General features: G+C 35.5%; 4 protein-coding genes across 10 annotated transcripts in view; 1 reads left to right on the plus strand and 3 right to left on the minus strand.

Moving 5' to 3' along the window:
• The first annotated feature begins 3,576 nt into the window (after positions 1-3,576).
• Positions 3,577-4,688, plus strand: LOC113304052. 2 transcript variants are annotated; one of them, XM_026553158.1, is made up of 3 exons: positions 3,577-3,710; positions 3,818-4,017; positions 4,178-4,688. In XM_026553158.1, exons 1-3 carry the CDS (start codon positions 3,612-3,614, stop codon positions 4,194-4,196), a joined length of 318 nt encoding a protein of 105 aa, XP_026408943.1. In that variant the 5' UTR covers positions 3,577-3,611; the 3' UTR covers positions 4,197-4,688. The 2 variants fall into 2 exon arrangements, with proteins under 2 accessions (XP_026408943.1, XP_026408944.1); XM_026553159.1 differs by having other exon boundaries at positions 4,181-4,688.
• Positions 4,689-5,495: 807 nt separating this feature from the next.
• On the minus strand, positions 5,496-7,574 carry LOC113304526 (cell division cycle 20.1, cofactor of APC complex-like). Of its 2 annotated transcripts, none has more exons than XM_026553660.1 (5): positions 7,347-7,574; positions 6,842-7,111; positions 6,243-6,746; positions 5,953-6,162; positions 5,496-5,831 (listed from the first exon to the last, which is right to left on the minus strand). In XM_026553660.1, the coding sequence occupies exons 1-4, from the start codon at positions 7,440-7,442 to the stop codon at positions 6,022-6,024; spliced, it is 1,011 nt and encodes a 336-aa protein (XP_026409445.1). In that variant the 5' UTR covers positions 7,443-7,574; the 3' UTR covers positions 5,496-5,831; positions 5,953-6,021. The 2 variants fall into 2 exon arrangements, with proteins under 2 accessions (XP_026409445.1, XP_026409444.1); XM_026553659.1 differs by having other exon boundaries at positions 7,258-7,572.
• Positions 7,575-17,110: 9,536 nt separating this feature from the next.
• On the minus strand, positions 17,111-29,729 carry LOC113301794 (altered inheritance rate of mitochondria protein 25-like). Of its 5 annotated transcripts, none has more exons than XM_026550615.1 (14): positions 29,603-29,729; positions 29,241-29,361; positions 28,759-29,136; positions 28,032-28,118; positions 27,794-27,835; positions 27,623-27,667; positions 27,006-27,071; positions 26,864-26,920; positions 26,665-26,726; positions 26,424-26,544; positions 25,957-26,034; positions 25,753-25,859; positions 24,634-24,677; positions 17,111-17,133 (listed from the first exon to the last, which is right to left on the minus strand). In XM_026550615.1, the coding sequence occupies exons 2-13, from the start codon at positions 29,325-29,327 to the stop codon at positions 24,647-24,649; spliced, it is 1,161 nt and encodes a 386-aa protein (XP_026406400.1). In that variant the 5' UTR covers positions 29,328-29,361; positions 29,603-29,729; the 3' UTR covers positions 17,111-17,133; positions 24,634-24,646. The 5 variants fall into 5 exon arrangements, with proteins under 5 accessions (XP_026406400.1, XP_026406398.1, XP_026406402.1 ...); XM_026550613.1 differs by lacking the exon at positions 17,111-17,133 and adding an exon at positions 22,958-22,996; XM_026550617.1 differs by lacking the exon at positions 17,111-17,133 and having other exon boundaries at positions 24,255-24,677; positions 28,759-29,091.
• Positions 29,730-69,947: 40,218 nt separating this feature from the next.
• LOC113301795 (DNA (cytosine-5)-methyltransferase CMT2-like) overlaps positions 69,948-72,089 on the minus strand; it is an 8,884-nt gene continuing 6,742 nt past the window's right edge. The window contains exons 16-21 of the mRNA XM_026550618.1: positions 71,899-72,020; positions 71,718-71,822; positions 71,269-71,312; positions 71,068-71,137; positions 70,888-70,991; positions 69,948-70,391 (exon numbers count right to left, since the gene is read on the minus strand). Of these exons, the coding sequence (XP_026406403.1) occupies positions 70,193-70,391; positions 70,888-70,991; positions 71,068-71,137; positions 71,269-71,312; positions 71,718-71,822; positions 71,899-72,020 (644 nt within the window). The 3' untranslated portion in view covers positions 69,948-70,192. The remainder of the gene's footprint in view (positions 70,392-70,887; positions 70,992-71,067; positions 71,138-71,268; positions 71,313-71,717; positions 71,823-71,898; positions 72,021-72,089) is intronic.

Genomic DNA, 72,089 nt, shown 5'->3' on the forward strand with positions numbered 1-72,089 from the left:
ATAAAATTTATCCCACACCCAGAATTTCTAAAATTGTTTCTTCGCTTATTCTTCCTCGTTTTTCTTTCATTACTTCTTTTGTTCTTCTTTCCTAATATTATTATTTTTGGATTCGAAATCAATCAGAGAAGAAATGGGTTTTGGCTAGGGTTTTGCTATGTTAATCGAATTGAGAAATTGGAGTTCAAGAAGGAATCTGAAAAGGGGATCTGAATCGAGAGAAGTTTTGGCTCGAACATGAGATGGGTTTCTGGTGGTTACTGGTACTATAAAAGATAAATCTGAGATAGAGAAGTTGGTGTTGTTGTACGTCAGAATTAGGGTTGGGTTGAAGGTTAGATCGAGGATTGGAGACAAAATTGATGCAGTGAAGAAAGTCGATTGAATTGAAATGGGTTTGACTGATTCATGGCTGTGAACGAGTAATTTTTATGAAAACACAGATTCGAGTTGGAATTGAAGATAGGGGACAATGAAGAGTTGATGGGTTTCAGTGGAATCTGTTGCTACTGTGACTCTGGTGATTTTTTGTTGGTACGAACAAGAGCTGAGTTTGAGATGAAGTTGTTTTCCATGGGTGTTAGTTTTGTTTTTAGAAGAAATTGAAGCTACAGAATTAGCTTAGATGAATATTAGGATGGATGGATCAGTTGAAGTCTTGTTGGCTGGAATGCAGGTGGTTTGATGTTTCTGAGATGGAGCATTGCTGGTGTTTGAGAGGAAGCTGGTGATAGTCTATAGATCAGATGGCTTGAGCTCATTACAGGGAGTTAGAACTGCTGGTGGTTTAATGAAGAGACTCAACGGTGCTGAGAACAGGTGAAATTGGAGTTCAGACGGAATCGATGCAGTGATGCAGGATGGATGATGTCTGGTGGTGCAGATTAATGCTATTATTGGGATTCAGTTAACTGTAACAGAGGGTTTTGATGCTGTGATTTGTGTTGGTGCCTGAAACCAAAATGAAGTTGGAATGAAGCTGATACCGAGAACTGAAATGAAGCCAGGATATGTACAAAACTAGTTAAGAGAAGATGTGATTGCTGACAAGTTGGAGTTGGTGCTTCTATGGGTTCAATTGAGATGTGTTTGTGGTTGTTTGCAGCAACAAGAAGTTGCAGTCGAGATGGAGAAGAAGATAGAAGAGATGGTGATGCTGTATGAAATGCAGTGGGGTAGTGCACTTGAAGCAACAAATAATTGTAGCTAGTGGCGTAGCTATAGTTGCTACCATTGAGAAGATGATGGGTACTGGGTAGAGCTATGTGTTGATGTTGCAGGGCTGAATTAGTAAGCAAGTGATGGAATTGATGGTTCAGGAGGGTGCAGTTGAGCTATCTGATGATTTTGCAATTAGTTTGAATGAGAAGCTGATGCAAGTGAGGTATTGAGTTATATGTGGTTGTGGTGGTAGTACTGGATATGGCAGTGGTGGATGGTGGATGCAAAATGGTTGTTGCAGTGGTAGCTGCAATAGAATAGAAGACGGAGGAGATTGAGTTAATGCTGGTAAAGCTGCAACAGAAGAATACAAGGAGATGCAGCTGCAGGGATTGAGTTGAGCTACTACAAATGGATGCAGCTATAGGTGGAAGTGCTTTACAACAGCTGATTAGAGCTAAAGGGATGCTGCAGTGGCAAGGCAAAGGAGATGGAAATGAAGATGGGTTTGGTGTGCGTGTGATGTGCATTTAAAGAAAAATGGAGGTATGAATAATGATGCATAACAGGTTATGCATCTACAAATAGGTGTGAATAGTGATGCATAACATGTTATGCATCTACAAATTTGTTGCATAACTTGTTATGCATTCTCGAAATTGGTTGCATAATACGTTCTGCAGTTTTTCTGTTTTTTTGCATAACTTGTTATGCAGTACAGAAAACGGTTGCACAACACGTTATGCAGCTACTTTTTTCTTAGTATTGAAATCAACAAAAAATAAGGTTGCATAATTTGTCATGCACTTATAATAATATCTACATAACATGTTATGCAGTCGTGAAAATATGATTGCATAATGCATTATGCATCGAGAAGATTGTTGCACAATCTTTTATGCATCGAGAAAATAGATGCATAACCTGATATGCATCCGTAAATATGGATGCATACTGCATTATGCATCAATTTTTTATGTACACACTAAAATCAACCAAAACAATGGTTACATAACTTGTTACAGATGCATAACTTTGTTATGCAGTCGAGAAAATGGTTGCATAATTCGTTATGCGTCTGCAGAATGTGTTATGCATCTTTTTTTGTGGCTGCATAATGGTTATGTAGTCAGTTTTCGAAATTTTGCCTAAAATGATGATCACCTCCGATTTTTTCGTGAAAAAAAATAATTTGATATTGTTGTTTGTACTCGTTGATCTCTCTTAAAAAGATTTCCAACGATATAAAATTTGTAAAATTCCAAGGCGCGGATTTTTAGATATGTTATATCCAAGTTGTGTTGCCAATTATACCCCTGATGCATAACCCGTCATGCGGATGCATAATCCGTCATGCAGACATTTTTAATAATTTCATATAATTATGGGTGTCACGTAAATAATTATGGATGTCATGGTACCTAAAATTAATTGTGGATCTGACAATGAGAATATTTTTTTTTTTGGCATGCGCCTAATTTTCCCCAACAGTAATGCACACCTTCCGACGTCTGAGTCGGCCCAATAACTTTACTCGTTGTTCCCTCGCCCCGGTATTTAATATTGAAAACAGAAGAATGATGGATATGCATGAACTTCAATTATTAAGTCAAGACACCAACCGGATCAATCTCAAGACAGAAAACACAAACATATTTGGTTGGTACATCATTAGGTTCTAGAATTATTATTCCTTTGGCGTTAATCATTTTAAAACCATTATCTAATCTAATTAATCAGTTACAACAAAGGAAGCTAGCTAGAAGCCCAATTGCTTGAACCTAGAAGTAACATGCATTTGCCACCAAAGGGGTGGTTAGCGATTATTGACGACATCTCAGCAAATATGCTCCTGCCTGGCGTAATGATTGACCACTGAAATAAGAAATGAAAACCAAATTCTCTAGTAAAATAAGAAAATTACTGGTTTTTGGCCGATCAAAAGAAAGGTAAACAAAAAAGAAAATCATTGGATCATAATCGACCAAAAATAGGTATAGGCATGCACCCATTAAATCCAACATATACAAAAAACTTGGCTTCCGAACATTAATATACCAGCACATATGGACATGCACGTGAATCGTGCCTCCATATATAATCTGATAATTTGTTACAATAGCACTACATTTTGATGAGTGTGACTTCGATGAAAACAGGCAAGTGCGCACTAATGTAACGACCATGAACCAGACATTAACAGGGATCATATGACTCCATGCAATGATGCAATAGCTAGCAAGATTCACTTGATCTTGCTAGCTATTTTTAATTTTAAATTTCTCATTTGACAGGATTATCTAGCTGTCGTCATGCTCACCCATTGTCCCCACACCTTAACAGCTAATGCATAGTATATACCTCCTGCTGCATTGCCATCTTTAGCTTTATAATTTCACCCAATACCTCCTGAACTCTAAGCAGGGATTTGCAGAACTAAAATTCAGGCCATGAAGATAAGTAAGGCTTTAGTGGTCTGTCTCACAGTGGGTTTTTTAGGTCTTCTAGCTTTTGCTCTGGGGTTGACAGCAGAAATCAAAAGGATCAAGGTCTCTATCAATATCTCAGCTTCTATTAGTGCAGTTACCCTCTCTAATTTTCTTTCCACGTATATTAATTGGCTTGTTGTAACATGCGAAGGTTTTGACAATTGCAGGTATCTGATGTCACATTCACTTCTTATCATGAATGTACGCACCCAAGAAGTGTGGCTTTCGCTCTTGGTTTGACTGCCTCACTATCTCTTATAATTGCTCATGTGATCATTCATGTATCAGCTGGGTCCTTCTGTTGCTGCTATAGAAATACTCTTCCTGATCCAACCTCTAATAGGAGGAAACTTTCATGGTTTTCTTGGTAAATACATCGATTCATAACGATCTTATATTCTATTGGTAAAGTGGTATATCTATATATACAACTGAGTACTAAATTCATGCATCAGTTCTTATATAGTTCACTTGATTTCTTGGTGCATGCACGAGTACACTCATTCTAGCAGTTCTCCTTTTACTAGCAGGAACCTCACTGAATGATTACAAAAGCAGTAAAGGAAGCACAATCGTTGGCGCCAAATGTTACCTGGTAAAGCCTGGAGTATTTGTTGGAAGTGAGGTTGTGTCACTTGTGAATGTAACCACTGGGATTATCTTTTATCTCATGACTGTATCGGCGATAAAGAAGATGGAAGCTGATAATGGTGCTACTGGTTATCCTAATCCAGGTAAAGGTATCCAATTAGCCTAAGCCAGATTCTACTCGAATGAGTGTGGCAGAAGCACCAGTTCTTCTGGACAAGATAAACCCGAATTCGCAACGACTAAAGTCACTAAACCCTGTTTTGGTCTGGATAATGGCCGGAAGCATGAATAGAGATTGGGGCAATTTATGCAAATGGTTTGGCACGTCTTTTGCAGTAGTACCATTTTGCTGTTGGTCATCGGAGAGGTTAATCATTTTATTGATTTTGTTTTTTATTTTGTATAGCTTTCATTTTTCATTAATGTATAAATCAGCATTTACCACTCTGTGCCACTGAATAATCAATGAAAGAAATCTTCATTATCATATACTAGAGCTTGCATTACTAGATCAGTGCTTTTGATGCACCAAAATTTAAAAATAAATAGTGTACAAGTATTCCAACTCTCAAGACCTTCAGAACCAAGGAAACCCCAACCTGAAACTCAGAATTCGCATTGAGGGCTTTATCTGGCAACATTTGCAGCGCAGTGATTTCTCCAAGATACTGGGAGCACAGCAAATAGATATATCAACTGACAACAAATTAATGTGTTATGGATCCAAGTCATGTTTACAGATCTCACACCCACTTTTCTGTATTCCAGAGTTTGTGATGAATAGTGGAAAGAAAAAGAAAATTTTGCTTTATCGGCCACCAAATCTGCCATTGCCTTTGTGATACGGTTTTGCTACACACACAACGTTGTGTGCACCGAGAGGGGATCCAACGGCTCTGCATTGGGATAGGGGTGGGCAGAAGTGGGCCCCACCCCTCCCTCACACGGTACACACAACGTTGTGTATGAATCATTTTCGTTAAAATTTTCTCTTACCTCTTTCTTATTGGTTTTAAATCAGATTAGCAAAGAGAGAACAGAAGGCACGAGGTGACCAAAGAGGTATTTTTACAAGCCGGCTTTCCTCTGTCTATGAGTACAATATGTTTATTTGGTCACCCACATTGAGTTTTGTGTTTTGAGTTGTTATGTTTGTTTTGTTATTTGTTAATCGCATCAGCGGCCGATTATGCGAGTTTCAAATATGAAAATTTAGAGGTTATGTAACAAGCAAGCTTATAAGAGAAATAAAACTTCAAATTTTCATTGAATCTTAATATGGGATGTAGATGAATACAAGAAGTATTATTACACAATTGTGCACTATTACATATCAAACTGTACAAAGTACTCGAACTCTCAAAAGGAAGGTAAGGAAGAACTTCAAGGCCGAACAATCGCAAGAATTAGTCTCAAAATACACTACCAGGGTTTGATATGGTAACATTTGCAGCAACTGGTTTCCTCCAACTACACAGCCAACAGACTGCGACAATCATTTTGTCAACTGACCACAACATATTGCTAGTCAAGTTTACAGATTTTATACCCCAATTTGGAGTAGAAGGGTTTTCTGCTATAGCATTTTATCTGCAAGAATGAGTGCATTAAAGGAAAAGATTAGTGCTCCTTGCTTTTAATAGGAAAAGATTGAGCAAAAGTATCTATCAACTACAACTAAAGGAGGAAACTGTAAACAAAAATACGTTACCTAACAAGTCACAGTAAAACAAGTCTGATTCATCGCACAACTAGTTTCAGCCATGTCACTGGAGAGATATCAACGGATGCGATTAAAATGGGCAAACGGCTCTGGATTGGCTTTGGTTGCAGGTTTAACCAACTCAGGTGTCCCAAATACATTCCAAAATCTTAGAGTTTCATCCCCAGCCGCAGATGCTACAGTACATCCATCTGGACTCTGCACAATTCACAAAAACATAATTAGCAGTAGCTAAAAGGGGAGAAACTAAAATCACATTTCTTTAGAACAATCAGTACCTGAGCCATGTATAGAACTCTTGAAGTGTGACCAGTAAGCTCAGCAATCTTAACCATTGATGGATATTTCCAAAGGGTCAATTGGTTTTGAGTGAACCCATGAGAGCTCAAAAGTTGTCTCTCATTTTTGTTCCACAGCAAAGAACACACTTGTGATCCAGCATCAACAGAATTCAAGCAAGCTCCAGTATGGGTGTTCCAGAATTTAATACATCTATCGCCTCCACCACCCCCAGAAGCAAGTAAATTAGCCTGGAATGGACACCAAGCAAGAGCTTTCACGGCAGCAGTGTGGTCTTCGAGTCTGTGAAGCCATTGTGTAGGAGAGTTCGAAGAAGCAACTGATCTATCCCAAATATGAAGAAGGTTGTCATTCCCTCCACTTGCTAATTGTTGTCCTGAAGCAGACCATTGCTGCTTCAGGACATTGCTGCTACCCCAATCTAGCAGATTCAAGTAGTAATCATCAATAATCTCTGGAGCATCTAATGTCCTCTCTGAAGTCTGTAACATTGACCAAATAGAAACTAACATCAGAATCAAGTATAATCAGTTATAACCAGATTTCTGAATGATCAATACAATGAAGAAGAAATTACTTGAGGAATGGATCTTCGGGGCTTTGTCGGCTTTGCTTGTTGAACCGATGCAGTTTCAGGGAGCAGCGACTCCGCAGGTATAGGTGGCTTGTTCTTGAAAGCGAGAATTCTGCTTCTGTTTAGGTTCAAAGCCTCTGCAAGCTGCTTCCTGTTAGCCTCTTTCGCCGGAGAACTTGCAACAGGATTTTCCTTACCTTTCCTTGCTTCCATTAGCATGTAGTGAGCGTAGTCAAAATCCATCGCCGATCTGTTGGGGATAAACCTGTCCAACTGTAATGTTCATAATAAAACCCAGATTAGAACTGGAAAAAAAAAGAATCTAGAATATCCCTAGGTTAATTTTGGCAAATCCAAAACAAACCCAAATCATAAATATACCCAAATTTCTAACAATTAGGGAAATGGAAAAAACCAACCTCCACAAAACCCAAAGAATTTTTTTAAATAAACTAGATTAAGAAAGATCCTATCTAAAAATCTTAGAGTGAAGTTAACAAGAACATCCGTTTTCTTTAGAGTTTCTTCTGTGGAGGACATGTTCTTGCAATGGATTTCTAGATGGAGACTTGTTTAACATACTGAAAGATCCTCCTGCATCCATTATATCAAAACACACAAAAACAAAAACAGAGAAACAAATACAAATCCTGCAAAATAGAACGATAGATCAACCAGGAAATAGCAATCGAACTGTATAACAAAAATGTATATGATTAGTAAAAAGAGGAGGAGGAGGAGGAGGGTTTACTATTTGTATATAAATTTTGAATCTCCGAACGACTATATGCCGGTGTGGTTGGTAAGATAACCGTTGAAATTTGACTGGACAAAAACGCCCCTGTAATCAGATTAGTCAAACATGAGAAGGGTCTGTTCTATATCGTCTATGGATCATTGACCTACGAAAATGCTTGTTAGTTATAATAACACACTCCTATGTGTTGTCATTGTTATGTGCTGTCAGGTTCCTATTGGTCCTGTATTTAGTCTTCTCTGATTGGTCCTAGTCTATTGAGAACAGCCTGTATAGATGTGTGTGTCGGGTGGTTTATTGTGTCTAAGATTCATAGAACATTCAACAACTTTTGTAATAATATTTTCCTCCATTAACGGAATTCTTCTGCTTCTACTATAGTATCAGACTGAGAATCTTGTACATTCTTAGGGTTTGATCCTTTTTTCGCTGCTTCTCTTTTCATTTAATTCATCTTCAATCAATTGATTCTTTGCTTGATTTCTTTCAATCTCCACTTTTCAGATCCAGTTTCTTGATCTGTTTTCTTTACCTTGTTGTTAATGATTCAAGATTTTCCAGAAATCTTCATCTATGGAAAATCCAACTTACAATTGGATCACCAAAGTTCCTCTAAATCAATTAACAGGCTTTGATCATCTGAAGTTGAAGGATGACAACTTCATTACATGGAAGATTTGATGCTTCATGTTATTCGCAAGTTCAAGATCATGAAATTTCTTGACGGATCTCATCCTTGTCAAGCCTCAATACACAAATCAACAGAATCAGGATAACGGCATTGAGAATCCATTATACACTGACTGGGTTGATGAATATGCTACAATTATCATGTGGATTCATTCCACAATTTCAGATTTTGTCATCTCCTACTTCTCAAACTCTGTTACCTCTCATCAACTATGGATAAGCATTGATGAACGATTCTCCCGTGCTTCATCTACATATTTGATTCAACTCAGAACAGAACTTTTGTCCATTAAACAAGGTAACAAATCAAATCCAACCTTAATTAGTGACATCAAGTCCTTAGTGGATCAATTAGCTGCTGCTAGTGAATACATTTAATGAACTTGTTGTGGTCACTTTAGCTGCACTTAATTCTAATTATATTCCATTTGCTACATCAATGCGTCATCGATTTCCACCAATTACAGTATTGAACTGCATAATAATCTACTTAGTGAAGAAGTTGTTGTTAGTGAAAGAGATCAAGCTTTACTTATTACTGAGTCAAATAATAAAGCCTTTGTTGTTCAAATGAATGCTTTTAGATATTTTGGAAGAGGTAATTATCATGGTTATACTGGTGGTTATAATGGTGGTAGATCTGGTTACTTCAATCCCTCTGTTAGTCGAACTGGTGGAAGATTTAGTTCTTTTGGTAGAGGTAGATCTCAATTCTGGTAGAGGTTCTTCATCTCATACTGCTTCTACTTCTCATCCTACTGCTGCTCCACCACCATCAAATTTAATGTCACCTGAGGAAGAAATAGAATGTCAAATATGTAGAAAAAATATGGTCATGGTACTTTAGAGTGCAGAAACAGGTTAAATTTCTCCTATCAGAACATTCATACACCACATCATTTAAGTGCAATGTTAGCTTCAGCTAATATAATGGAGGAAAATCCTTGGTTTACTGATACTGGAGCTAATAATCACATCACACTTATCTCAATGAATTACAAGATTCTTAAGCATATGATGGTTCTGAAGCTATTCAAGTTGCTAATGGAGAAGGTATGCACATTACTCATATTGGTGTTTACCTGAAATCTACTCCTAATCATCAGTTCAATCTTAGCAATTGTCTCTTAGTTCCTCAAGCATCTCAGAACTTGCTATCTATACACAAATTCACCTCAGACAATCATTGTTCTATAACATTTGATGCATCTGGTTTTTCTTTGAAGGACTTATCAACTGGGAAGATACTTTTACAAGGCCCTCACAATAATAGCTTGTATCTACTTCACTTCATTCACAACTCTCAGAATAAATCTTTCCCCGGTGTTACAACTAACATATCTGCTGAAGTTTGGCACAAGAGATCGGCTAATCCATCCTTTCAAACAATGAAGCATGTTTATAGTTCACTTCAACTATCCAATGTAATCAAAAGTCCTTTATTTTGCATTGATTGTCAGTTAGGCAGAAGTCACAAACTAACTTTTACTTTGTCCACTCACTGTAGTTCTAAACCTTTAGAACTATTTCATCTAGATCTTTGGGGACCATGTCCTGTCACTTCTATTTAAGGATTTAGGTACTATATCAATATTGTGGATGACTATTTTAAAAAGATCTTTTATCAATATAAACTTCAATTTGAAAATGAATTGCAGTGTAAAATTGTTATTAGGATTTAGGTACTATGTCAATATTGTGGATGACTATTTTAAAAAGATCTTTTATCAATATAAAATTCAAGTTGAAAATTAATTGCAGTGTAAAATTGTTTTTATTAGAACTGATGGTGGGGGTGAATTTGTCAACAAGGAAACTATATTCTTTTCTCGCTGATTCAGGTATTCTTCATGAAATTTCTTGTCTACATACACCTGAACAGAATGGTGTTATAGAATCTAAGCATAGACATCTTGTTGATGTTGGTAGAACCTTTTTACTTCAGTCTGATATTTCATCTTCTTTTTGGGTAGAAGCATTCACAACTTCCAATTACACTACCAATAGGCTTCCAACCAGGTCCATTAACTTCAAATCTCCATTTGAGATGTTATATCACAGGAAACCTGACTACACTTATCTCATAACTTTGGCCGTCTATGCTTCCCATGGCTAAGACCTTACACAGCTCACAAGCTTGAACCAAGAAGTTCTTCTTGTATTTTTATAAGCTACAACAACCATCATAAGGGCTACAGATGCTTAGACATCTCCCCAGGCAAAGTGTATGTTTCCAAACATGTAGTTTTTCAGGAATCTGTTTTTCCTCTTAAAACTGCTCTGACTCCACACTCTATTTTGGACATTTCTACCCCTGAAGTATCATCTGGTCTTCATCCTGAAGTATCATCTACTTTTATTGCTATTTTTTCTACTGAAGTATCATCTGGTTTTCCTCCTACACCAACTGAAGGATCATCTATACTTAATGCTACACCAACTGAAGTATCCACTGTTCTTAACGTTCTACCAACTGATGCTGCCAATGTACCAACTACTACTGTCTCATCTGAAGTTACTTTGCTCACTAACAATCATCAGATGACCACCAGAGGAAAAGATGGCATTTTCAATCCAGCATGCTCTATCTGCATCTCTGCAAGCTCATCAACTACCTCGTATACCTGCATGTGTGAGTCAAGCTCAAAAGTGCCCAAAATGGAATAATCTTTAGTTTAAGAACATACTGCCATTAAGGATGCAGGTACTTGGTCTATTGTTCCTCCTCATCCTTCACAAAATGTTGTTGGTTGAAAATGGGTATTCAGAATAAAGCAAAATTCAGATGGCTCTATTGACAAATTTAATGCAAAACTGGTTGCTAAAGGATTTCATCAACAAGAAGGTCTTGATTACACTAAGACATTTAGTCACGTTGCTAAGGCTACTGCTATCAGAATTATTTTATCCTTAACAGTGAATTTTAATTGGTCTCTTTCTCAGCTTGATGTCAGTAATGCTTTCTTACATGGAGATCTTACAGAGGAAGTTTACATGGTTCAACCACCTGGATTTGTTAGTAAAGAGCATCCTTATTATGTCTGCAAACTTCACAAGTCTTTATATGGTCTAAAGCAAAATACCAGGGCCTGGTATGACAAACTACTGACTGTTTTACTTTCTTACAATTTCAAACCTCTAAACCTCATATTCCAGTTTGTTTGTTCAAAAGCATCGGCTTAGGATCACCATCATTCTTATATATGTTGATGACATCATCATTACTGGTTGTTCTAGTGTCTATTGTAGTGAACGTATTGCTCAACTGCAACAACACTTTTCATTAAAGGACTTGGGTATTGTTCACTACTTCTTAGGTATTGAAGTCAAGAAAAATGCATATAGTCTTTTTTTGTCTCAAACCAAATATGCATTAGGCTTGTTGGATAAGTTTGATATGGTTGGTGCTAAGCCCCGTTCTTCTCCAATCCCTGTCAACTTCAAGCTTGTGGAAAACTCAGGCACTGTACTTCAAGATCCTTCTTCTTACAGATCATTTGTGGGTGCACTGCAGTATCTTACTTGGACTAGACCTGAGATTAGCTTTGCAGTTAATCAAGTTTGTCAACATATGCAATCTCCAACTTCTGATCATTTAGTAGCTGTTAAGAGGATTTTAAGGTACATCAAACACACCATTGAATATGGCATTTTGTTTACTAAAGGACTCTCTGCAGTGCATGGATTCAGTGATGCAGATTGGGTTGGTGACTCTGATACCAGGAGAAGTACTGGAGGTTCTTGTATATTTTTTGGTTATAATCTTATCTCCTGGTCCAGCAAGAAACAAGATATTATTGCTAGATTATCTACTGAGGCTGAGTTTCGTAGTCTTGATAGTGATGTCCCAAGTAAAATCGACGAGCTTAAGACGGATACAGACTGATACACCTTGGGAATAATGTTGAAGGTACTATGTCCGGTTGCTAGGATGTTAGGAATGTTCATGATGCTAATAATAGTTGGTTGACCTGATCACACTGCCTACCCATGCTTAGACACTCCCTAGGTCGGTGTAATCCCACGTAGTGCGGGAAAGATCGACAGTTTGGACTTTTTGGACACGAGTTTCAAAACACTGTTCTGGACATATCCCACACAATCTCGTGCATCAATAGAGTAGCAAAACCCCAAGACTCGGGTTGTTAAATCGCGCATAGCTCACTCAACAACATCACCAGATGCATAAACTCCACGTGAAGTTGAACAAGATGATGCAAAATATAATGTAAAATATAAATTAGTATGTTATGGCATTGCGGCTTTGCTGTGGGATATGATTATTTTTTTCAATTACTAGTTTATTGGATCCATGATTTAAATTTATTTCATTCGTTATGCCTAAATAAATTAATAAAATATTTAATAAACTAACAAAATACCAATCCAATAGAGAAAAACAGTCAGTGTAAAAGTCTTCAAATCCAATAATATTATATCTGGCTTCAAAAATTTACTAAAAATTATATCTCTTTTCTTCAAATTTTGTGGATTTCTTTTTTTTAAAACAAATTCTTACCTCCATTATTATACTAAATTATTATGTGTTTGCCTCATCATCAAAAGCATCATCGAGATCATAATAATTTTTTTTTTAAAAAAACATCTTGCTCAATTGTTTTTGTAAAAATATGTTTAATGAGATATTTTTAATTGTGTAGTTATCTTAGATTAAATTTATGCATGTGTCTGTTGGAGCTAAGGCTTTAAGAAGTCCTTGCACCACTGGAAAGAAATGTGTTGACACACCATCAGTGAGTAAATACCCTAACCCAAACCTAGTCATTTTTCCCAACTGTTCAATGGTTACTCAACTCAAACTCGATCAATTAGTAATGCTCGTTGTAAATATGGAGACAAATGAACATATAAGTAACAAAATTGTGATAATGGTTTTAATGTGCTTGTGAAGTGTGGTTCAGTTCGCAGTGTGCCTCCCTAACATTAGCAAATATTTATTATCTTTCTATCGGCTATTAGAATCTTTCATCTTTTTCTTCTCCATTTTCTTCTTTCTAATTTGTTTGTACCACCTCCATTTTCTTCTTCCTAATTTAACCTTGGAAATAATAGTAATAGAGTATGAGTAACGTTGCCAAAAGAAATGTTGATTGGTGCTTAAAATGTTGTGGAAGTATGCTGTCCCATTGGGATGCATAGGGAAAGTTATCTACCAAAAAAGCAACCAAACAACTCACGACATCACTAAAATTCCAAACAACTAATTCATTTAGTACCCAAAAAAACTTGAATGAAACTTTTATCAAGTGATCAGAAGACACCATCACTTTATGATGGGTACTAAATTTTCTGACCATGACCACTTCTGCTAACTCCAATATAACCATGGAATGCTTAAAAAATATATATATATAACCATGGAGCTTGAGAAAAGGGCTGGATACTTAAAATTAATGTCATTAATTTAATGAGCTATTTTATGAGGGTAGATTTGTTTTGAACCTGGATCATTGCCCTTGTAACAACTTACAAAAATTCTTAATGGTTCTTTTTCATGATAGTTTCATCTGGCTTCTAAGTGACGGATCATCACATCCGACTCTTTTTATTTTACCAGTCTTCATAAACTTCAAAGAAATTGATATAAAAGAAAGAAAAGAAAATCGGAAATTAATACTTGGTTTAGGTAAAGATTTCCTAGCTCATTATTTGGAAAATAAAATAGAGTAGACATGGGTTCTTGATTGCGCCACAAAAGCGAGTCATGTTGGTGTCATTTTCATATTTTTGCCAATGATACAGTACAGAGCATCCTAATTCTGGTCTTTAATGATTGCCGAATCCTCTACATCCACAATATATTACTCAACCATGGAGAGGGTTCCTAAAAATTCAAGAAAATACTACGAAAATGGCCTGAAACGCGTATTCACCTTCAACATGCTTGGCATTTCCAATTTAAGTTCAGGAATGAATCTATGATAACTCTTGATATTTGTAATCACAACTCAATCCCTTGAATTAGTAGTCGTACTCATCATCCACCACAGTAGCTATCTTGGAATTATTTGGGTAAGAACAATCTTGAGACTATACTATTTTTATTTATTTTTAAAGTTGAGTTTAAAGTCCAAAGGTTATATTAAAGTTTAGAAAATTAAGACTAAACTATTAGTTCCTAGAGTCTCTACAACTTCGACTGATAAAAAGTTTCACCCGATAAACAACAAAATAATGACATCCTTAAGTCGATAATGCTCTCACCTTTTGGAAACTTCCAAATCAACTGAAGCAGTTCGTTATTGTTTTTGATATCATGTGTATCCTGTAGAGAAAAATGGAGCTAAACCATCATACCTCCCTACTCATATCAAGGCATATTAATTTATAAGAAGAAACGTTTTTTGCACCATTTAAAAATTAGCACAAAAAATTGCTACTATGCAGGTTTGAATTAGATGGAAAACTTCAGAGGAGGGAAGTATAAGTTTCCTTCACATTTGTAGTCCACAATATGCATGTAAAGACAATGTATTGTATAAGATCAATGTAAGATGGAATAACAACAAAAAGAAGTTCATATTGCGAACACGCAGATCAAGGTCAGCTGAGTATTCACAAACAATGCGCGCAGACTCATGACAATACAATAAATAGGTTGCGCCTGAAGGGAACAGATTGGTTATGTCGAATCCTTGACTCAGAGTTCTAATACTCTTCCTCGTCTCGTCAACTACAATCATTGTCCTTAGCTCATACAATAAGACAAATGATGGACGAAGTATAAAATGTACGAACATGATATGCTATAAGTAACGAATTGAATATATAAAGTATAGATGTATGAACATAAATGAAACGATTAACTTATATGATTCTCACTCAGATCCCTGTCTCCGGGATTGGGTTTTTCATTATATGGTGGGGATTACCGAAATAGTCGAATGACTTTGAGACTAATATAAGCCTACGTAGCAGGAGGAACCTCACTTACACTCTCTATTTCTCTGTCTCTCTCCTATTCTCTTCTCAATGTTTCTCCCTCTTCCTCCCTTCTTCACTTGGGAGAGAGGGGTATTTATAGGGTGGTTACATGGGGTCCACTTCTGAAGCCCGTTATAACCTTATCCTCTTGTGTCTTGTGCCGCTTACGCAGAGGTCTTCGTGTTCTTGGTCTTCTCTGCGTGTTCCGTTTGAATATTCAGTGCTATCTGTGCTTCCTCCACAGGCTGACTGACACATATGTTGTTTGAGGGTATTTAATGCGGGTAGTTGAGATGTCTGTCCGCGGTAGACAGTTGTCCTCTGCCCCTGTCTTGTCTGCGTCAGTCTGACTATCCCCAGTCGTAGATCTTAGATCTTTCTGGGGATATGATAAAGTGAATCTCGGGTTATCCTTCAGTGCTTCGCAGTGTTCTAGTGTTTCCGTCTTCCTCGTTCCTCTACCGTTGGATCTGGTGGGTGGCGACGCTATCTTGATAAGGCGCGTCTTTTGGCTGTCCACGTGTGGTATCATATCTTGATGTTCTCAGCCGCATGTCCTCCATGTGTGTATTTGTGGACACGTGGCGGAAGATAAAATGTGTACCTACACATATGGAGGGGAGAAGGAAACAACATATTTATGAATCAACACATTTAATTCACTCGTAATTTTAAATCTATCTATTCAGATCTTCCTTGTTTGTGCTAGAGAGTTCCTTTTTCATCTTGTTTGTTTGCAGCTGACTCGGCGTCGAATCTGAGTCAACCCCTGACTCGGACCGAGTCATCAGTCAGACCATTTGTTTTCCATTTTGAGTCAGATCTGACTCGACCTCTGACTCAGACATAACCCCTGACTCGGACTCATTTGAGTCAGGTAACAAAATACCCCTGACTCATGGGACCAAACCACTGACTCACTTATTTCCGAGTCAGATGAGTCAGGTCTGACTCAAAACAAACATATCGACTCAGATCCAGATGAGTCAGGTGATTTCACTCAGATCCAGATGATTCAGATCCAGACGACTCAGATGAGTCAGGAGTAAACAAACATGGTGTTAGTCTTTTTAAAAGTCTGAGCAAAGTTTCATTGGTAGCTGTGGAAGGACAGGAGCCCGAGAATAAGGTTAGCAGTAATAGCCAAACTAAGCCAACTAAGCTAAAAATATATACCAAGAAGGCAAGAACCCCAAGAAGTCAACTCGTGGCTGCAATTGGACCGTGAACCAGTAAGAAAATTAAGGTGATAATCGCTGCTTTATTAACAAATCAAAAGAGAAAACATGGAACATCAAAATCACGACAAAAACTATAATGTTTGGAGTTTCTTAATGAGATTTATATTCTTAGTATGCAATCATTCTTCTCAAATCCTATCTGTGCATGTTGTTGTCTATCTATCTTACCTCTGCAAGGAGTAAAACAGTAAAAATGCTTTCAATGGTAATAAAAAAAAAATTGAATGTAAGTGCCATCTTTTCGTAAACCTAGCCCCAGTCTTGAGTAACTCATCCTGACTGAGGGAGTTTGCTTATTTAATCATCCGTACAGCTTCAATATTATTCATGTAAACCATGTACTAAGCGGCACAACAAACCAAACTCATCAAACATAATTCGAGACATGAATAAAAAATTTCATCCGGAGAACCAAAAAGATAACAAAACCCATAAAAATAAAATATATTTGCGTATTCACATACCTGCTGCAGTGATTTGAAGTTCGAAACATTATGACATAACTCCATAAAGTAAAAATAATAGAGCATTTGTTTGCATATGCACTATTTCATATACCAAGTTCTTAAAAAGATAGAGATTTACCATATTTTTTCATTGTCAAAATCCATAAAAAAATCTCATCGAAATAACATTTGTTGTGCAAAGAGTTTCAAGGATACCTGCAAAACAACAACATACTACGGATCAAAAAAAATAGAGGTTTAATATATTTTTTCATTGTCAAAATCCACAAAATATCCCATTGAAATAACATTTGTTGTGCAAAGAGTTCAAGGATACCTGCAAAACCACAACATACTGCGGATCAGGAAAAAAAATGACAAACCAAAAAATGAAAAAATGAATAGAACCTCCATTAGAAGAAAGACGGAGAGTCGAAAGAAGAAAGAAGGGGCATCGAAAATGGGGAAGATGGGTTAACTTAGGCACCTCCAATGATTTATATAATAGGACATTTTACCCGTAAATAAAAGATTTTTTTAAAGATAATAGTATCAATTAATATTTGAAAATATTTGAGAATTTATATTTTTGACGATATTGTTGTCTATCGTATTACTTTTGGCAAGTTCATGCTATGAAAATCACAAATTTACCTAATGTGTATTTTATTTACCGATAATACTTACCTTATATAATTAGTGCATACAATATTTTCGCCATTTACCTGCAAGTTAAATACACATAGTAAATATTATTTTTGGATAGTTACATTAACTTAATTTTTGTTCTTTTATAGCTCCATTAGTTTATTTTTTCCAAGAAAATATCGAATATCTTTTACACATCTAAAATAGATACTGCCTTATATTGTAATTTTATTTTATGAAATAATAATATTATCAAAAATAATTAATAATACTACGAAATTAATAAAAATTTGATAAATATATATAGTAAATATCATTTGTGTTTTTTTGGTATTTTTTATAATAAAATAAAATCTAGTTACGTTGCTCCGGCGATGAGCTCTGGCGAGAAAACCAGGCGACTGAAAACTAGGTTTTCCCAATGGATTGGTCTTATCCCTGTCGTTATTTTTCCTTGATTTATCTTCTTTTAGGACAGTTTCTTCACCCTGATTTTGGTTTTTCCCACGTCCTTTTATTTTTTCCATTTTTCGAGTTAGGGTTTCGTTTTCTTTTTTAGGGTTTTCAGGAAGCTTTTCTTCATGTTTGTTTCCAAACGTCGTGCTGCTTCTCGTTCATCTTTGCTACCCCCTCCATCACTTTCACAACCTCCTTATCCTCAGTTGAGTCAAGACGTTGTTGTGCAGAGCCGTCATTGTTGTTCCCCATTCAAGAATTTTTGATGGCTGCCTGGGGGAGTAAACGGTAGGGGTTATGCCAGGGTTCCATTTTAAAGCACTTGCAAGACAAGCACTTCTTCTCGGACGACAATAAGAGGTGTTGCAGAGACATTATCTCCAAAGACTTGCCTGAGGAGTAAATTGGACCCAGTGGCTGTTGAAACAAATCCTGCAAGTGATGTTGCTGCCAGTGGGAATGAGGATCGTGTTGTATTTGATGAATCCTTTCACCTTTCTCCGGAACTTCTGAATGTTGTCTTCCAAAGACAATTTACCACAGTATCAAGCATTCCTTTTCAGTGTAGGCTGGGGTTTTCACGTGCTCTGAAGTGCTGTCTTGACAAAGTTCTTTGTACATCTGACATGTCTGCCTGGGTTCGCGTCTTGCTACTCCCCATTTGTGTTTTGTCTCGCTACAGACCTAAACGAGTTGCGGAGGAGAAGTCGAGCAACAGAAAACGACTACAGGTGGATGCTATTGAGCAAGCGTTATTGGACTGGAAAGAACCTTTGGGTTGCTATACTTTGATTTCCAAGTTGATGCGTTTGTCGGACCAATAGAAATCCTCCAAACACGACAGCAAAAAGAAACCTAACCCAATTTAAATGCCTGTCGAAAGAAGATTGAGTTTGGTCGCTATGCAGTGGCAATTCGGGTTTTGTCTTCGGATAGTATTGCCCATCGCAATGAGAAAACTCTTACTGAACTGCAGGCTAAACACCCATCAACTCCTCCTCCTTCCATTCCGGATGAGGACATCATCTGTGACCCCGTTACGGTTGAATCAAGGGTAGTCCTCGGTGCCATTAAGAGCTTTCCCCGGGGAACTTCTTGTGGTCGTGATGGTTTACGCGCACAACACCTAGCCGATGCTATGAGCGGTGCAGCAGTGGCAGTTAAAGACGACTTATTAGATTCGATCACAGGGGTTGTCAACCTTTGGTTGGCATGCAAGTGCCCTAAGGTCTTAGGAGAGCTCATTGCTAGTGCACCCCTTACACCTTTGCTCAAACCCGAAGGAGGGCTAAGACCTATCGCGGTTGGAACTGTTTGACGTCGATTGGTCTCTAAAGTGGCTGCCTTTTATGTCGGTAAGGAGATGTCTTCTTATTTAGGGGATCATCAATTTGGTGTAGGTGTGCCGGTTGGTGGGGAGAGTATACTTCATGTTGTAAATGATTTGCTGGAGTTGAAATTCCATTTGGAAAAGATTTCAATGCTGCTTATTGACTTTTCGAATGCATTCAACATTATTTGTAGATCTCATCTCATCAGAGAGGTCCGGCTTCATTTTCCAGGTATTTCTCATTGGGTTGAATTTTGTTATGCCAGGCCCACTCGACTTTACCATGATCAATACATCTTGTCTTCAGCTCTCGGTATTCAGCAAGGTGATCCTCTCGGTCCCCTGTTGTTTTCTTTGACACTTCATCCTTTAGTGAAGTCTATTGCCTCTCGGTGTAAGCTTGATTTGCACGCCTGGTACCTGGATGATGGCACTATCATCGGTGACACACTAGAGGTGGCCAAAGTTTTGAACATTATAGAATCTGAAGGTCCAGACAGGGGTCTTCATCTCAATATCAAGAAAACAGAGGTCTTCTGGCCTTCTCTGGATCCTCGTAGCATTGATGAAGGTGTTTTTCCCAAAGACATTGGCAGGCCCAACAAGGCAGTTAAACTTTTAGGTAGTCATGTGAGCTTGGATTTGGACTTCATGAGTGACATGGTGCTGAGTAGGGTGAACAAGACTATTAAGCTAATGGAGGCCATCAAAAAACTCAAGGACCCCCAAAGTGAGTTGTTGTTACTCCGTAATTGCGTTGGTGTGTCTAGATTATATTTTTCCATGCACACCACCAATCCTGCAGCCTTACAACAGGCCACTGACCTTTTTGACGATCACTTGCTCAAGTATTTGAGACTTTTAATCACGGGAGATAGAGCTGGTTTTGGTCCTTTGCAACAGAGACTGGACACCCTTCCTATCAAATATGGAGGGTTGGGCATATACACTATGGCTTACACTCGCACCTACTGCTATCTGGCTTCTCAGAGTCATACTACCCCTGTGCGGAAGGTTATACTTGGTAGTTTATTCTCAACGGATAATGGTGTTGCCTATCAGTCGGCTCTTCGGAACTTTATCCAGGTATGTGATTTGCCTTCTTATTACTGCGTCGATAACACCCCCCCCCCCCACCCACCCACCCCAACCCCCCATCACCCCTTCTATGCACTCCTTGGCAGTCACTTATTTTGATGTAGTTAAGAAGCAAATCCCTAACAATTTTACTTTATCTGCAAGAGATTTTGTTCTGTGGCAATGTAATCAGATCAAACATGCTCAAGATTATCTTTTGGCTGTTCCTATCATTGGGTCACATCAATGCCTCGGGCCTAGACAATTCAGAGTTGTTGTTTGTTATCGCCTCGGTATCCCTTTATTTGTGGAAGGTGGTTTATGCTCTTGTTGTAATAAGCCTATGGATATTTTTGGTGATCATGTGCTACATTGTGCTAATGACGTTGGTCTTAAGTTTAGTCATGACTTAGTCCGTGATGTCATTGCGCTTATCTGCTACAAGGATAGTGTCCCTGCACGTAAAGAAGTTGCTTTGGGTCTGTCGACAGTTGATAACAAGGATTTACGCCCAGCTGACATCATTGTCCTGAACTCGGAAAATGGTCAAGAAGTGAGTATGGATGTTACAGATGTGTCTCCGTTCACTGGTGATGGAGTTCGTGCTTTCATCCCCGGCCAAGCCATTTCGAGAGCGATTTCGCGTAAGCGTTCTAAGTACTTGAATGAATGTGCCACACATGGTTATGGTTTGGGTGTTTTATCTTTCACTACTTTAGGGGAGCTTAGCGAAGATACTGTATGTTTTTTCAAGCGTCTCAAGAATTGCTTAATTAGTAATGATGCTGGTAGTGGTCTTGGTATTTTTATTTTTCATAGATTAGGCATTGCTATTCAAAAGGGTGTTGGTGCCCAGCTTGTTGCTCGGTTACCAACAAAGATCCCTCGTGTAAAATAAAAAAATTATAAGAAAAATAGGGTTACGTTGTAAATAATATTTTATATTTTATTCTATTATCACCAAGCCCCAAAATTCTATATTATAATATTTTAAAATATATATAATTTTTATAATCAGCGATTTGCTACAATAATTGAAGATGTCACATTTAATGGCTGAGATATTTTTGTCCATAAACCGTTGAATATCTTTTATGCATCTAATAATAGTAGAAATTATTTTATTTTATTTTGTTATGGAATGGAATGAATAATACTGTCGTCAAGGAAATAATTGCATACAGATATTTTGTTTTGTTTTTTCTACTAACGTGTTCTTTTTTCTCTACGATTTTATGTTTTTGCTTTCGTTTTGTTTAATACGTTCTTTTAATAATTTTGTATTTCGACTATTTGACAGGTTAAATTTAGATCATAATCATTGTTCTAAATTATTCATCGAAAATACTAACAAAAATTCCAACTGTTGTGCCGGACCACCAATAAAGATTTGCGGAAAAAAGATTCATGACTGGGCTAATCAGGTTTTATGGAAAAGAGATTCATGATCGGGCTAATCAGGTTTTTTTCCGATTTAATTGATAGTTTGATAGTTTGGGGATGTAATTAGGAAAATTATATTTTTTAAGAATGTAAACGAACATTGGACACTTGAGTTATTTTCTTATCACGTGATGATCATTCGATATATCATGATGAAATCGTAGATGTTGTGATTTAACTTGTTGATTATCATGATTGATCTATTTTTTTGAGATTTTCAAGAATCATTTATTCCTGGCATGTTTTGAGATTTTCAAGACGTAGGAAATACCATATGGTCCTAGAAATAATATATTAGAGAAAGTCTAGTCCATTTGACCTAGTCAACTGTCTGTTTGGTCCTATTTGGAAATATAAATTATAGTTTGGTCCTAGAAATAATGATTTGGTCCTAGGGTGATGTCATGGATGATGTAATTGTCACTAGGTAGTGGCAGAAATACCCTTTTGGGGCCACATATATACAAAAATCAGTAAAGAAAAAATCTTTTTCAGATTTACTTTCTCTCTCATATTTATTTTCAGATCTAATCTCTTTCTTTTTTTTTTCTTCTTCTTCTTCTTTTCTTCTTGGTAATAATGGCGTCTCCATTATTTTTTCTTCTTTTTCTTCATGCTACTGTTGAATACGTTGTTGTTGCTCATGTTGGTGATGTTGAAGATGAACTTAGGGTTTACGATGATGAAGATGAAATCATGTTATTTGTTGTTGCTGCGGTTATAGATGATGAAGACGATTTACGACGAAATCCGCCGTTGTTGTTGAAGATTCATCTACATCTGTTGAAGATGTTGAAGACGACGATGAAGATGTTGAAAATCTTGATTTTTTATGAAGATGTTGAAGGCGAAGATCTTGATTTTTGATTATGAAGATGTTGAAGACGAAGATTTTGATTTTTTATTTTGAAGATCTAGATTTTGATGACGATCTTGATTTTTTTTTATGTTTGTTGCTCGTGTTGAAGACGATAAACATGATGAATATGATGTTGCTGGTGCTGTTTTGAAGACGATGATGTTTGATGCTGCTGTTGAAGACGATGAAGATGATGAAGATGACGATGCTGCAGTTCATTCCATAAATGAACTCTGTTTTATTTTAGGTTTTTATATAGGTGATTTCTGAAAAAGTAAGTAGAAATTAACAGGAGTTCATTTTAACGAATGAACTACTACCAAAAATAAGTAAAAATTAACACAGAAGGGTACTTTTGTCCATTTAATATTTTTAAATAATTATGGACCAAACAGTAAAGACGTTTTCCCAAAGGACTAAACTGACATGGGCCCACCTAAAAAAGGACCAAACGATATTTTTCCATTTCAAGATTTAGCTATTCAAGGCAAGAAGTTCTTTTAAAATTTAGTTATCTTATTATTAAAAAAAAAATATTTTCCTGAATTTTATTGGTTAAATTCAATAACTTTATTACTAAAAAATATAAATGGTGGGGCCAGAATCAACCAGAAGCTAGAATCAATGTGGAGCTCCGGTGAATGAGAACGCTTTAAAAAACTCTATTATTATATTTTTAATTATTCTTTTCCTATTTTTAAACAGCTCTCGCACCCTAAATGAAAATCACAGTACTAGACCAATTTGATTTGTTGCTTTAGGGTTTGTGTTTATGTTGGCTGTTAGAGCAAGTCTTATGGTGGAATCCATCCATCTTCCACGCCACCTCAGCACTTGGAACTGTGGATAGAATCGCAAGTGTAATGGTGGAATAGTGAAAACGCTATTCTTAATAGCACTAAAAAACCGCTATTAAGAATAGCACTAAAAAAACGCTATTAAGAATAGCACCCATTGCTATTAAGAATAGCGTTTTTCTGTCAGCCGTCGGATTTCAACAACTCATTTTAAATTTATGGATAAAAAAAAAACCTTATTCTTAATAGCACTGAGTGCTATTCTTAATAGCGTTTTTTTAGTGCTATTCTTAATAGCGTTTCTTGTCTTCTACTACGCTATTCTTATTGGCGTTCACATGGATTCCACGGACCCTTCCACAAAACCGTGGAACTCTGCTTAGATTTTCTGTGGAAGACCCCAACTTGGAAGCCACTAGACTTGACATTCCATGATTTTTCCACACTTAAAATAGGTCGGATTCCACCATAAGACTTGCTCTTATAGAAAGAGAGAACTAATGCTCGGGATATGAGATTTGTTGACTCTAGTGCGAGGATATCCCGTTGCAATTTGAATAACTACTGCTGGAAAACCTAATCGTACTTTACGCTTAACATGGGTATAATGCCATTGTGCAAAGGATTTCCAAAATGGCATAACGACCTGATAAAGTTACCGAGGCCAAATACCAACATCCGTGTCAATAACGATCTTGACCATTAGCGTATTCCCACCAATTTGATGTAACGAAAAAGAATACGTACTCCATTTTTGCTTTCGTAGAACTTTACAATATAGTGCTAAAACTATTCATTGTTTTTGACTTTTTGTACTGACAAGAAAATTAGCACATGATCGCACTCAGACATCAACCATTTTAGCCAAAATCCAGTGTTTCCTCATCCTCTTCCTATCATTACCTATGCATTAAATTGCCTCTTTCGTGCCATACAGGTAAGAGGCCAGTTCAAACCACTGCTCGTGATAAGAAATTTTTGTAAAGGAAAGGAAAAAGAAACTAACCAGGTTGTTTAGATAATTGAGCTCATTTTCCTAATGAAATGGCAAAAGGAAACAGGATAAGCAAACACATAACTGCCAAAGGAGGTACACGCTAGCACACCTGTTTCAGAATACTATTCTTCAATGGCGACAAAAGGGATTCCCCTGTCAAAGAAAGAAGGAACACATCAAAACAAGAGAAATATTAGAATTACCAGTCATTGTCAAAACTAAACAATAAGTCTGGTTACTTGGTGTGTGTGTGTGTGTGTGTGGTGGGGTGGGGGTATTGGTATATTGGCTGTTCACACCGTAACAATGAAGTAGTGACCAAGTATTCCCCTACGCAGATCCCTAACTAAAGTAAGCCGACCTATGTTCTGCATCATGACTCCTTAAAATACATAAACATGGAAACTATAGCCTGGAGTATCCGCAGTATTTTTCACATGCCTGACTAGAAATGCCTTAATCTGTTAGTCGACTCTTTTGACCTCTTCACCTATTCTCAATTATGTCCTCTTTCAAAAAATGACCATAAGTGCCTCCCGCATTGGAAAAATGCTTCAAACTCTTCATTCTCCCTTTTGTGAGCATCTAAAACGTCTTAGTTTCAGGGCATGAACAATAATTTCTAAGCAGGTGAAAAGGATGTCAGCCAGGTGATTTTTGATACCAGAGCTAGTTTTTGTATTTGCAGTATCCATCTAGAATCAACTGCTTGGGAGATAAATGCTTTCCCTTTTTCCTTTGGATTTATTGCTAACCAAATGATTTCAGTTATTTATATTTTACTTCAGTTATTTTTGTTGTTGTCTTCTTTATTAATTATAAAAGGTTTCGTTCCTTACTCAGGATTATCCTTCATAAGTATTCAAGCATACTAATACCACTGAGTCTTGCATACTGATTGTAATTTAGTCATTGTTCTGAATTGCTAATCAGAAAAAACGAAGGATCAAAAGTGTGTGGGTTTGACTGGGCTGGAGTGTGTTCATAGAGATTCTGAGAGAAAATGAAGGGAGGAGGTGAATCTTATGGAACGGAAAATCTCAGGAAAGAACACCAAAGAGAAAAACTACTTCTTCGCCAATTACCAGAACCATAATTGAGTGTATCTGAGGAAAGACGACGTGTGGAGTAGCCCTAAAGAATGGCTCACGCATATAATACTTGGACTCACAGATATGAGAGGGGAATTGTAATGTCTAACATGCACTGTGTCTTATAACAAGCTTACCAGCCTCCATGTCGTGAGAAATAATCGTTATCAAGGGAAACAGCAAGAGCAACAGCCACAGCTCTCTCTGAGAGCGTTAGAGGCCTTTCAACTTCTAAATCTTGAATCTGAAACACATGACCACAAGAAAGAATAGAGTAAACAGAGAGTCGCCAAGCAAAAGTTGTAAATTTGGATCCAAAAGATCGTTATTAGGTAACCTACCGCTGCAGCAGCCCCAATCTTAGAGACTGCATCACCACGCCCAAACCTTATTACATATTGACCAGCATCAGTGAACAGCTGCAATCAAGTTACTTCAACTATTAGATTGTCATCTAACCTCAGCGCACCAATGAATGGGTCTTTCTTGCTATCAGGCAAGCCTAACCTGAACCATTCTTATTCAGGGTTAAACGAATCAGGGATGGAGTTTAGTTTGCCTTATTCATATTCCTCCAAAGCACCAACCATGACTCGTCGCCTTGTGCTTTGATATCAAAACAAAGAGGTCAAACTAGCAAGGGTTCTGTTTAGCATTTCTGACCCACTAACACTTGATCAACCACAACCCTGCTCATTGCCTGGTCTACTACCAGATATGCAGCTTATCTGAGTCATGCGGCATGTGTCACACACCTCACAGTAAATATACTATAAAATACAGCATTGCAGAGAGAACAAGAGATAACCTCAAAGCCCAAACCCCTCCAATCTCGATCTATCTCAGCTAGCACTTTCCCATTGATATCCTTCAAGGTAAAAGTCCAGAACCAAAAACCAGGATTTTCAACCACAGCAAACTGCGTGTTCCTACAGGAAAGGAAGAAAAATCATTACTTAGTACATCTTTTTCTCTTGGTTTGTTTGAAATCCAATAATATAACATAAAACACACTGGTAAACATCTAACTATTTAACTTATTAAATTACCCCAAGTACAGATCATAAACTCTTCTCCATAGATGCCATCGTCTGTGAACAACACCAATCTCCTAATAGATTACAAAAAAAAAAAGAAAAAAAAAGAGAGAAGTAAGAAGAGGAGAATTACCTAGATCCCAGAAGTGCCACAGCTGCACTATTAATCAGCTAAAAATGACCTACGAAATTCAAACTGATTTTGCCATACCTTACCGTCTATCTCTACATAAATTGTGCTTGTTATCCACCAAAATGGCCTGCGAACCTAAACAGAAATGCACATCAACTATGAAACTACATATGCAGAAGAATCAAATATCAAAGAAGGAGAAGAATTTAAGAAACCTCACCTTAAACACCTCATTACCCATGGCATCAGTTACACAAGCAACGAACGGGCGCCTCGTACGAAGAATCTATAGAAGTCGTAACATAAACTCCACACTTCAACAATAAGGAGACGATGAAAAAAGTATAAACAAGATAATCTTTACTTCTCATGGAAGACTTTGTAGTGGCTATGTGCAGGGTTTTCCAGGACGTACAAATCATTTGACTTCGCAGGCTGAATCTAATAAAGATCTCCATCACCATAAGAAAACTCTAAATCGAACCATCATTAATATTTTTTAGGAAGCCAGAGAGTTCAAGATGACAAGATGGAATATCAGTATGAATTTCATTAACTTCCCTTGTTTTTCTTCTGCTAATGATTTTTTTTATTAACTCAGGATGGTTTTAGCTCTTGGTCATATTGACTATCCAGGTTTTTCCGGAGTATACTGGAAAACCAGGAACTACGGTTTTAAAGATACAGGACGAGCTTAATCGCGAACAATTATAAACCAAAGTTACAGGTAAACAGTAAGTAATCTTGTAACTTCACTGAAAATGAGTGAAAGTAAGTAAGAGGCCAATACTTATTGATGATAGAGGAATCTAGTTTACACCAAACAGAACAGCATACCTGCCTAGCAATCAAATGGCTCTGCTCTCTTATAAAACCCACGGGCTGAAAGAGGAAACCATGTACATCAAAATCTACATAGTTTTAAGAATTTTGTACTGCAAACCTTGGTAAATTTAATATTCAAAATAAAAAAACAAATATAAATGAGGAAACAGATCGGTTACGTACTGCCTGAGGGTAAGAAGCATCTACTATTGCATAACGGTTCTCCTGCAATTATTGATGTCACTATAATTAGAGAGTGGATGAGTTGAAACTAAATATACAAATGAAGGCCGCAAAATCTTTGGGAGTGACGGATTCTAAAATGCCACACAATGATTAGATACTCAGAAACTGTAGGACAAGTATCTTATCTGTACTGCAGATCTTTATATGAAAATTAAAATATATAAATATAAATCACCTGCTCAAAACCAAGAACAAGATTTGCCCACTCTATATCTCGCGTTATGAGCAGATTGGACCTGGCAAGGAGAGGAGCAACTAGAGCCTGCAAATGAAAAGTTAAGAAAATTATTATTGGTTAATCAATTTGGATGGAGCGAGCTTCATATATTATTTTTGTCGGTTAGCTACAAACCATGGAAGATATCAATGATACCCTATCCGTTTATAACAAGACTTTTTCCCCTTTTACCAACTGGTGAGCCTTATTTTAATACTAATGTGGGAATAAAAACGCATGAAACAAGATATCAATGATACCCTATCCGTTTATATTCCCCTTTTACCAACTGGTGAGCCTTATTTTAATACTAATGTGGGAATAAAAACGCATGAAACAAGCATTATGCTATGTGGCACCAGAAATTAAATCATGGTGCTTCTCGTTGACTGACCTTGCTTATAAACTCATTAGCAATCTCACTTCACCTGGTACTGAAGCAAACTAACGCACCCAACAAGATGTAAACAAGTACAAACTAATGGAAGAGATTGGTAAAGCTTAACGTAACCATAACCCCACCTTGTTGCCGTGCATTTGCTTCATCCAATAAAATTTGCAAAGCAGTTAACATATTTGTCATAACAATAACCCTATGGTCCCTATCCGAAAGAAGTTACCCACATCATTTTTAAGAGTATCATAGTACATATAAATCGAAACAGCTAGGACTAAATTTAGTTACCTCTTCCTTTGATGTTGATTTCAAGGAACCAGTAACCGACTGGCTAGGTGGTGGTGGTGGTGGTGGTGGTGGTGCAGGACCTGTCTCTATCTGTTCATTTAGTTGTGTTTTTGCAACAGATGCATTAGATGGCCACCAATCAAGTGGCAGCTTAAGAGAACGCATTTTCTCATATATGTTATCAATAGGTCCATTACTATGGATAGGTTTCTCAAATCTCTGGTTTGTTCTCATTGTGAATCTCGAATTCTTCTTCCTTTTCTTGTCTGCAACCCACAACTTAGCAAACCAGTCTCTACTTAAATCAGGATCACTTTGAGAACTGTAACACCGCTGGGTCACATTTTGAGAAGTATCAATTTCTAAGGCTGAAACCTGCTAAAGAAATGGAATAGGAAGAGATGCCAAATAACCAACACATATATCCAAATTCACCATTATAAACTTAACATTCTGATAAGTACAGTCGTAAATTAAACTACCTTTTCAAGATAAGGTAATCCACCAAACTTGGAGTGCTGGGGTTTAACATGCTTCTGAAAGTTGCACAGCCCTTTGATCCACTTCATCAATTTATATTTTGCAACCTTCCACTTGGACAACCTAAGTGGAGTGAAAATAAACAAAAAGATCCAATTTTTCTAGATTAATGACAGAAAAATAAGATTATGACTACTGAATACAATTTTGTTCAAGACAAATTAAAAATCAAAGGAAATTAAATTAAGATGTGCCCTCATGAAGAACACATACACCCCAGAAATCTAAAATGTCTTAAAATTAAACGCAAAATTATGATCAATCGAGATATATATTCATAACGGTTGAAAAAGAAATGTCTAACCTGATCAACCAATCGAACTTAAGAGCTTGTAATAAAAGCTTCCAGAGAACAGCTGAACAAGTAGAGAAATTTGTGAGAAGGGTTTTCTTTGTGAGGGAATGAAAATATTACGAGACAAATTAGTGTATCAAACTTTGATGCCCCTTTGATGTCCACAAATCTAGTGGAGACATGTATACGCATGCTTGGACTAGGTTTTATCTATATTATAAGGAACAATGGTGTTCTATATATTATAAGGGACAATGATGTTTTTCCATATAGACGGTTATCTACATTTGGGACACATAAAGGACGGTCTAGATTTAAGTTTTTCAATCTACATTTTTATCATATAAAGAAGGATTGATATTGAGCCCCAGATTTAAGATTTTCAATTTACGTTTTTAGCATCCAAATAGTGATCTAGATTGTGTCATATATTTAATAAGTTTTTGAATTTCCTCTCCACCCTCTTAATGTCATTTATTTGGGAGTTAATTTTTTCATTTAATGTGAAACCATTTCTTTATTCAAAATTAAATTCCCTTTTAACTTAATCCCTTTCATAATTAAAATCTATATTTTTAGCATATAAAAGAATGGTGGTGCCTCATGCCTAAATTTTTTGGTCATATATGCAATTTGATTTCTTTTTGTTTTTATTCATTAATGTCGTATTTTGTGATAAGGATTTTGTTTCTTCGTTTGAAGTTAAAAAATATTCAAATATGATTGTTCTCTATTCATTTTTACTCTTATATTAGGTTTTCTAATACCCATATCATTTAATCTTTTATTTTTTTATGTTGTCCAATTTAACTTTGACTTCTTCGGCCAAAATCAAGAAGATTTTCATGGAGTGAAAATAATTAATGAAGAAAGCCCCGGTTCCATTGTTATTGCCCTTAGAATTTTTAAATATTTTTTTAACTGTATTGTGACTTCTGCTTGAGAGTTTCAGCGTCTTATTTGGACTATGTCATGTACATGTTGGTATCAAATGGATTGAGGATTCCTGATTAATATTCTTTTTCTTTATATTATATGAACCTTGAAATTACCTCTCTTCATACGGTGCAGGTATATCTTAGAGATTTTATTTTTTTGCTTTCTTTTTTAGGGAAATGTCAGACAAAAATACATTTCCGAGAAATAACTATTTTAGTGTTTGGTATATTGTTTATGTTGTGGATCATTAGAAGCCTTCGCATTAGATTTATATATCATTATTGTCTAGGAATCTGACAATAAGCAAAAGTTTTTCTAACACGAAATCTGAAGGGAAGCCGCTTTTAAGATCCATACTTTCCCACCCCTATATCCTAAGACTCCAAGAGGATGTGGTTGGTTTTGAATTATATTCGATGAAAAAAAATGCATTAGAATATCAAGAACCATTGATTGACCAGCTCATGCCTACTGATACCCATATGAGGATTTGATGGGCACATCCTTCATGTAGGATTTTAAAATAGAATGATCACAGAACACCCTCTCACGTGTTACTTCACAATCCTTGGTTGAAATCTGATGGTATCAATCAGATTTTCACGTATCGCTTGCAAAATTTATGGTTAATGAAAATTTATTGAAAATTTGTCATACACCAAGAACATAAAAGAGGACCAAAAAATACCATGGAAATACATTACCTCCCTCATAGGTTGACCGCCGATGGATAGGAATTTAAGAAGGCTACCATAATTGGAACACGTTTTAGGTTTAACAGCTGTTCAGTACCAATAGAATCTAACATACTTCCCTAATTTTCTTCGAATGTTACACTAATAAAACCAAATGGAAAAATTTATAGAACTATTCAAGCAATGACAAAGGGAGCCTAAAATCGAATGACAGGAAAAGATGAGCAATCACAAGATTTCTTTACTGGGAGACACAGATGTAGTTGAATTTTCTGGGTTAACATATACGAATTGGCACTCTAACCGAATTAATAATAATATTGTTGGAGATTCACTTTAATTATAAGTAGGAATACTAAAAAAATTCAGTAAATCGAAGTAATTGAACTGCATTCACAGGCATCATCGAATGATTGCAATGGGTAGAAAAACGGTAAATGATAATTTGGCGGTATAGAAATAGGACCATCACATTTTACAACTTCATAAACATAAAAACAATGGTGGAAAAATGTTTCATTGCCAATTTCATTGTTGATAGATCGATCATCAGGTCCATCACACTAACAACTAATGATATAAAGTAATATACATGATACAAATTCATAGTATTGTGAAATCGTCACAATAATGATGTCTTATTCCACCTCGAACTCCTAAGGAGTATGATTCACAATAATATAACTAATCAAACAAGTGAAGCAAACATTCCGAATCAAATCTCGTGCCGTTACGGCACGGGTCATATCCTAGTACCTACGAGGGACGAGTCATCACCCTATGCAGTCAATCTCGGATCTCGGTCAGTCTCGGTTGGGACCCAGGCACCAGTACAATTTTATTTTGGGGAGATTCTTCTTGAACTCTCGCTCAAAACATTGTTTCCAAGTTTTTTTTTTTTTTTTTTTTTTGTAAATTAAGTGCATTTAAAAGAGCTAACTTAGGGAGTTAGTAACCCTTACATCATGATAAGTAGAGCCATCCAATGTAGGATTGGAGATATCCATCCTAACATTAGATTTATCTACTTCAAGAGCATTTTTAATACAAAAGGGAGGAGTTTTACTCCAATTCAAAGTCTGACTAAAGGATTTGGCCTCCTTGGCCAAGATATCTGCTGCATTATTTGCAGCTCTAGGAACATAAAAAAAACCTAAATTTTTTTGACAAAGATTAAATTCACTCTTGACTTCATCCATTATAGCTTGATTCTGCCATTCAATTCCTGATTCTTTTCCATTCAGATAGTCAATGAGGTTTTTGCAATCTCCTTCAACCAAAAAGTTGGCCAGTCTATGTTCAACTGCCAATTTTGCTCCCTGTCTCATACATATTGCTTCCGCTTCTTCAGCGGTTGAAGCTGAGAATGGTCCTGCTCTGCTTTGCTCAAATTCACTTGCATCATTTCTGAGAATTAAAGAAAAAACTGCAGGCAAAGTCATAGAATTCCAGGCTGCATCTATATTGATCTTCAATTGATTTTTCTTTGGAGGGGACCAAGTACTAGAAGTCAAGTTATCAGTTTTCACCTGAGTAACAGAATGGTTACTTTTACTCCAAAAGTCTAAGTATATTTGTATTTATAGACTTAATTGAGCACTGGATTGTTTAATTTTTTCAAAAACCCTACTACATCTCTCCTTCCATATGAACCAAGCCTTTGTTAAAATGAGCTCTATAGAGATAGTTGGGTTTAATTTTCCCATCCATTGCTTACAGATATCTAGGAAGTTTATAGTACTATGAAAGCAAGGTACTACAGGATTTGGTTCAGCAGCCCAAACAACTTTAGCATAAGGACAGAAAATCAGAATATGTTCTATAAATTCTTATTCATTGCACCCAAAAGAACAGTAAGGACGAATATCTTCCATAAATTTGGATAATTTCAAATTTGTGGACAGAGCATTTTGTAAGCATTTCCATGCAAAAAAATTTATTATGTTAGAAATATCTAGACTCCAAAGCCTTTTCCAGAAAGAATCAGGTTGTCCAAAGTTATAATGATTCACAGTTTTCTCATTCAATTTATTGTACATGGATTTAACAGTAAAAATACCAGACTTAGTAAGGAGCCATCTTAAAGTATCAGGTTTGCCTTTTGCTATTCTAGTATTAATGATCTTTTCAGCAATATGACTAGGGAACATTTCCAAAATTAAAGTAGAATTCCACTTCTCTGTGATTGGATCAATAAGATCTTTCACAAGTGTTGAATGGTTGTTTATGACTGTTTTCTAGTTATTAAGATTATTTTCCAAGTTAGGGATCCACTTGTCATCCCAAATATTAGTATTGTTACCATCCCCTATTTCCCAAATGCTATTTTGTTCCACTAATTGGATACCTTTATATATGCATTTCCAAATCCAATAGCTAGTTGTTGGCTTCTTTTCCTTGAAGGATGAAGTGTTTCTAAAATATCTAGGTTTTAATTGAGATACCCATAGCGCTCTTGGTTCTGTTAACAGTCTCCAGTCTAGTTTAGCTATCATAGCTAGGTTAAATTTATGAGAATTCCTTAGACCTAACCCTACCTTGTGTTTAGGTTTACAAAGACAAGAATAAGATCTAGGATAATATCCCTTGTAGTCTGTTTCTTTGCCCCACCAAAAATCTCTCTGTAATGCATCTATTTTATAGTAATTTTCTTCGGTAATATAAAACAACTCATTTGATAGCTGACCATACTAGCTAAGGTTGCCTTGTTTAGGACAAGTTTGCTTGTTTGAGAAAGCATTTTACCTATCCAAATTTTTATTTTATTTTCCATCTTAGAAACTAAATCCTCAAACAGTTTTATTTTTGCCTTAGTAATGAAAAGAGGGGTTCCTAAGTAGGAGTCTAGGGGGTTAAATTTTTTTTTTTTTTTAAAGTTTACTTATCATTCTTTGATGTTTAGGTTGTACTTTTTTACTAAAGAATATCCCAGATTTCTAAAAGTTAATTAGCTGCCCAGATGCTTTGCCAAATGAGTCAATTAGGGCCAGAATGTTATGACATTCCTTTAAGTCTGCTCTAATGAATAACAAGCAATCATCAGCAAAAAATAGATGTGAAATAGGACTATTCTTAGGGGTTATTTTTACACCATTTACTAACTTCTCTTCCTCTCATGCTAAAAGCATTCTGGAGAAGATCTCCATACAAATGATGAATAAGTATGGAGATAGAGGATCACCTTGCCTGCGTCCCCTAAAAGGTTTGAAATATTCTCCTGGACTTCCATTTAGTAAGATAGCAATAGAAGAGGTAGAAATACACTGGTAAATGAGGTTACAAAAGTTATCATCAAACCCAAATGCTTTCATAGAAGACATCAGGAAATTCCAATCAATTCTGTCAAAAGCCTTAGACATATCAATCTTTATTCCCATTCCAACATGTTTAGCCTTCTTTTTATTAAAGGAATGAATTATCTCTTGAGCAATTACGATATTGTCAGAGATTTTCCTTCTAGATAGGAAGGCAGCTTGGAATGGGGAGATTAAAGAATTGAGAAGAGGTTTCATCCTATTTGATAATATCTTAGCAATTATTTTATAGATAGTGTTGCAAAGACCAATTGGTCTGAAACCACTTGGAACTTTAGGGTGCCTACGTTTAGGTATTAAGAATAAAAATGCTTTATTGAATTGAGGGTATAATACACATGTTTCAAAGAAACATTGAATAGAAGAAACTACTTGATCACCCACAGTTTCCCTATTAAGTTTAAAGAAACTGATTGAGAAACCATCAGGGCCAGGGGATTTTTTCGGTTTCAATTTTTTTATTACTTGCCATATTTCCTCAACAGAAGGAATAAAATTGAGGGCTACATTCATATCAGGGGTAATGCATGGAGCTATGTTCTGGAAGATTACAGGGTTAATAGATGAAGGAGGAGAAGGGAGAGAGAAAAGATTTGAGAAGTATTCCTTCAAAGGTTCTTGAATTTCTTCTCTTTTAAAGGAAACTTCATTATCCTTTCTCTCAAAGCATTCTATATTGTTCCACTTTCTTCTTTTTAGAGTTTTAGGGTGGAAAAATTTAGTATTCTTCTCACCTAGTTGTACAAGGTTATCTCTAGATTGTTGTTTTGCTATGGATTCTTGAGTTGCATAGAGGTTTTCTAACTGAGAAAGCTTTTCTTTAATCTTGACTTCCTTTTGGTAAACAAAATTAGATTTGTTTAAATTGTCTATTTGGACTAGTAATGGTTTTATTTGCTTAGAAGGGAGGCAAAAGATATGTTTTCTCCAGTAATCTAATTTAGTTTGAACAGTCTTGAGATTCAAGATCAGAGAGTTTGTAGGATTCTCATTTATGATATGGTTCCATGATTCTCTGATAGTTTGAACACAAGAGTTATCCTTTTGCCAGGTATCGTAAAATTTAAATGTGTAGGTTTTCTTGGTAAAGGTAGTATCTAGGTTCAAATCTATAGGGCAATGATCAGAATCTATAGCCATAAGATGTGACAATTCAGAATTTTGGAATTTATCACTCCATTCTATGTTGGCTACAGCTCTGTCAAGTCTCTCTTGAATGTTAGCTATCAGCTCTCTATGGTTATTTTAGGTATATTCATAACCCTTGAAACCTATGTCAATGAGGCCTGCCTTGTCTAGAATATTTTTATAGTAATCACAATCAGTCTTCTTGAAAGGTAAACCTCCTAATTTATCATCCTGACTAAAGATCATATTAAGGTCTCTAAGCAAAATCCATGGTATTGAGGTTCTATTAACTTGGATGGCTATGTCTGAGAGGAAGTCCCAAGCAACATTTCTATTAGAGGGGTAAGGACTTCCATAAAAGCAAGTCAGAAGCCAAGGAGAAAAATCATAATTAGTTTGAACTGGAATGTTTATCATATTAAGGTTCCATTGTACTATTTCAAAAGAAAAGCCATCAACCCATCCTATTGCTAAACCTCCGGCTAACCCAACCGGATCTACTATATGAGTGTTGGGAAATTCATTAAGAATTCTTTTGACTAGGTGTCTTTTAGATTTTGTTTCAGACAAGAAGAGGATTTCAGGTTTATCATTATTAATCAACTGGTTTAAATTATTTTGCATAAAGGGGTTACCGCACCCTTGAACATTCCATGCAATGATTTCATATTGCAAAAAAGGAAAAATTCTAGAATGTCTGGAATTTTTCACTAGGTGACTCTATGATTCGTACACTCTTCCTAATATGCTAAGATTGAAATTAGAGCTAAAATTTTATGCTTATGTCAAAATAAATGCAATCGTGTAATATAGTGCAGTAGTAATGAGTCAAGAATGCAGCAAATAAATCGAGAGAGCAGAAATTAAAAGTAAGCCGCTACAATTCAGAAGTTATTAGGGTTACCTGATTTTCGACCTTAGACACTAATGGGGAATCTAGAAAGAAGGGAATTGGTAAGTAATCTTCCATTGACTGATTCTGTTCTTTGAGATTGGAACCATATTGATTGAATGAATGCAAATTTTCAGCACTAGAAACCAAAATGCGAAGCTCTTCAGATGAAGAAGAGGATAAGAAATCAGAGACTGATAAAGAAAATGTTGATTTAGGTTGAGTTAAAGGGGATGCAATATGTGGGTGCAATGCAATTATACTTGAATCCGGTGATTTAATCCGAGATGCAATAGAAGATGATGCAATGGATTCCACAGAGAGATGAGGAGAAAGATGCTCATTTGCATCTACAAAGGGGGGAGATAAGAAAGATAATTTGCGTTTAACTTGGATAGGTTCTGGTTCAGGCCTAATGATCTCCGGAATAGCTAACACTTGTTGCAATCCAAAATCTTGTTCCGGGCTACGGTTAATCGGTTCCATAGCACCGATAACTATATGAGTCTCGGAGTTGCCTGAATCCACCGATTCAGATCTTGAGCCACGAAACGGAATGAAATTTTCAGGCAATTAAATGGGAAGGTTCTCTTTCCTAAGATTGAATTAGAAGTTAAAGGCATCTCTTCCTCATAAGTTACAGGACCTAGAACTTCATACTCACGATTAGAGACAGGCTGATGCAAGAGAGGTTGCTCAAAAGGTGGATGTTTTTCTCTGTAAAGCTCATATAAAGTCTCTCTAGTTCCAAAAATGGCCAAAAACTTCTCCATTGAACCCATTTTCCCATGAGCATCAGTGTTATCTTGTGGATTCCAAATTTGTATCGGAGTGTTATCTAAGACAAAAATGTCGTCATCAGGCCCCGAGGACGACATGGATATATGATAAATATCTTCTAAAGGTCTGTGTTGGAGAATAGCACACTGATTAATCTTGTGACCAAAACGGTTGCAGTGAGAGCAAAACTTGGATGGTAAGATGAGATAAGAGAAGTATAGTTCTCTGACAGGGTAATTCGCAACTATAACTAGGAGGTTCCTAACTAATGGATTTCCTATGTTAACCCAGACTAAAGCTCTTGGTTCGCAGTCGAATCTGCCTTTTTCAACTTTGCTGAATATTTCAATCCTGCTTGCTATCAATCCAATGCGCTCACCAACTCTGTGTTCGTGCTTAGTGCTTGAAATACACGCCCATGGTGGGATTTATTTAACCACTTCAGTCAATATTTGCATACCTGGGAAGACCAAACGAGCTGACATGAGATTACCATAAGGGTACCAAAGACCATTCACAGCTATCCATTTAAGGTCATCAGCAGTATGAAACGTGATAATAAACAAATTTGGATCCACCTCTCTGATTTGAAATCCTATGTTGAGACCCAAAAAGTGACGAAGAACGCTTCTAATATCCTCAGTTTTGTAGGTTTCAGTTGAAAAAAGTCTAGCTAAGATAATGTTCTCTTTAATACCAAAGTCTCTCATTAACGCAGGTGGAGTAGGTAGAATACCAACATTTGTGTAATTAGCATATCTTTGAGCTACGGATATCCCATTGAGATATTTGTATAAATTGTAATCATCATAATGAATATGAAAGATGAAATCTAAAACAGAAGGGAATAGAAGAAATAAATACGCAAGAGAAGAGAGATAGAAGAAAAGAGTACAGAGTAAGAGCGAAGCAAGAATGGCTTAAGTAAATAAACATTGTCCGAAAGCACCCACATATTTGAATTCTTGAAAAACGCAATAACGTATAAATAAATGAGAAGTTTAAGGATTAAACCTCGACCAATCAAAAACCGACAGCAAAAGTCTAAAGGCTGCTAGCTTTCTGGGAGCATTTAATTCAAAGATGTGAGGATCAAAAAGTATCACAAATCGGAGAAAAGAATTACACAACAGTAATCGATAACCGCATAAAAAAGAGAAGCTAAGTCAGAATGACTAAACCACACGTTAAACCAATAACATTTTAAAATAAAATTATATGCTTTATATCAGATTTTTAAAAGCTTAATGAGGAATAGGGATTCTATGAATAGAAATATCAAACACAAAGACATGACAATGGATGAGAAAACATAATAGCTAGGAAAACGGCTTAAGAAAAGTCTAGGATAGTCTGAATCCCATCAATGCACCGTTCCATTAACCAACGATACATAGAATACAAAGAACACGAAAAGATAAGGGAGATGAATGAGAATTAATTTAAACGTAAGAAATCGGCAACAAAGTTAATACGGATGAAAGACCAAGAGATCTCTGGACTTATAAATTTGTTCACTGCTACCGGAAAGCAAACCACAGCTAAGAAAATTTAGAGAAGAAAAACCAAAGATAGAAACGGCATGCAATCATTTTAGGATTCCTTTAGGAGCTCCTATATCATCAATTAATGCCATACGATGTCAAGAGGGCATGTTGCATCGGATACAATATTATAGATGCACAGTTTGTCAACGGGAAGCATTTTTGTATCCCGCTCAGGCACAGAGGCTGGCTTTATGCAATTTAAGCCCAGCAGAGAAAGAAAGGTTGGGAAAATAGGCTATCAAAGACTTGCATACTCGATTGGCTACCGGCATACCAGTAAGCTCAACTTACTTCTTAACAGAGTATCCACCAGGCATGGATTATACATATGCGCATGAAAAATCCGTAATATATCAACAAGAACGAGATGGGGGGTTAATTGAGGTAGACGATTCAGAAGAAGAAAACTAAGGAGCTTGATATCAAGGAAGTAAAAAGTCACGCATCATGATGGAGAAGAAGAAATTTAACGTTTTATGTGTTCGGTTATCTAGTAGCTTAAGAAATTGTCTTTAAATTTCTAGTTTTCTGTTTGTTTTATCTTCGTGGTGTTCTAAGTGTTTCCATCAGTTTCTGTGTTAATCCTAAAATCAAAATTTCTTAAAGCCTCGAATCACTAAGCTAACGGTTGTACTAATTAAAATACTAACAGAACCCATAAAAAAATTGAAAATGAAAAGGGAGACTAGAAAAAAAAGATATTAGACATTCAAAAAGACAAAGCCGTAACCAGGAAAGTAGCAATGATGAAAGAAAGGAGCACAAGAATATGAAGTTAGATGTACGGATGCATTTAACTAAATACTATATGCAAATTATGAATGATTGTAAGCATAAAGCAATAAGAAAGAGTTTGGATGTATGAATGCAAGTAACACGATGACGAATGCAAATGATGAATGATTTGTATGCAAATTATCCAATCTCAAAAGACCAGTAAGAAAAATGAACATAATCAAAGCAACAATGGAAGACTAACTCCCCTTTCCTATATCCCCATCTGGCTTTGGGTCGAAAACCAGATGGGCAAATTACTCGGTAAGCGTTAGAGAAGAAGGAGTTACAGCAAAAAAGGAAAAATAAGGTTGAAGAAGACTAGTCGTTGGAGGAGAGAGGGCATAGCTGAAAATGTTATTCTGTTTTTCAATTTTATTATCAACTTTATACATTAAACTAGGAAATACTTAATATCAACTTTATTTTCTGGAAACTCCCACAAGAAAAGCAGACAATAACCGGAACTTCTATTTGATGCTTTCAAACACGTAGTCGTACAAAGAGGATTTGAATTTGGATAGACGGAGAATTTCTTAGTGAACGTAAGCTAGGAAATATTTGTGTTCACCTAGGACCCTTTTAAGGAAATGAGCCAGATCAAGGACTATGTCCTTAAATAACTTCCTGATATATCATAACAACTACATTCATTTCTTCTCCAAAACCAAAAGTCTGTTCGAGATTTTTCTAATCTCAAATAACACTCAAATCCAGCTGATTAGTCTTCCCTTTAACTGAAATTGGTGTCATTTTTTTATACAATCAGAAAACTATCTAACGTTGTTGATTTTAATAGAAATCTCAGCCAATATTTCGGCGAATCGGGCGAAATTTGGCGAGTCATGTGATATTTTTTTCAAATCTCGGATCGGCGTGATTATACTTTTCGTCTGCTGTTATAAAAAAACCGAGAAAATCGCCGAAATCTCGACTGTTTCAGCCGAGATTTCAACTTTCGACTCACAACTGTCACCTACTTAGAATCGGCGTTTCGAGATTGTCCATGAGAGCATCTCCAGTGCAAGAGGTCAAGGTCTTAAAATTGCATGACACTAAGATTGAAGACCTTTTCCATCAAAGTTTCATCTCCAATACAAATGTGAAGATCGTAAAAAACGATGATATGGCTAAGTGAAGGTAAAGGAGAAAGTCTAGATTTAAACAAAGTTTCTAAATTTAAGTCCACATCATCATTTGTTTTTAAATTTAAACAAAGTTTGTTTGATAAGACCTTGGATATTAGAGATGAACTTTAGGTGAAAAGTTTTATCTTTAAGTTTTTGTGTCTTTTAGCAATGACCCACTAAAAGAAGGTGTTAATAAGACCTCCACATAGGATGACCTTGACCTTAAGCATTGGAGATGTTCTGAAGGCCATATTCTATGTTGATGCAAGGGAAGGACTACAAAAGTTTATGAACCCAACTTTCGGCTCCCAACGGTATACACCAAAAACTATTTATTTATTTGTGAGATAGTTTGACACTCCATATATATTAAAGATAAACACAGTGGCTGCCCTCTGTGAGGTAACCTTCCTCGAACTAGTCTTCAGTGTTAGGTTTATTTTGGTTTAGCAAAAAAATATGTTTTGATTTAACTAAGTTAATTTAAGGTTTTGATTATGTATGAAAGATGTTGTTATGGTTGAAGGGAATATATGGAACTAATATCTCTTTTGTTATTACATGTGGCATACAAGTTAATATGTGCTGCTATATGGTTGTTGATGGCAAGTTGAAAAACATTTTTCCTTGTGAAGCATGTGGTGGAATCCATTCTAGACAGTTGTTAAAATAAAGTTTGTACCATCATTCATCGACATGAGGAGATAGAATTGGAAGTTTACCAAGCCAATAATCACCCTGGTACTACAAGATTTATTGCTCTTTATTTAACATCACATTTTCCTTTAAACTAAGGTATGTACCTAACTACATCTGCTTATATGAATGAATTATCTAGTTAAAGAATTTAGGATCCTAAACTTAAAATAATTATTAGCATAAAGTAAAATTTTATGAACATGTTACGTGAAGTAAGAATCATGTTTATCTTAAAGTAATTATATTAATCATGTTTAGCCTAAAGTAATCATGTTTAGTTGTATGATATTTTAACATTGGTATCAGAGCCATGGGTTTAAACAATATTCTACAACTAGTATATGTTCTTTTAGTCACTAACATGTTAGATTTTGTTCCTTAGAATCAAATGGTATTATATGTATTGCTTCAACAGTTGTCGCATGTCTGTGTTCTAAAATTAAGTATTGCCAAAGTGATACTTGAAGAGGAAATGAAGTACATATTTTTGTGTTAAGGGACTGCATGAAGTTGCGTTCTGGTGGTCACTTGTATAATTGTACCCAAACGTGGGTCATACTTATGACATCTTGAATGGAGAAAAATGATTTACTTGTATGTAGTAGGCGATAATTCTTTAACCCAAAGGTGAAAAGGGATTGTTATGTACTATATATGAGTCAGTTAGTTTTGTTTTATAGTTTGGGACTTTCATATATAATAGTTTCATCCAAAGATAAAGCTACGGGATATCGAATCTGAAATAAGAACGGTTATTGTTATATAAGTATACTCTAATTTTTTATATCCATATACTACTTCGTATGTTGATGTCATATGCATGCATGAGCATATCATAAGGTATAATGATTTATTATGTTGCAATGCTTAATATATGATTCATATGAAATAACATTAAATCTTTAAATGATATCACAGTTACAAACATGAATCTTGTCCAAGTTAAGAGTTTATAGATAGTATTGAGCCATTGAATGGTACAAATTACTCAAGGTGGAAGTCACAAGTTGAAATACCTTTGGGTTAATTTAATTATGATATCCATTTGAGAGAATCTAAACCAGAAACAATTTCTGATATTGCCAAGAAAAGTGAGAAGCAGGATAATCTCAAATGGCAAATAGGATGAGTATTCTCACTACGCATGTTGTTATTATTGATGTTATATGAGGTAGTATTCTTATTACAGATACATCTAAAGAACTTACATAGGTTATTCAGCCGCAGTTCACAAGTCCAGCGAAGTCTATGGTTGGAAAATTATGGGTCACTTGTCTTCAATGAGGTATAATAGGGAAGGTAATATATGTTGGACATCATGTTCTTCAGACGAGAGATTTGATCTACAAGTTAAGGGGTATGGACATGAATCTTACTGCTGACTATCTAGTTCAACATGCGGTTAATTCACTTCCGAAACAATTTGAGGGTTTCAAGATTGCTTACAATATGGATGAAAGAAAGTGGGATATATATGAATTGATTGTTTATTGTGTACAAGAAGAACAAAGGAAACGCCGCGAAATTACAGAATATGCATATCTTTCTATTACTGGTCCTAGCAAGAAGAACTTCACAATATCAGCTCATAACAAGAAACCTTCTAGGCAGACAAAGGAAACTTTGAACAATGAGTTAGCTACTGATAAAACAATCCAATTATGATAAAAATGGAAATTCACTAGCTAAGAAACATAACAAGGTGTGTTTCTTCCTGGACATTTTAAGAAGTTTTGCCACAAATATCATAATTGGCTGAAAAAACAAGAGGAAAAAAAACAAGGTATAGATTTTCATATGATACGTTTTAAGATTAATCTTTTGAATACTTAGTGGTTATATACTGCTGCAATAATTCATATCACTAATTTCTTGAAGGTGCTCACAAGTAAGAGGAATCTAGGTGAGGTAGAGTGGTGTCTATACACGCCAAATGCGCAAGGAGTGAAAGTTGAAGTTGTTGGAAACGTGCAACTAATTCTGGAATCTGGATATGTTTAAGATATTTTTGATGTGTTTTATGTACCTAGTTTAAGAATGAGTTTGATATGAGTTGGTATACTTGATACCAAAGGTTTTTGTTTTTATTGTTGATAGTGGATCTATAAGTATGTATCATAACTCTCAACTCGTTGGTTTTGCGTCGATGGTTGATAATCGATACAAGTTGAATGTTGGTCTTTGGTATGAATGTTAATACTTCTAGTTCAACTATCAAGTGTACTAAATAAGTTTAAATTCTATAAACTCTTTTACATTATAGCATCAACGTTTAGGGCATATATCTAGAGAATATATGGAGGACACTTAGCAAAAATCAGACATAACAAATTACTGGTATTGAGCCATTAAACATTAAAAAATTATAAATTACTTAAGGTGGAAGTCGCAGGTTGAAATAACTTTTGCTTACTTGGATTGTGATATCTCCTAGAGAGAACCTAAACCAGAAACACTTTCTGATACCGCCAAGAAAAATAAAAACGGTATCATCTTAAATGGGAAATGGAAAATATGATGAGTCTTCTCATTATGCATGATGTATTCCTAATGTTATACGAGGTGGTATTACTATTACATATACGACTAAAGAATTTATAGAGGTTATTAAGTCGCATTTCATAAGTTTAGCGAAATCTATGGTTGGAAATATATGGTTTAGTTTTCTTCGATGAGGTATAATAGGGAAAGTAATGTTCGAGATCATGTTCTTCAGAGGCAGATTTGATCTACAAGTTAAGGGGTATGGGAATGTATCTTACTGATGACTATCTAGTTCAACATGCGATTAATTTACTTCCAAAATAGTTTGAGGGTTGTAAGATTGCTTATAATATGGATGAAAGGAAGTGGGATGTACATGAATTAATTGCTTATACTGTGCAAGAAAAGGAAAGGCAACGCCGTGAAACTACAGAATGTGCACACCTTTCTATTACTGGTCCTAGCAATAAGAACTTTAAAAAGTCAGTTGATAACAAGAAACCTTCTTGACAGACAAAGGAAATTTGGAACAATGAGTTATCTAATAAAGAAAATAGTACCACTACTAATAAAAATGGCAATTTAGTGGTTTAGAAATATAACAAGGTGTGTTTGTGTTGTAAGAAGCCTAGACACTTTAAGAAGCTTTGCCACAAATATCAGAATTGGATGAAAAAACAAGAGAAAAATAAACAAGGTATAAATTATCGTATGATATGTTTTGAGATTAATCTTTTGGATACTCCTTTGAATACTTGGTGGTTAGACACTGCTGCAACAATTCATATCACTAATTCCTTGCAGGCGCTCACAAGCAAGGAGAGTGGTGTCTATACATGCCAAATGCTAAAGGGATGAAAGTTGAAGTTGTTGGAAACGTACAACTAATTTTTGTAATTTGGATATATTTTTAAAAAAATTGATGTGTTTTATTTACCTAGTGTAAGAAGGAGTTTGTCAGTTAGTACACTTGATACCAAAGGTTTTTGCTTTTTTGTCGAGGGTGGATCTATAAGTATGTAATAGTAACTCTCAACTTGTTGGTTTTGCGCCGCTTGATAATCTATACTAGTTGAATGTTAATATTTGTACTACAAAATCAACGTTGTGGGTACTAAAAGAAGTTTAAATTATATAAACTCTTCTATGTTATGGAATCAACGTTCGGGGAATATATATCTAGAGAACGTATAGTTAGACTTTTAAGAGAAGGGATTCTATAGCAGCTAAAATTTTCAGATTTCAGTACTTGTGTTGCTTGTATTAAAGGGAAACTTGTTAAATCAAATAGAAGACAGCCGCACGAAGTAAAAATTGGCTTGAAATCATGCATACAAATATATGTGATCCTTTTACCATTGCTTTTAGAGGCGGACATACATATTCCATTGTTTTCATCAATTATTTTTCATGTTTTGGGTATGTGTATCTTATTCATCAAAGGTCTGATGCTCTTGAGGTGTTCAAAACTTTAAGGAAGAAGTTGAAAATCAACTAGACAAGAATATCAAACTATAGAGATGTTATACGGGGAGGTGAATACTATGGCAAGTCAAATTCTTTTGGATCAAATCATGGAAATTTGTTGGATTTCTTACGAGAGCATGGATTTGTACCTCAATTTACTACTCATGAATCAGAACAAAATGGTGTTGCAGAAAGAAGAAACATGACTTACAAGAACATGGTTTATATTATGCTTTGCAATTCCACTTTAATTGAATGCTTTTATGGAGAAGCCTTGAAGACATGTATTGGAGCATCGCTCGGTTGAATCCGCCAAACATTGGTATGTCAAGGTTGGTTATCATGTTTTAGTATTAAAACTGAAAAGTCGCTTGATTAGATTACTAGAGTCAACTTCGTTAGGTTAGACTAGGAAGTCTAGAAATGTTGAGACATACAAGTATTACTCTGAAGACCTGAATAAGCCGAAGATGTATCGACATCAATGAAGCCCTTCCACTTTAGGTTAGTAATACAAGACTTGACTTGTTTCCATTTCTATAAGGTTACATTCAAGTCATTTAGATAGAAACATAACATGCCGAAGTTATAAATATGAAACTCTAGTTTTAAAGACTTTATCATCTTAATTATGATCAAAGTGTCAAGGAAAAATATACAAGTTGTTTTGCAATCTCGGTATATTGAATTACGAAGTATAATGCCTATCTTTTGAATTTCTTAATTGCGACATAGACATAATCTTTGTAACTTGTTTACTAGATTATGTAATGAACTTAGGGTTGATTTCACGCCTAGAAAACTATGTTTGATTACATGAGTTTAAGGAAGTAGACTTACGAACTTGTTTCATTGAAGATCTAATACAGGACTGATCCTTACTTATGTTGTAAACCATGGTAGTACCGAACCTTACCTATGTTGGGAGTCAAGGTAGTACCGATCCTTACCTATGTTGGAAGTTATGGTAGTACGTATCCTTACTTATATAAGAATCAAGGTAGAACGGATCCCTACGTATATTAGAATTCATGGTAGAACCGGTCCCTATATATATGCAAAACCGATTTCTATAGTCACGTATACTTTAGGTTTGTGTGATTTTAGAAATTGGATTTGCAAAATTGGAAAGTTCAATATGTCGACATAATGAGTGATTGGAACATGATCACAAAGTTTATATTTTAATATTTAAAGATATTCTTTGATACTCAAGGTGAGATCCCAAACCAAAATGTTTGAGAATCTTTTTGTTAAGATTTTTGAATAAAATGTTTTGTTTTTCCAGCAAGAAAAGCATTACCTTGTGTTAGAGCACTGCTCGGTTGAACTCGCAAGCGTTGTTATATCAAGTTTGTTTGTCAAGTTTAGTTGTCAAAGTAATAAGTCTTGATTTCTAGTCTACTTATATCTATGTCTTAGATTAGGATAGAATGTGTAGTTCAGCTTTAGACTTCAAGGCGTTCATCGATTAAAGAAGAAGATATACTAAGGGGAGCTTGGAGGAACTTCATCAACAAAAGGTATGTGAATACTTGAACTCATCTATCATTCAGAAGTCTATTCTATTCTATCTCCTATTGAGACTAAGTCGTATAGCTATATAGACTTTAATATTATACACATTTGATATTTCGAGCTGAGTTTAACTCGCTTATATCTTTCTCGAAATATGTGTAGGAAAGATTTTTGCTTTAACTACGTTCATCATTATTCTTGAAGAAAGTCAAAAGATGATCATGTGAAAATCTCCTTGTAACATCTTACATGATTTGTGTGAGACAGTCATTTGATGTAGACTCAGAATGTTTCGTATTGACCATTCGATCACTTGAAAATTGCTTATAAGCTAATAGTTTGTGTGAGACAAATATTGTCATCTTTTAGGAATATTTCAATAATTGAAATGAGAGTTTAGAACAATTAACCATTGTCTGGATATAGCACAGTATGCATACTCGTATGCAAAAGTAAGAATGATTCTGGTCCAGGAACCAAGTATGCACACCCGTATGAGAACGGTTTTAACTGTCAAAGTCCGGGAACTAAGTTGCGTACCCGTTTGCAAACTGTTTCACCTTAATTCTATCTAGAACGATAATATGCGTACCCATTTGCGAACTGTCGGAAAAGATCAAGTCCGAAACGACAGTATGCGTACCCGTTGGCGAACTGTCGGAAATGATCAAGTCCGACGTACCCGTTTACAAACGTATGAGGTTAAGTTCTAAAATCTGTTAAGTATGATTTCATACTCATGAACAAATACATTTATAAATTAAGGAATGCAATCTTGAAAAATCGGGGATAAAATGTTCATGAACTGATTCTTTTGAATCAATCCGATTTTGCTTCAATTGTGTCTTGTATACTTCTATGAGAATATAAACAATTGAACAACTCTATGATTAACACAATTAGATTCATTTAATTATCATTTGATCTAGGAGTGTTAAGATGAACATGGTTAATACAAAAGTGTTCAGATGGATAACTTCGGTTAACTATTATTGAGCCAACTCAATATACACGTTTAGGTATGGTTACCCATATCTAAACGAAGGTATATTTAATTTGTGTGTAACAAGCTAAGATCATATAACGGTGGAGAGATATTTCCTTGGTTTTGTGTAAACTTAGCTTGAAGCTTAATTCAGGTTTTCATCCAACGATGAACATTGGTTGTTTTGTTCCAAAGTTATCAAACCCTGATTTGAAAACTATATAAGGGGGAACTCTAGCAACTAGGAAACCTAATCCCCATACCTCATGTGTGATACTAGTTGCGACTAGAGTCGATTATCATTTAACCTAGGTTTTTCCTAAAACCATTATATGTTAACGACTTAAATACTTCATTGGAATTCTGGAGCCAGACCCAACTATTTTCTATGTAGTTGCATGTTATGATCTTACTTGTTCTATCATATTGAGTATTATCTTCTCTAAGATTTGCTCGAGATTTATCTCTGATAGGTAAGATATAAAAGTAATCACAAATCTCTTCGTCCCATTCTTTGTGATTCCACAATAACTTGTTCTACTACCATATAATTAAGTTATTGTGAGGTGATTGATATTTCTAGGTTGTTCTTCGGGAATATAAGACCGGATTATCAATTGGTTCATGTTCACCTTGATTTATCAAAAGACGGAACAAACTTCGTGGGTATTTCTGTGGGAGATAGATTTATCTATCAGAATAGACTTTTCTGTGGGAGACAGATTTGTTTATCAAGTCTTTGACTTTAGTTCGTAGCAACTCTTAGTTGTGGGTGAGATAAGCTAAGGGAATCAAGTGTGTAGAGTCCTGCTAGGATTCAGAGGCGTAAGGAACGCGACTGTACCTTAATCAGTGTGATATTGGTTATGCCTCAACTACATTCCAGTCCGAAGTTAACTTGTAGTAGGCTAGAGTCTGTAGCGGCTTAAAACAGTGTGATGTTCAAATATGGACTAGGTCTCGGGTTTTTTTTGCATTTGCGGTTTCTTCGTTAACAAAACTTCTGGTGTTTATGTTATCTCTTTTCCACATTATATTTGTTTATATAATTAAAATATAACAGGTTATGCGTAGTTATAGAGGTGTAAATTGGGTTGTGCCAGCACGAGCGCAACCCAGCCCAGCACGCTAAAATATGAGCCCAGCCCAGCCCGGCACAACACGTGATTTAGCCCAGAACGACCCAGCACGTTAGTTTCGTAGGCTGTGTTGGGTTAGCCTAATCGGCACAGTAGCACAGCACAACACGCGGCAGGGATAAACACGTGTCCCAACACAACACAACACGTTAAGAAAACATGTCATAGCATGCACAAGTACACCATATAATAAGGCATAATACATGACATTTTGTGTATATTTCACAAAAGAGTCACTATTCTAACTAGTTTTTGACATTTTATGTTGACTTATTTTTATAACAACACATATAATACCTAAATATTTGGAAAATATATTTCAATGTCGTTGTTATAATGTCGTTACCTATATTTGACTAGAACATTAATTTATATGACAATGATCCAATTTTATATTTGATGGGCAGTTTCTTTTGATTGAATAAACCTGTTAATTTTACTTGAAATAATTTCAAATGATATATTGTCTATTTAGATTCTCGTAATAATGTCCGACTTAATGTATACCATTAAGTGATTTCAAATAATTTATAGCACGTGTGCCAGCACGTCACAACACATTTATTCATGTGTTGTGCCTGTGGGTTGTGTTGTGCCTAGATTTTGACTAGTAAAGCACAACACGACACGACATGTTTAAATCGTTGGCACATCACAACATGGCACATGGCACGTGAAGCACGCTATTTCATGTGTCGGGCTGTGCCGGATCGGCACGTTTTACACCTCTACGTAGTTCAATCAATTGGTGAATCCAAATTTTGGTTGTTGATTGAAATTGATCGACACTTGAACATTGGTCTTTGGTACCGTTCAAGTTGTTTCTCATAATAATCAATCTCACAAATTCTATTTGTTTGTTTTGCTGATTACATTGAGAAACAGAGATATAACTCTTGGATATATCTATCTTGATTGAGCCTGACTGTCTAGTTGATGCTCTTGGAATTATATTAGAGTTAGTCCATACAGATTGCTTAAAGAACTATTGGGTGTGGTTGTTAGACCCCTTCCTTTTCAATTGGTATCAAAGCAGGCAAACACTCTAAGACCTTATAAGTCTGTGTTTGTAGCAATCTGATTTCTGCGGATAGATGCTCGTAATTACGCACGTAGAAATGTCTTCCAAAGTTTTTGACTATGCGAAATATCTTGGGATTACCTCAACGGATAACTCATTAGTTGATTCTTCTGAATTCCGAGGTAAAAAACTTTTGCTATCAGATTCTAATAACATTCCCTCTAAAGTGACAATTGGCACTATGTCAAAATCTGAAATGCAACTCACCAGAAGTTAAAAATAATCTGCTGAGATTATTGATGTTCAAGTCTCTAAAATAGATCTCTTGAAGAAAAATATGCTAAGATCGCTGATGAACTTGAGAAGTCTCTCAATAGAGAACGGGAACTCTATAGTATCGTTGAGTCTTTTTCTAACAATATCGAAAATCTTGCTCAAGAAACTACTCTACATCGCGAAAATATTAGTATGCTTAAGGATATTGTTAAAGAAGATTGAATTAGAGAAAAACGTTTAATTGAGACTCATTCATCAGAATTGAACAACTGTCATGTTGAATAAGAGAAACTTGTTTCATCTTTTTTATTATCCCAGGAACAGTGTAACTCCTTGAAAAGGGAAAATTATGTTTTAATAAGTAAATCTTCTTCAGTGCCTATCTCTAATACGCATGTGGTATTGCCTAGCCTGGAGAAATTTTCTTCTAAGGAATTTTCTGCTAAGAAACAGTTACGTGACTTACAGTATTCCAGAAAGGCCATGAATCTGAAACGAGATGATTCTAATGTCTCTTATCCATGAACTTGTTCATTATGTGGGAAAAGGAATCACAATATTACACATTGTTTTGCTAGAAAGAAACAGATTTCTGATCTTCAAAATCTACTTCTTTTTATCGTTGACAGAGTAAATTGCCTGACGGCATTTACAATGGATTTCATTCATGTAGAAAACCAGATCTCTCATGCACAAGGTTTCCAAGGTCACTCTTCTAGAAATCTTTATAGGAATTGTGTCTCTCTTAATGGTTCTAATCTCTAAGCCAAAAATGTACACATTACCGGTGCTTATGAGAATAAGTCTGTTAAATCTAAGTTTAGGAGATAGAGATTTCTTAACTCTGATCCTATGGAACCAATCTCTAGAGGTCCTAGACTTAATCCTCAGAAAAATCCCTTTGACGGATATTATAAAAGGTCTATGTCTATTTGCTCTGGAATAAGAAATTATCGAAGGAAGGTAAGGAACACAAGGCTCAAACATTCAGATGGTATTTACAACCCGTCTCTCAATATTCTTGGTGGGATTACATCTCACTCTGCTACCTATCTCTAGGTAATTTCATCCTTGTATCTAATTTGAGAGTTGCAAGGATGATATTTACGAGATGCTCAAATCTACTGTAGATTACCATCTGTCTTGTGTTTGAAATAATTATTTTCTTCTTTTGTGAATGTTGAGTCATATCTTGACTCCTAGTAACTATTGTATCTCTTTCATATGCTTTGATTTAAAGTAAATCTTTTAATTATTGAGCTATGAAAATATGAGATATCTGAAAATAGAGTGTATTTCCTTATTATTGGATCTTTTCTGATCCATTAACCTTCCATAACTGGTCCAAGAACGTCCGTGTCTTATGCTTGGGAGTTCACAGGGTTTCCTTAACAAGGGTGTTATTCTCTTGTTCGTAAACATATATATATTATATTATTTTTCCATCCCTAACAAAAATATACGGAGAACTCTTCAAGACCTCAGGAAGTTGTGAATCTTGAGATGAAAGGAGACGTTAAAGGATACGATTCGATTCAAGATCTTGTTTTGAAAAAGATGATTGCAAAGAAAGAGTACAACTCCTGGATTGGTGAATCTGTCAAGGATTTAATTCATTTTTATAACGACTCAAAGGTCGAATTTGCAAATCTTCAACTGCAAATAAATCAACTCATTGATGGTCAGACCAAAATCCTTGAAAATCAAAAAGTCTTGATACGGAATCAGAAGAAACTCATAGTGGACTGCATCAAAGCTAGGCAACTTTGCCGTATTGTTGACCGAAAAGTAAATGTTCAAACCCATGAACATGGAATCTTTACGGTCAAAAGAATCAAGGATATCAACGATACCTTTTATGATGGAAAGGTATGAAGTTATCAAGGAAACTTGATTTTTATGTTTGTCTAGGAAAATTCTTATGAGAATTTATTCTTGTGTTTTAAGAAGGATAACTAGGGTTTGGAATAGCAAATATTGTGATTACACATAGCTACTGCCAACGATTTTCATCTTGCAATGTTTTAGATTTATTTATTTAAATTCTAAGTTATTTGGAAGATGATTTTGCATTATTAATCTTTACTGGTTTTATATATTGCAAAAAATGTTACGACATCTGTGTGTTTACATCCGTGAACTATGATTGTCACATAAATTTCAAAAGTTAACTCTATCACGTCATTATCCAAATATTGATAAAAGATAGAATGAACTTTTGAGTATTCGACAGTATTGATCTTTCGCTGATCCACTTCTATGTGAAAGTACTGTATGGCTCCGTACGTTTTCTTAAATTAATCATTAAAGTTCCTTTGTGATTAATTTAATTGAGTTTTCTGGATACAAATTCACGTTTCATGTAATTTTTAAATGTCTAAAGAAATCCTTCTTTTCTTGTAAAAGTAAGGTCACTCTTGTTGTTCTTTCGGGAATGACATTTTATGGGGGAGAGTTCTTAATTGAACTTGTTCTTAATTTCCAAATCTTTGTGGGGAGTGCGGCTGTGGAATATTGTAGGAGTTATCTTGTATTTTTATAAACTCCTTGATGAATACATTAAATTTCGACTATGTGAAATTATCGAACAGAGTTGATATGTTCTCTTTTAGTCATGAAGTATCTTTGTGAGAATTTAATTATGATCCCGTTAGTTTTCGTACCTTTGCCAATTTATATTGACAAAAAGGGGGAGAATTATTTTTTAGTTCACACTACATACATATGGTTTACGGATCATTATGTAAGGGGGAGTGGTTTTCATTGTGAGATGAAGTATTGATGAAGGGGGAGTGATACATATCATTATAGTATTATTGTCAAAGTTGTGATAAAATTGAACTTTGATGTTGTGTAATAATACTATGACATTGTATAACAATAACCGAGAACGTCGGTTTTCTTATTGTTATGGCTACATATCTTCAACAACTATGATGCTGAGTTGAACACGTCCAGAATCACTGGAGTACTTGGAGTGACGAAGAATTCAAGTAATGTTGAAGAACCAAGGAAATCAACCATTTGGATGAGAAGCTACAAAGTTTATTTATTTTGTAAGTCCATGTGTATGGATAGTTTTGTCACTAAAATTGACAAAGGGAGAGATTGTTAGAGCATTGCTCGGTCAAACTCGCAAGCATTGCTATCTCAAGCTTGTTTGTCAAGTTTAGTTGTCAAAACTATAAGTCTTGATTTCTAGTCTACTTATAGCTATGTCTCGGATTAGGATAGAATGTGTAGTTGAGCTTTAGACTTCACGGGTTCATCGATTGAAGACGAAGATCTACTAAGAGGATCTTGGAGGAACTTCATCAACAAAAGGTGTGTGAAGAATTGAACTCATATATCACTCAGAAGTCTATTCTATTCTATCTCCTATTGATACTAAGTCGTATAGCTATATAGACTTTAATATTATACACATTTAATATTTTGAACTGAGTTTAACTCATTTATATCTTTCTCGAAATATGTGTTGGAAATATTTTTTCTTTAAAAGGTTCATCATTATTCTCAACGAAAGTCAAAAGATAATCATGTGAAAATCGCCTTGTAACATCTTACTGATTTGTTTGAGACAGTCATTTGATGTAGACGCGGAACATATCATATTCTGTTCTGCGATATTTGAGAATCGCCGTCAATACCTCGGTGTAGATCCGGCCTTTGTTCCATATCCCTAGGATATTTACAACTAGAAAATTAATCATTCTCAGATGTACTAGTGCTAGCAGTGCATCAAAGATGCAGTCATCGATTCTCCAGAGAGGCTACTAGTTTGCCAATTAATCATTCTCATATTGATCATTCGATCACTTGAAAATTTCTTATAAGCTAATATTTTGTGTGAGACAGCTATTGTCGTTTTCTAAGAATGTTTCAATGATTGAAATGGGAGTTTAGAATAATTAACCATTGTCTGGATATAGCACAGTATGCATACATGTATGCAAATTTTTGTAAGAATGATTCAGGTCCGGGAACGAAGTATGCATACCCGTATGCGAATAGTTTTAACTGACAAAGTCCGGGAACTAAGTTTGCGTACCCGTTTTCAAACTGTTTCACCCGATCGAATTTGATCCGGAACGATAGTATGCGTACCCGTTTGCGAACTGTCGGAAAAGATCAAGTCCGAAACGACAGTATGTGTACCCGTTTGCGAACTGTCAGAAAGGATCAAGTCTGAAACTTAAGTTTTCATACCCGTTTGCAAACTTATGAGGTTAAGTTCTAAAATTGGTTAAGTATGATTTCATACTCATGAACAAATAAATTTATAAATTAAGCAATGCAATATTTGCAAATCGTGGCTAAAATGTTCATGAACTGATTCTTTTGAATCTATCCGATTTTGCTTCAATTGTGTCTTGTATACTTCTATGAGAATATAAACAATTGAACAACTCTATGATTAACACAATTAGATTCATTTGATTATCATTTGATCTAGGAGTGTTAAGATGAACATGGTTAATACAAAAGTGTTCATATGGCTAACTTCGGTTAACTGTTATTGAGCCAACTCAATATACATGTTTATGTACGGTGACCTATATCTAAATGAAGGTATATTTCATTTGTGTGTAACAAGCTAAGACCATCTAATGGTGGAGAGATATTTCCTTGGTTTTGTGAAAACTTAGCTTGAATCTTAAATCGAGTTTTCATCCAACAGTGAATATTGATTGCTTTGTTCCAAACTTATCAAAACCTGATTTGAAGACTATATAAGGGAGAACTCTAGCAACCGGAACCTAATCCCCACACCTCACGTGTGATACTAGTTGCGACTAGAGTCGATTCTCGTTTAACCTAAGTTTTTCATAAAACCATTATATATTAACGACTTAAAGAGTTCATTGAGATTTTGAAGCCAGACCCAACTATTTTCTCTATAGTTTCGTATTCTGATCTTACTTTTTCTATCATATTGAGTACTATCTTCTCTAAGATTTGCTCGAGATCTATCACCGATAGGTAAGATATAAAAAGTAATCACAAAGCTCTTCGTCTCATTCTTTGTGATTCCACAATAAGCTGTTCTAATACCATATAGTTAAGTTATTGTGAGGTGATTGATATTTCTAGGATTTTCTTCGGTAATATAAGACCGGATTATCAGTTGGTTCATGTTCACCTTGATATATCAAAAGACAAAACAAACTTTGTAGGTATTTTTATGGGAGACGGATTTATCTATCATAATAGACTTTTCTGTGGGAGACAGATTTGTTTATCAAGTCTTCGACTTTGGATCGTAGCAACTTTTAGTTGTGGGTGAGATCAGCTAAGGGAATCAAGTGCATAGAGTCCTGCTGGGATTCAGAGACGTAAGGAACGCGACTGTACCTTAATCAGTGTGAGATTGGTTAGGGCTCAACTACATTCCAATCCAAGTTAACTTGTAGTATGCTAGATTCTGTAGCGGATTAATACAGTGTGGTGTTCAAATATGTACTAGGTCCTAGGTATTTTCTACGTTTGCGGTTTCTTCGTTAACAAAAATTCTGGTGTCTGTGTTATTTCTATTCCGCATTATAGTTGTTTATATAATTAAAATATCATAGGTTGTATATAGTTCAATAAATTAGTGAATCCAACCTTTGGTTGCTGATTGAAATTGATTGACACTTGAACATTGGTCTTTGGTACCGTTCAAGTTGTTTCTCATAATAATCAGGCTCACGGATTCTATCTGTTTGATTTGCTGATTACATTGAGAAATAAAGATATAAATCTTGGATATATTTTTTCCTTCTTTTCATTCTCTATATTTCTTTATTAAACCCAAATATTATTTAATTCACAGAATCAATTCCAGGAGAAAATCCTCCAAGGATATCTTTCCTGTTTAATGCAAGATAACTTCCTTTTTTCAAAACTCTCATAATTAATACTCGTAGATTTCTTGCTTATAAGGCACGGAGATATTCTTGTCTTAAAAATCTAAAATGTCATACAAAATCTCATCCAGAAAACCTTCACTGTTGAAACCAAAATTTCTCACCCAAACTATGTTTGAACATGAAGAAGAAGAATAAGGAGGAGGTTCCCTTATCCAAAGTACATGTCCCTTTATCAGTTTTTTTGGGTGCCTTTGGCACTCTTTTGAGCCATTTTTTCCACATAAGTTTATTTCTCCAAAAACACCTACAAATACTCAAAATAACAAAATAGGTACAAAAATATGCACTAACAAATTGGACAATTGAGATCAAATCAGACACAAAAACGTGTCTATCAAATACCCCCAAATTCATTATAAGCTAGTCCTCGAGCAAATCTAATCTAGAAAATAAAAATCCTAACTCACTGTCGCAGGCATCACGATTGCACTTAGCGTGTGCAACAATCCTTTGAACCCCTAGGTGGCCCTAGTAGCCGAGTTACAATCTCAGGTGGGTTTACAAGAGGTGTACCCACAAAACATTTACTTCTAATTGGTCACATGTTTCCTAAAAGCTACGAGGACATAAATTTTCTCAACCTATCACCTAGTAATTACGGTGCAATAGAAAAATCAACCAAAATATCCGCTCCACAACGGGAGAGATCCGTTCAACAACGAAATAAAAAGATCCGTTAAATAACTGGAAAAACATCGAGAGATAGATTTCCACTCAACAGCGGAGAGATTTCCACTCTACAATGGCGTTAACATCGGCAGAGAGAGACCCTCTCAACAGTTGTAGCATCGAGAGAGAGAGAGACTCGCTCAACAACTGGTCTTATCTGCTCGATAGCGGAAAAGAAAGTATGTGTGATGTGTTTGAACCAGTTCCAGAAAGGTGAAGATCCAAAAGTAAAGCAGACTAACAGAGCAACCAATATGCATTTCTCCTCAACTCTGTCATAGTGCTCAATAGAAACAACGTCGTCTCCGGCTTCATCCGTTGATGATAAACTCTTGCACTTCGTAGAAATTTGACAATGTATTAATTATTCTTTCTTGAATCTTCTTTATATATTTTTCTTCCCCATGTCCTTATTGAACAAAAACTAACTACAAAATGCAAAAATAAAATGAAATTGTCTTTCTGATTTTTTTTTTAAATAATGAAAAAATAAAACAAAATATGAAATTTTACTTGCCAATGGAAAAGGACTTTTGCAATTGATTATTCACAAATTTGCATCATCTTGTACTGAATTCTTTAAAAAATTTCATTGTTTGATTTTCTTTGCTCTTGTAACTAATTCTTCAACTTTGATTATGAATTTTTCTCTTCCTTCTACTGTTGCTTATAAACCTTGAACATCTTCAACTTTCTTCATAGATTTTGATGTCGTTCCGCTTGTTTATGATGAAAAGTTTTGATTGAGAGAGAGTCGTAATCCAGTAACTAAGACTTCATGATGAGGTTGATCTGCTTTTCTGGCATTTCCTCCTGGCCTAAATATCTCCAACATGGATGGTAAGGTCCATCACGATTACTCTTTCAAAGGTTATTTGCCTCTCCAGAGTGCCAATTTCTCTATAGTCTCTCTTAAAAATGTCAAATTCTATACCGTCTCTCTAGAATGTCAAATTCCCCAGCAACTCTAATTTCCATTTTTTCGGTGAGAAACAGTATGTAAACTTAGCTAAACGATTACCATGTGACACTAGAAGTTTCAATAATGCAACTAAAAGTTTCTCTCATACCCCAAAACTTAAACCGGACATTGTCCTCAATGTTCTAAAGATGAAAGCATGAACAAGGAGAAACTATTACCACTTGTGGGAAAGGAAATAAGGAAAGATAGTACCGTGTCACATGAGCATGACTTACCTCCAAAGAAGTGCTAAGTTTAAAGTCTTCAGCCAGACATCAAATACCACAAAATGGCTAATCACCTTTCAATCATATACCAGTATCTGAAACAGTTGTGGGTCAACAATATTAAGTAGAGTTGTCTCAAATATAAGACCCATATACTGGATCAGACAAATAAACAAAATGAGCAAAACCTTATCTAAGGTTTTTAAGGTTCGTTCAAAACAACTAGATTTATCTAGGGTGTCCATTTGGGCTTTGTATGAGTGTACGGATAAATAGGTTCAGCTGAACGACAGGTCTCTAATAGCTGGATTTCCTCATGGACAGTATCTGGAGGATCAGATTGTAGAGTTTCAAGTAACACCTTAGACGTACAAAGCTCGAATCCCAAGTTAGAGACTTCATATAGGGATACTTGACGATTACAAGAATCATCACTACCCATAAACTTAAGGTAATCATTACTTTCAGACATACCTAAGACTATTGATTGAATTTATGAGTCCTTAGAGTCTGAAAAATACTCGAGAGCCTCTTCTAGAAATTGATCACAATCATAAAGTCTTATAACTATTTCCTGAATTTCAGGTTCCCTAGAACCTGAAAAGTACTCAAGAGATTATTCGAGAGTCTGGGCACACATCTGATTTAAGAAACTTTATCATCAAATTCATCTAAGGTATCACCAAAAAAAGTGTCGTGCTAATGATCCTAAACTAAAGTGTTAATCATATTCACTTCTTCTAAATCATAAATCTCAGAAGGTTGTCTAATAACATTAAAGACATTTAGTTCAGTAGTCATGTTACCAAAATATATGTTCATAAGTCCAGTTCTACAGTTGATGACGGCATTAGATGTGGCTAAAAACAGGCGACCTAGAATCACCGGTATTTGAGCACTTGGGTCATGAACATACTAAGTATCTAGAACAACAAAATTCACTAGATAAATAAACCTCTCAACCTCAATATGAACATCCTCTATGACCACGAGGGACTTTGACAGACATATTGGTTAATTGCAGTGTCATTGTGGTTGGTTTGAATTTACGAAGACCTAGCTGGGTGTACACATGATATGGAAGTACGTTAATACTGGGTGATTACCAATTACACAAGATATGGTGGGGAATCCAGGGTCTTTATACTTAGGGTGTTTGATTCAGAAGGATTGAACTTACTTGAACAGTTAAAAATTATTTTTTTATGGACGTTAAGCTTACGCTTTCATGCACAGATATCTTTAAGGAACTTGGTATAAGCAGGCATTTGCTTAATTGCTTCTAATAACGGAATATTTATGTTCACCTGTTTAAATGTTTCCATTATCTCGTTGAAAGTCGACTCCTTCTTTGTTGGATTTAAGCACAAAGTCGGGCTTATCAGGAACCGCGCTGGACTCTTTGGAGACTTTGTCAGTCTCTTTAGTTACTGGCTCAGAAGGGTGAACTACAACATGTTCACTATCGGGCATGGTTACCTTGTTGTCAACTATCTTTCTTCTTCGTAGGGTTGTAATTGCATTCACATGACTTGAAGTTTTCTCATCATAAGATACTTCGAACTCCTCCAGGATTGGGTTGTGTCTAGCTAGGAAACTTACCTTTTTCTCTTAAAGACTCATTTATCTAATTAACCTGGATTTTTAACTTGGAAATATCCTGAGAGTTAGCATGGACCATGTTTTTATTGTCTTCTAAACCTTGTGAAACCGACTGTTAAAATTTCTCAATGCTCCAGATTAACGAGGCAAAAGACTCCTATTAACTTATGATCTTCTTGTCTGAAGGGATCTGAAATTATGCTTGTCCTGAAAGATTCTTAGTATAACCAAAACCTGGGGGAACCTGAGAGTTACTAGACTAACCTTGACTATGGCCCTTAGGCCATGAAAGTTTTTGATTGTTTCTCCAACCAGGGCTATACGTTTCTGAATATGGGTCAAACTTCTGACGGTTATCAGTTATTATAAAGAGCATGGGCTTGCTCTTCAATAGTTTGTCCTTTCCATAAAGGCTCTATTCTACCACTAGTTTGACTCAATTCTAAAGCTTCTAACCTTTTTGTTATAGATGCTTTTTTGGCATCTGATTCAAAAGATCCTTCTACCTTATTGATATTTCCTCTACTTAAAAGAATTGTTTTCTGGGGCTCCCTACTATTCTCCCATTGCTGAGTCTTTTCGACAATTTCATTCAAAAATTTCATCGCACTATCAACAGTTTTGTTTTCAAACCCACCTGTATACAAAGACTCAACCATGGTTATTGTCGAGTAATCTAAACCTTCATAAATGATCTGAACTAGCCTTACATTTTCTAAATCATGATGAGGACATTATGATAACAAATTTGTAGTACCCGATATTTTTAGTTACCGGTTAGGGTTGGGTTTTACTCAAATCAGCTTAGGTTATTGTTTTCTTTGGTCTAGTCTATATGGGTTGCTTGTATCAAAAATTTAGGGTGAAAATATAATCACCTAAATATGAGGAAAATTAAAAGACACTTAAAATAAAAATAATAAAAATGTGTATTAAGCATTATTGTTAATATTAGTATTAATATAAGTTTTAGAAAAGTTTAGGGAAAGAATTTTAGAAGTTGCAAAAGAAAAGGCTGGGAGAAGAAGAATGATATGGAGCTAGGTTTCATTTAGATAAGAAGAGTATGGAGAATCAATAGGATCAAAAGAACTAAATCCCCCTTCTTTTTGTATTTTGTTATACTTGATTTTAATTTAGTTAAATCTTATATCATTAGGATTCTAAAATCTATTTGTTTAATTAAATGCATCCGATTAATGATCAGCCTTTTATTAATGGTAGATAACACATAATTGGGATCACTGGTTAAAAATTTGAGAATAATCCATCGTAAATTCGTTGTTGATTGTTTGTATTGATATGGATGATGATTTCTGAAATTTCTTGACATATTCGCTTTATCATGTTTTTGATTGATTTAAGTAGTCTTGATAATTTTAAAATGATGTGTAGTCTATTTGAAAGTTGCAGGTTTACGTATTATGTTTCATATGGATTTGCTCAATTCCTGATTATTGTGAGTTTAATATGAATTGTTTGGTAATGGCATGTAGTCTGCCCAGTTTTTAGGATGATAGTACAAAATCATTATCTTTTGATTGAGTTGTTAGTTTACTGTGAATTTTGGTTATGTCATTACTTATTGAGTTATGTATGTTCTCCTAAAGTTTTAGGAAGATCGTAAAAAGTAATCACCCTGAGATGCATGATGTAGAATGTGTGCAGTTAGCTTGTTTGCATAAATGCTCAAAAGAAACTCATGTTGTTTGTCATATGTTGTTAAGCCATGGTTGCTTGTATTGTTTGAAAAAATGATTTAAAAATTGGAAATGAGTTCACGTTTTACTCTTAGATGGAGCATGGTTTTATGCTAACGGCGGGTAATGATCCCCGAGATACAAATGGGTAATGATACTTATGTAGGAACATGTGTTCCTAACCATCGGTGGAGGTTATTCATGCTTGATAACGAGAACGAAATGGGTAATGATCCCCAAGAGAAAATGGGTATGATCCCCATATGATTTTTTCTGACCATCGATGGCGACTGTCCGTGCCGGAGAAAAGACAGGTGGGTGCACGAACCAAGGTTTTCGTACCGTGAACTCATGCGTTGAAACTTAAATGGATGAATTGTGACTTGATGTGTTAAATCCCAAATGGATGATTAGTTGACAATAATATTGGTATTGTGGACTCATATTGAATAAATGAACTGAATGATTTGTTATTTATATTGTGAAGTCTTGTTTTGAAATCTAAATTAGATGATTTGTTATAAATAAAACTTGTGTGGTAATGTTGATGTTGAATATCTACATATCGGTGATTTGCTTGAAATTATGTTGTATACCCATGTAGTTTGTCACTTGATCATTGATATTTTTATGCATGTTTTGAGATTGAGGATTCATTCTACTGAGCTGTCATCTCAACCCAGTTGACATTCTTGAAGATTTCGTGGAAGTTGGAAGTGGAAATTAAGAAGATAGTTTAATCATTGTGTTGTTTTATTGTATTGCTTGAAATGTAATTTGAAATAATGTGTTTGGTAGAAAATATTATTAAGGATAATTAATGGATTTATATTCTTCAATTCATGTTATATAGAGATTTAATCATGCTTGGTATTAAAGTAAATTAGCAAAAATATGTATATGCATAAATCTTTTCCGACTTCCATATGGGTTTATATGCATAAATATTATTAAGGATAATTAATGGATTTATATACTTCGAGTTCGGACCTCCATATGGATTTGCCCTAGTCCGGAACTCGGGGTGTTATAAAATCATTGAACCTTTCCAAATACCGCTATAAAGATTCTCCCTCTCATGTTGAGCAAATTTGCAAATCTACGTCCTAGTAGATGATGTTTTGTGCCTAGGAAAAAACTTCTGTAAAAAGGCAGATGTAAGTTGTTCATATGTTTCAATTGAAACGAAAGTCAAACTGTATAACCAAGATTTTGCTTTGTCTCTCAGGGAAAAGGGAAATAATCTAATTTTCAATGTATCATCATCTAGGTCTTTAATCCTAATGGTGCTACATATTTCCTCAAATTCCCTAATGTGAAATTATGGGTTTTCATTTTCTTCCCCTAAAAAGACTGGGAGAATCTCTATCGTCCCAGGTTTCAGCTCATAGTTTGCTTTAGTGTCAGATAACTTGATATATAAGGGTCGAGAGTTCCTAGTTGAAAAGGCTGGGGTCTAACAACCGCACCCAATATTTCGATTAGCAATCTGTATGGACTAACTCCAATATACTTTTAAGAGAATCAACTAGACAGTCAGACTCAATCTTAATAAAAGTACATCAAAGAGTTATATCTCACTTTCTCGATTCAATACTTACTCAAGCAAATAGAAATATGCGAGTCTAATTGAATACAAGAGAAATCACTTGAACGGTACCAAAGACCAATGTTCAAGGATCAATCAATTTCAATCAACAACCAAAGGTTGGATTTACCAATTGGTCGATTCAACGCACAACCTGTGATATTTCAATTATATAAAAAAATATAATGCAGAAAAGAAATAACACAGACACCATAAATTTTGTTAACGAGGAAACCACAAATGCAGAAAAACATCGGGACCTAGTCCAGATTGAACACACACTGTATTAAGCCGCTACAGACACTAGCCCACTATAAACTAACTTCGGTCTGGACTGTAGTTGAACCCCAATCAATCTCACACTGATCCAAGGTACAGTTGCGCTCCTTGCGTCTCTTATCCCAGCAGGATACTACGCACATGATTCCCTTAGCTGACCTCACCCAACTAAGAGTTGCTACGACCCAAGGTTGAAGACTTTAATAAACAAATCTGTATCACACAAAAAAGTATACGGTAATAGGTAAATCTATCTCCCACAGAAATACTTACCAGTTTTTGTTCCATCTTTTGATAAATCAAGGTGAACAGGAATCAATTGATAAACTGTACTTATATTCCCGAAGAACAGCTCAATATTATCAATCACCTCACAATAATCTTAATCGACTAGCGAAAGAAGATATTGCGGAATCACAAACAATGAGACGAAGATGTTTGTGAATTCTTTTATATCTTGCCTATTGGAGAAATCAATCTCAAGCCAATCTTACGATTGTACTTAGTACGATAGAAACACCAAGGTCAGATCACACAACTACAAGAAAAGTAGTATTGGTTTGGCTTCACAATCCCAATGAAGTCTTCAAGTCGTTAACCTACAAGGTCTCGGTAGAAACCTAAGATTAAAGGAGAATCGAATCTATCGAATACAACTAGTATCACATAGGAGGTGTGGGGATTAGGTTTCCCAGTTGCTAGAGTTTTCCTTTATATAGTCTTTCAAATCAGGGTTTGTAATCAATGTTAGCTTAGTAACAAAGCATTCAATATTCACCGTTAGATGAAAACCTGATTAGATTCAAGCTAATATCTTTCAACCGTTAGATCGAAACTTAGCTTGTTACACACAAATGAAATGCACGTTTATTTAGGTTTGTGTAACCGTACCCAAACATGTACATCTAGTTGTTTCAACGGTAGTTAACCAAATGGTTAGCCATATGAGCACTTTCATATCAACCCTATTCTTCTTTACCATAACTAGTTCAAATGACTCAAATGAACTAGTTAGAGAGTTGTTCAATTGCTTAGATCTCATAGAAGTATACAAGACACAATCGAAGCAAAAATGATTTGATTGATTCATGAACTTTATAGCCGCGGTTTGCAAACTTGCATTCCTTAGTTTATATAAGTTTAAGTTCACGAATAATCGTTTTTAGAAAATAACCAACTTAAGTACACGGAATGGGTACGCGGATTTAAATACCCGGAATAAGTTTGTTTTTCAGTTCACAAACTCCAGCAGAAATTCTCGGGATGAGAACTTTCGACAGTACGCGGACTTGGTTCTCGGACTCTAGTTCCGGTTTTCCTGAGCAGCAAAGTACGCATACTTTAGTTCGAGGATTAAGGACTTATACACGTATGAGTTACCACACAATGTTTATATCCAACCATGGTTATATAATCTAAACTCTCATTTCAATCATTAAAACATTCTTAGAGGACGTTATATAGTTGTTGTTCACACACTATTTTTCATCAAAGATATTTTCAAGTAATTGAAACTTAATATGACTTTCGTCACTAGTAAAGATGAACTTGGCCAAAGCGAAAGCTTACCAACACATATTTCGAGAAATAGATAAGAAAGATAAATTCGGCTCGAAATAGCAAAGGTGTATAATCAAAGTCTATATAGAAAAACAACTTTTTTCTCAAGATAGGAGATAGAGTAGATAAACTTTTTGAGTGATAGATAAGTTCAAGTCTCCACATACCTTTTATTCAATGAAGTTCCACCATTTCCTTGAGTAGTTCTTTGTCGTTGTATGATGATCGCCATGGAGTCTTGAGCTCAGCTACACTTTCTATCCTAGTCCGAGACTTAGCTATAAGTAGACTAGAAATCAAGACTTATAGTTTTGATCACTAACATTGACAAACATGCTTGAGATAGCAACGCATGCGAGTTCGACCGAGCAATGCTCTAACACTAGTAGGATTCATCAAAGATTTTAAAGTCGTTATTTCTAGCACTATCAAAGGACTAGGAATACTTTTCTCACTAAGAGTCAAGTTTTCAAAACTGAAATTTCTGAAAACAGGGCTCTCGAAAGAAGAGTCTCTGAGCTCCTTGTTTCCGCAAAAGAACTACTAGGTTTTTCACTAATTAAACGACCTATATTGTCTCTTTTCCAAGCCCGCTCTCTAATAACCTTGGGCATATACTAAAAAGAACAATTCTGATTGGAAAGGAAGTTCTAAGAAAACACAGACAAGGATGACTCCACCAAAACAAGCTTATTGAATCTAGCAAACAAAAAGCATGATGGGTCCACTTAGATTGTTCTATACCAACTTCTAACCTTCCGAAATGCAACTATTTACGATTTTAGCGAACCTCTTGGGACGATCTGAGTTAATGTAAGTCAGAGAGAAGCATGAGAAGCTCAAAGGATCTTGAATACCTCTACCTTTGTGGTTACGTTTCCTTGGGTTACAGGGCGACGCGATTCAACTTACAGTAATCATTCTGAACCTCGAGTTAGGCTAGCTAACGAAGTAACCAATACTTAAAATCCTTTTGAATGACTTCTTATAAGATCGTTACCCTATTGGTCTCGTTCTAGTTAGTATTTTAAGCTTTGGTTCGCGTTGACAATGTTTTCCGAAGGCATGCAAGAAGGAAAATGTAATGAAATTCGAGTCCTTATCTTATATTAGCCAGTCCTTGCCCTCTACTAAAAATTAAAACCGTTTTCAGACCTCAACATATATGCATTACAAAGGCGTCTAATAAACCTGCTAAAAGGGGATTCGCTGGTGGTTAGAATCTTACCTCATGTTCCAGAAGGGAGATGAACATCTGAAGTCGACTCGGGCCACCGACTCCTATGTCAGTGTGCGAACCCGAGGGGCCGAGACAGTATTGGCACTGTCATCCTTCCATGTTGCAGTTTATATCAAATGATTTAATAAAGCATAACCTATCAAATTGAATGACAAATAATTAAGAAAATCATGTTATCAAATTAAAACTCTGCAGAAGCAGTGATTAAGTGAATAAATAATAAAACTAGAATAAATGGAAAAATTAAAAATTATTACCCATCAACCATGTTATAATAGTTTCCTTCATTGCCTTAGTTTAAAGCATTAGTTACCCATAATAAAAATTACATGCACTATCATATAAGAAGAATTATTTTTATTGATAAAATATGAGTTACAAAACTGAAATGATCTTCCTCAAATATTATTCCACTAATATATTAAAACTACCAAAAAGAAACTAAGTTCTCTCGGCTCTCAAAAAGATGTCCATGTTCGATCTCATTAACATATTATTTTATACACACCAACTTATTATTCAAACATATTCTCAAAATCTTATTCTTCATAATTAAAAATATCTTCGGGAATTTTTTCTTATTTTCCTTCTTTTATTTTCTATATTTCTTTATTAAACCCAAATCTTCTTTATTCGAAGAATCAAATACGCTCCACGAGAAAATCCTCCGAGGATATCTTTCATGTTTAATACAAAATAACTTCCTTTTTTTTCAAAACTACCATAGTTAATACTCGTAGATTTTCTGTTTATAAGGCAAGAAGATATTCTTGTCTTAAAAATCTAAAATGTCCTACGAACTGTCATCCAGAAATCCTTCACTGTTGAAACCAAAATTTCTCGCGAAAACTCTGTATGAAAATGAAGAAGAAGGGGATGCCCCTATCCAAAGTCCATGTGCCTTAATCAAACTTTCTGGGTGCCTTTAACACTTTTTCGAGCCATTTTTTCTACAAAAGTTTATTTCTCCAAAAACATCGACAAATACACAAAATAGAAAAATAAGTACAAAAGTAGGCACTAACAAAGTAGACAATTGAGATCAAATCAGACCCAAAAATATGTCTATCAGTGTCCAAACACTACCTTGGTCTATAAATAGTGAAGGTTTCTTCTAATCGGTTTTCTAACGTGTTGTTCAACTTAAGCATAAGGTTCTTCGTGATCTTTACCTCACTAATTGTGATTGAAAATTTTTTAAATTAAAAGGGTGGCCACCTATAGTTCTTTTATTACTATCGAATCCAAACTCTTTTACTAAAATATTTCAAAATTCAAAAAGAATTTGTTGCTAACCAAAATGCGGGAATGTTAGCTTTATTTTAGTTTAATAACAAATTATGTTTTGATTTAACTAAGTTGAATTAATGTAATCCTAATCAAAAAAGTTTAAGGTTTGTATGAAAGATGTTGAATGGAATATGCGGAACTAATATCTCTTTTGCTATTACAGGTGGCATAAAAGTTAATATGTATTGTTATGGGGTTGTTCTTCAACTGACGATGGCAGGTTGAAGGACACTTGTCCTTGTGAAGCATGTGGTGGGCTTCATTCTAGCCTCTTGTTTAAATAAGAACGATTTTTTTGGGACCATGGTTTTTTTTTGGGGGACCATGGTTTTATTTTTAGTAAGACATTTAGAAGTAAATCTAGGTCACCCCTTATCTAGATATTTATATTAATACCTAAACTACCCTCCTGATTAATTTTGGGTAATGATTAGTGAAATGATTAAGCTAAAGAAGTAGAATTATTGAGAGAGTAAAGTTAGAGAAGATGAAGAAGAAAAACATGAAAAAAATTTACCAACCACAACCGGAGGAAGAGCATTTGGGTTATTAGGTATGCTTCATACTTAGATAATGTTGGTTTAATTGCTCCAAACTTTCAAAAAAATGAAATTTTTTATGTAGATTTGGGCCAGTTCGGTTACCATATGTCAAGAACATGTAACCGAACACACCTGAAAGTGTAGTTCGGTTACGTTTTCCAAACACGCAGGTTACCGAACTCGCTCGTTAATGGAGGTTTTGGTCCTACAGTGTAATCTTCGGTTTGCCCGCAATGTAACCGAACTTTAGGGTCTAGAAGTTTGGTTGCTTTGCAAACAATAACTAACCGAACTTTACGTGAAAATAAAATTTTACCAACTGTACATAGTTCGGTTGGTTCGCAAACTTTTATCCAAAAGTGTATCTAACCGAACTCATCGATAAAAAAAAAAACCAAAATTACAGTGCTATATTCGGTTACCTAGTATAAAATGGTAGGTAACCGAACTTTGAACTTAACAATTTATTTGGGTACATCTTGTGTGTTCGGTTACATATCAAATTTCTCTACCAACCGAACTTAAAGTTCGGTGATATCCTTATTTTGCGAAGGAACCGGACTTATGGACTTGTGTTGTTCTAATACAAGGAGTTCGGTTAAAAGTATTTTTTGCGAATCAACCGAACTCTGAGTTCGGTTAAGAAAAAATTAATTCGTGATAACCGAACTTTTTGCGATGAAACCGAATGTTTTGCGACGTAACCGAACTAAAAGTTCAGCTGAGACTTGTTTTTTGCGATGTAACCGAACTTTTCTCTGGAAAAAAACCTCCATTAAACCTCTCTGCAACTTCCATTTTCAACTCATTTTGATGATTACTTCTCATTTATTCAACCAAAAACGAATGACAAGTAATGGGTTTGTGACAATATTTTTGTTAATGTTTTAAATTAAGCTATATATAGAGGTGGTGGTGATTGGTGGTGGCGGTAATCGGAGGTGGTGGTGGTAATCGGTGGTTGGTGGTGGTGATAATCAGAGGTGGTGGTGGTGGTAATCGGCGGTGGTGGGCGGTGGTGGTGGTGGTGGTAATCGGTGGTTAGTGGTGGTGATAATCGGAGGTGATGGTGGTGGTGGGCGGTGGTGGTGGGAGGAGGTGGTTATATATATATATATAGGTGGTTATTAGGTTGGTTTTAAATTAAATTAGGTTAAGGGTAGGTTAGTCATTTCAACACTTTAGGACACCCCGTATAACTATAGGGAAGGTAGCCTAATAAAACCAGGGTCCCCTAAAAAAAAACCACGGTCCCTAAAAAATCATTCTTAAATAAAGTTTACACTTTACACCATCATTCACTGACATGGGGAAAGGATCAAATCATAAAAAAGAAACTCTAGATATTTGGTATCTTTCTCTTTACATGAGATCTCAATTCCAGATACTATTTCGAATTGGAAGTTTACCAAAGTAAGAAATACCCTGGACCTTGGTACTACAAGATTTACCGACTTCTGTTTAACGTCATATCTGTCCTTCAAACTAAGGACAAATGTGAACTAACTGTCTAGCTAAAGAATTTAGGATCCTAAATATAAATATCAAGTACCAGCATAAAGTAAAATTTTCTGAACATGTTAAGTGAAGTATGAATCATGCTTAGCCCAAGTAATCATGTTCAGTTGTATGATATTCCAACACACACCATCTAAAACTTGGTATAAGGCATAAGTTGGGTGCAGGAAGTGTTTTCAAGAAGTTTAACGGCTGTCTAGTCCTTGTGGCTTGACTAGCTTCACATCTCTTCGGATTTGATCTCTTTTTTCAGCCAAACCTCACATAAGGTTTAGTTGTGGCACTTCCAGAGTCTAACGTAAAAGATGATGGGAAACCAGTTCATTTCAATGTTGATAATCAAGGCGGATGTGAACCCCAGTGCCGTCCCTTGTGCAGAGCCTGAAATGAAGATTAAAATATTCTTCTGATAGCTATGCAAATAATCTTTAGAACTCTTAAAACAATCTTTAGAACTCTTAAAAACAATTCATATATCTTTAGAACCACGTTTTTAGATTCAATTCCATACGCTAAAGAATCACAACTCATGTTCAGAACACATCACAATGTGAAGTTAGATTCATATTAAAAACATCAAAAATTGAGGTTAGATTCACATTAAGAATTCAGAGTTACACTTTCACCGGCCGATATTGACTAGAGCTTACAGTTTATTCTTACCGAAAGTATTCAAAATTACGCAGTACAATGAGCAGTAAGTATACACAGAATTATGTCCATCTACTCTTCAGTCTTCTGCTGTTCAATTTCAGAAGGTGATGATAATGAATGAAACAACTGATTAGTGTTGGAGAGGGAAAATTTGGGCGGAAGCATCATAAGTGGTTCATCCCCACTTAGTCTCAGCCATGCAGTTCCTAATGCGTACCCTAATGCGCGCGAAACAGAAACAGCAACTGCATTGCCCACCTGACGATATCTGCCAAAGTAAAACAACAATGATTTGAATTGTATATGGACAAAAGTAGGGAAAAAGGTTGGATGAGTACGAGTACTGCATGTCAAATTATTGCCAAGTGATAACTGAGCAAAAATATGGCCCTTGAATGTCCGGGATGATTAAGATTTTAGCAGCTCACTGTAATTTAATAGCTTGTTTTTGGGTGCATATGAGCAATACGACAGAATGCACATCCATTTAGGCAGGTGTGCACACTCAGTTTCAATTTCTAAACTTATAGTGTTCATCGGGGTAAGATACAAATAAAAAAAAAGAGAGTTTTCAATCATATTTTCTATCTCTTCTACGTAAGTATCCCCATATGAGTATGCCACATTAATGTTCAACTTCTTTGCAGGTTTTACACTGAATAATAAGCAAGGAATAACAATCCGCCGACATTGACAGAAACTTTAAAACGTTATATGAAAAGAAAAACAGAACAACTAAATGAATAATGGACAAGAAAACGTACTTTTCCTTCACATTCCCGTGAAACCTGTAATAATCAGGAAAGCCTTGCAACCTTGCAGACTCCCGTATACTAATAATCCGGTTTTGCTGAGGATGCAACACTGCCTGCAAGATTAAAGGTATGACAATTCAGAATAAGTTTCTACAGATGAACATAAACACTTGAGCAAATAATTCGTACCAGGGAGTGGCAATTTGGCGTTGTAATTACAGTCGGCACTGTCTCGTCCCACCATAACCGTGCAAAAGGTCTACAAGATTAGGAAGCAACAATTCAATAGCATGTAGTCACAGTTTACATTGAGTTGAACACTCAAGTCCTTTAGAGCCTTCCTACATTTCTCAAAATTATACTCCAAACCATACAAGGGAAATGCACTACCTTCGAGACTTTCCTTGGCCTAATGTCAGGGCATAGTCCGGTACCTATATGTAACCCAAACAGAAGATTAATGGAATGAAAACATCACTGATAACAAAATAACATAGCCATCTGCAAGAGCACAAACAATCTTAAATATGTATTTTTACTTGCAAAGCAACACACCTGTAAAAAGATAGTAGTTGTAGTGTACATTACCATGGGACACAATACATGTGAACCAAAAGCCAAGAGAAGTAAAACCAAATCCCTCACGAGTTCGATTTCGTGCACACTCTCTAACGAGTGTGCACATGACATTTTAATGTACACCGCTGATTCAATATTTTGCGAGTTATGTAACGAGGGTCGAGATTCTAAACATGGATGGTAACGAGGCCATCCGTTAACTAATCAACCAGTCAAATATACACTAGTTACAGAAGTGTGCACAAAATTAGACTGCTCACCAATGGCTTTCCTGATGCTAATAGTATTCGCTCCCTTTTTGGATCCAATATAGCAACATTGTCAGATCCTACGATTACACCAGGGAGGTCCCTAAAATTTGCTCCCTGTAATTTGCAACAGTAAGATATACCGAACGAATCAAACACAAAAACAGTTCCTTCCGTCTAGCCAGTCACTAACCTTTTTCCGAGGGATTTGACAAACACGAAAAAAATCATCCTCAGATAATGGATTAGGACAATGATCATACAGGATAGACCTTTCTATCTTAACTTCATCCTTCAAACCAGAGCATAGCATCTCTGCATAATAATTGATAAATACATATAGATAAGGACAGAGTATCACACAGCTAGCTGTCTCAAAAATGT

Source organism: Papaver somniferum, chromosome 8, assembly GCF_003573695.1.
Source record: "Papaver somniferum cultivar HN1 chromosome 8, ASM357369v1, whole genome shotgun sequence".
Lineage (NCBI taxonomy): Eukaryota > Viridiplantae > Streptophyta > Magnoliopsida > Ranunculales > Papaveraceae > Papaver > Papaver somniferum.

Bases quoted from the DNA above. Each gene is read 5' to 3' on its own strand.
- LOC113304052 (XM_026553158.1), top strand. From the start codon at position 3,612: ATGAAGATAAGTAAGGCTTTAGTGGTCTGTCTCACAGTGGGTTTTTTA. The intron at 3,711-3,817 runs GTCTCTATCAAT...TGACAATTGCAG, and splicing joins CAGAAATCAAAAGGATCAAG to GTATCTGATGTCACATTCAC.
- LOC113304526 (XM_026553660.1), bottom strand. From the start codon at position 7,442: ATGGATGCAGGAGGATCTTTCAGTATGTTAAACAAGTCTCCATCTAGA. The intron at 7,112-7,346 runs GGATGTTCTTGT...TGAACATTACAG, and splicing joins GAAGAAACTCTAAAGAAAAC to TTGGACAGGTTTATCCCCAA. The intron at 6,163-6,242 runs GTACTGATTGTT...TGAATTGTGCAG, and splicing joins GAGTTCTATACATGGCTCAG to AGTCCAGATGGATGTACTGT.
- LOC113301794 (XM_026550615.1), bottom strand. From the start codon at position 29,327: ATGAAGTGGATCAAAGGGCTGTGCAACTTTCAGAAGCATGTTAAACCC. The intron at 27,668-27,793 runs GTACGTAACCGA...TTCCTCTTTCAG, and splicing joins ATGCTTCTTACCCTCAGGCA to CCCGTGGGTTTTATAAGAGA. The intron at 24,678-25,752 runs GTAAGCTTGTTA...TTTCTTTGACAG, and splicing joins TTCTCACGACATGGAGGCTG to GGGAATCCCTTTTGTCGCCA.